General features: G+C 32.7%; 4 long non-coding RNA genes across 5 annotated transcripts; all 4 read right to left on the bottom strand.

Moving 5' to 3' along the window:
* Nucleotides 1–13,709: 13,709 nt before the first annotated feature.
* On the bottom strand, nucleotides 13,710–33,251 carry LOC145051734 (uncharacterized). Of its 2 annotated transcripts, XR_013683799.1 has the most exons (5): nucleotides 33,129–33,212; nucleotides 32,647–33,024; nucleotides 32,516–32,573; nucleotides 20,175–20,257; nucleotides 13,710–13,847 (listed from the first exon to the last, which is right to left on the bottom strand). It is a non-coding gene; the product is annotated as an uncharacterized LOC145051734 (long non-coding RNA). The 2 variants fall into 2 exon arrangements; XR_013683798.1 differs by having other exon boundaries at nucleotides 32,647–33,251.
* On the bottom strand, nucleotides 29,685–30,139 carry LOC145051733 (uncharacterized). Its single transcript, XR_013683797.1, has 3 exons — nucleotides 30,073–30,139; nucleotides 29,831–30,014; nucleotides 29,685–29,753 (listed from the first exon to the last, which is right to left on the bottom strand). It is a non-coding gene; the product is annotated as an uncharacterized LOC145051733 (long non-coding RNA).
* A 210-nt stretch (nucleotides 33,252–33,461) lies between the features above and the next one.
* LOC145051732 (uncharacterized) lies at nucleotides 33,462–34,351 on the bottom strand. The gene is made up of 3 exons (XR_013683796.1): nucleotides 34,277–34,351; nucleotides 33,971–34,035; nucleotides 33,462–33,539 (listed from the first exon to the last, which is right to left on the bottom strand). It is a non-coding gene; the product is annotated as an uncharacterized LOC145051732 (long non-coding RNA).
* A 6,215-nt stretch (nucleotides 34,352–40,566) lies between these two features.
* On the bottom strand, nucleotides 40,567–42,019 carry LOC145051731 (uncharacterized). The gene is made up of 3 exons (XR_013683795.1): nucleotides 41,655–42,019; nucleotides 40,703–40,763; nucleotides 40,567–40,612 (listed from the first exon to the last, which is right to left on the bottom strand). It is a non-coding gene; the product is annotated as an uncharacterized LOC145051731 (long non-coding RNA).
* Nucleotides 42,020–72,089: the final 30,070 nt, after the last annotated feature.

The raw sequence follows: 72,089 nt of genomic DNA, 5'->3' as shown, positions 1-72,089 counted from the left end.
TCTTGACCTCCAATCGAGCTCAGTTAGATTCATAGCACATTTTGTTGTCTCTCAGTTGCGGAAGTGTTTAGTGGATGATTCCGCATTTGTACCTTTGGAGGATATTCAGGTGGATGACCGTTTGAATTACATTGAGAGACTGGTGGCAATTTTAGATTGGAAGATGAAAACCTTGAGGAACAAGGTTGTGGAGTTGATTAAGGTGTAATGGCTGCACCGCAAGGGGTCTGAGTGGACGTGGGAGCCAGAGGAAGAGACGAGGGAGCGTTATCCAGAGTTGTTCGGGGCGGCGGACTTTGAGGATGAAGTCTGATTCAAGTGGAGAGAATTGTAACGCTTGATCCACATATTATTCATTTTTGGTCCCTCATATATTAAGTTATTGCATTTTGGCCTTGTTTTGCAAGTTTGTGGGTGAGGAGGGACCATTCTTGCCAAGATTTGATTTTTGGATGTGGAGCTTGAACGCGGGGCGTTCCTTTAGGGGAATGTAGGGTGTTTACGCGTGGACCTCAAACCCTAATTTTTAGGGTTTAAGACCTATTTAAACACCTTAAGTACCAGGTGTTGGCCTCATTTCCAGCCTCCATAGCCCTTAACCCTATTCTCAACACCCTAGATCCTCCTTGAGTGTTGTGAGCCGTTTATGTGTGTTTTGGTGTGTTTGAAGCTCACTGAAGGAAGAGAAGCTTGGTACAAGGTGGTGGTTCAAGTAGGAGCTTTTAGATCTTCGTTCTCTGCTCCATATCTAATACATTTAAGGTAGAAAGCTCTAACCTTGCTCATTAGAAGCTTAGATCTAAATTTTTATGGATTTTAGCCCTTTTTTGGTCCCACGGTTGAGATCTTGTGGTTTTGATCACTCCAGAAGCCTTTAGTTGCTTCTCATGGTGTTTATGATGTTTTAGATTCATAAATTATGCATGTTTAGAGTTGTAGAAGCCCCATGCACCAGATTAAGCCCTTTTTATGGAAGTTGAATGCTATATCTTGAAGTTGGGACCTTGTGGGGCATGAAAAGCTGCCAAGACAGTGACTTTATGGTTCTAGATGTTATATAGGACTTAGATCTACGTTTTGGTCATGTGGCTTTAAGCATTAAGTTCTTAATGATTTCTTTTGGGAATCAGAGTGCGAACGCCCAACGTTGGGTTAAGGAACACCCAACGTTCTGGCTGAGGCTCGCGATCTGTTGACTGGTGACGAATGCCTAGCATTTCACAAGGGAACGCCCAACGTTCAATCCATCAATGGGCTTCCTTGGGCCATTTTCTTGGACCTTGTTATTTTGGGCTTTAGTGGATCATCGAAAATCGGGTTTTGGACTATGTATATGTTTGGGCTTTAGGGGGTAAAGCCCATTAGAGAAGTTTAGGCCAAATTTGGAAAATTAGGCCATAAGTGGGCCACTGGTGGGCTTTGGAAGACTATCTAGTGATGGACCTTAGTCATGAACCATGTTAGGCTAGGGGTAAAATGGTCATTTTACCCTAAAATGGATTATTGGATTTTGATTGGATGTTATTTTGCACTAATAGCTCGGGAGTCATCAGGGCAGCAGCTAGAGATTTCCTTCTGTGAGATTCAACTTTTCGAGATGAGTTTCCTCACTGGGTTTAGCGGGTCGAAGGCACCAATGCCGGCCCATGTTTATGTTATGTTAGTATGCTAGCTGCCTTCATGACTCTTGCATGCATATGTGTTTATATGCTTTCCGGACTAAGGCCCGATGTGGGGTGGGCCCCGATGACTATTTGTATGTTATGTATCTATGTGATTATTGCATGTGTATGTGTTTATTTGATATATGCTATATGTAGGTTGGGCGGGGCCGATCTATTACCGAGCGGGGCCCACTATATGTTTATTTTATGTATGGTATATGGTAGTTTGGGGAAACTCACTAAGCTTTGTGCTTATAGTTTTCAGTTTATGTTTCAGGTACTTCCAAGGGAAGAGCTCGAGTTGACTGCATCGCACACACCAGTGGAGTTCCGCATTTGAAATTCACTCTAATTTTGATAACACTTGTAACATTGGTTTTGCTATATTGAATGATTGATATTTGAAAAATACTATTTTATTTATTATAAGAAAATGAAAATTTGGGACCATATTTTTGGGATGTCACACATGTAGCATCCTCTCTCAAAAAACATACTCCACCATCATAACCATCTTTACATACAATGAACTAGGCTATAACCCATGGGAACTACAGTTACAAAATTAAATGAAATTTGATAGTTAAAAATTATAATAATTAATCGACTATTTTCGCAAAATTATTAATTTATAGAGTTATATGATTTTGACGTGACTTTATAACGGTTGAATAAAATAAATATGTGAAACATTTTTTAAGATACATGAGACATCTTTATATGTAAATAAAGAAAAAAAAATGATAATATTATATAATGAAATATAAAACTGAATGAAAAAAATAAAAAAAAACTACCACAATTAGTTTACATAAATGGTCCATGTTTTTTAAAGGTTATAAAAATTTTACATAACAGTTAATAAAACAATAAACTACAAACACACAATATTGAAGAAGTACAATGAACCAAGAAAGTAAGTAGAATACTATGAATTAATCATATTAAGAAGGTGTCAATATAGGAGAACATAACCAATATGAATATATATATATATATATATATATATATATATATATATATATATATATATATATATACTAAATAATGGAGAAAGGGTGAGAATTTGAACAAAACAATATTGAGATTTATTGGATTAAATAACATGCAACTTAATTTTGAACTCATTTAAACACACAGATACAATTATTACAACACTAAGCGAATCTCCGCGCCTTGCGCAAGAATAGAATTATATAGTTAAAATAATAATTTTTACCAAATTATTATTTAATATTTCTTGTTTGAAACAAAATGTTAGTAGTAAAGCAAACATATAGTTAACATATTAATTTTATTAAAAATTATAGTTTAATTTTTAAGTTATTGTGATATATACAATTATTTGATAATTTTATAAACCGTTTAAAATTGTGTAAATTATATATCAAATGAATGATAATATAACGGACAACAAAACGTATGAACAAAAATATAAACTGCAACTTTTAGTAACATAAAAATAGAAAACATCTATTATAACATTTATATTAAAAAAGATATATATATATATATATATATATATATATATATATATATATATATATATATACAAGGACTAATAAAAATATATGAAAAATAAACACTATAACTTTTAATAACATAAAAACACTTAAACATCTATTATAACATTTATATTAACTCTTCATATTTAAATCATAAATCTCTTCAAATACATTAATGTTTTTAATGAGCAAAACTTTACAACCTTATTAAAAAAAGGAAAATAAAAAAACTATTAGTGATTACTAATTAATAATCATCAGTTAAAACCTCTTGAGTTGTAACTAATAAATATACATAAATTAGAAAACTCTTGAGTTGTAGTGTGAGTTTCAAATGAATGCGGTATTTGGAAATGTATATTTATTATTATTATTATTATTATTATTATTATTATTATTATTATTATTATTATTATTATTATTATATTCTTTTAAATAATTGGTTTTGATGCATCATTTTAATCCCTTCAATAATTAAACATAAAGATATTTAATTATAAATTTATAATATACATAGGTGCAGATACATGTTAAACAAATCACATATATATATATATATATATATATATATATATATATATATATATATATATATATATATATATATTCATAAATGTCATATGTAACTCTTGTCGTAGTAATATATATATGTTCAAAATTATGTTATCTTTTAAATATTGTCTTTTAAATATGTTGTGTAGGATAGCCTAGCAAAAAAGTAATAGAAAATAAACATAATCAAAATAGAAAAACTACAATCAAATAATTAAGAGCATTGGGTGGTTGAATATATAAATAAAGATGTTACATAAACATACATTTAAATCAAAAGAAAAAACTAACGCTCGTCAACTTTGCTCAAACAAAAAAACCTATATCCATTTTATGAATATTCTTTCTTTATTTAACACCATTCAACCATAGAAACTTGATGACAATTCTTCACTAACCTGCCATCAAAATATTTTTCTTGAAAAAGAAGAAATAGAAAGATATTCCAAGCAAAACATTGATGTTTGGAGAGTCTTATTCAAGATTGAGTAATACACACAAATCACATATAAAGATTAAATGAGAAACTGAATATAAAGAAAGAATAGAAAAACTTCATTTGTTTTGGCTGAAAGAAAAAATCATATTACAATTACCATTGATGCGATATAACTCATTTCTTCAAATCATCATATTTGGATCGTGAATGCTTCAACTATATGAAAACTTTTGAGTCACAACATCTTCAAATCCTTCTTACATGTAAGATTTTATATAACACAAAAGACACAAAAGATTGATCTTTTTATAGTAAATTTTTCACTAAATGCTAATTAAACATAATATAAGTTATAAAACTTTTGAGTGTTAAATCATAATTAAGAAAAACTTTTGAGTTGCATTAGTTAAAAAAAGGGGTTTTAAATGAATGTGGTTTGAGAAAGTTAAAAAAAAGGGTTTCAAATGCATGAGATTCAAGAAAAAATGTTAACTTTATAAGTATGTACTAGGCGAATGCCCGCGCGTTGCGCAGAAGCATCTATATATATGAAATCTTTACAAATATATGTTTTTTTAAAATATAATAATAATGTTGGTATTAAATTTGATATAATAATTCTTATACTAAGTTGATATAATATATTGATTATTTTAAATTAAATGATAATATATATAGATCTATTAAAACTGCATAATCTCAATCTTTTGAACGATCTCTGCCCGCGGGTTACTCATGAATAATATTAAATATAATATACGGTTTAATGTTATTTATTTTGTAATTTTTAATTATTTTTTAAATTTATTTGGTTAACGTTTTAATTTCTATCATTGTAATTATTAAAAACCTCAAACCTTTTTTTTATTTTAAATGTAACAATATAATCATTTATATAGAATTATTTTTAACTATTGTTATTGTAAGTTATTTTAAGCTATTTATTTGAAAACTTTTAACGATTATAAAAAAAATTTAGAAAAAATTTTAGTTAAATTAATATTACAATTTAGTTTTTTCATTTAGCACTAAAATTTATCACTTTTAACTATTCACAAAATACTTTTTGGATTTTTTAAGTGGAACTGAAATTTATATTGAAGTTCACCCTGTAATGTTATATTTAAATTAACAATTTAAATATTTTGTCCAAACTTTTCAAAAGTTGTAGCTTTAAACTGATAATGGTTTACATACAACAACATATTAAATCTAATAAAATTAGTATAATATGTTATAGTTAAAGACATACCTTTATAAGTAGAAGTAAAATATTATTTTAATATTGAAATTTAGTTTATTTATGATTACACTTTTGGTTTGATACTTATTTAACCTTATTAACCACCTTATAATTTTTATTAGAAAGACACTACAATTTATCACTTTTAAATATTTATAAAATATTCTTTGGGTTGTTTAAGTTGAACTAAAATTTATATTTAAGTTGATCCTGTAACGTTATGTTTAAATTAAAATTTTAAGTATTTATACAAATTGTTCAAAAGTTGTAGCTTTAAAATGATAATGGTTAACATACAACGACATATTAGACCTAATAAATAAAGTATAATATGTTAAAAGTTAAAAACATAACTTTATAAGTAGAAGAAAATATATATTCTTTTAATAATAAAATTTAGTTTATATATGATTACACTTTAGGTTTGATATTTATTTAACCTTATTAACCAACATATAATCATAATTAGAAAGAAATTAAAAATTTATGGGAGTTTCAAATGAATGTGGTGAAAGGAAAAATACATGAGAGTTTCAAATGAATGTGGTGAAAGGAAAAATGCTTCATTTATAAGTATAGTAGGCGTATACCCGCACGTTGCGCAAGATTAGTATAACATGATAAGATTAACGATTTGAATTTCAAAAGACTTATATGGAAAACATTGAGGGTGAATATATTAACTGAAAAACCACACCAAAACCAAATCAACCAATATAATTAAACCATTATAATCGAACCATTACTAAAAGATGGTGTGATTTCTAATATTTATTAACCGAATACATATATATTATAATGTATATAATATGTAATTATATTGGAAACTGAGAATTTGAAGAGTAATCATGTCATGGTTATCAAGTACTTAATTTTGAATTAGATTTACTTATATAATTTAGTATTAGTTAATCATCATTAATTTACCACTTTTATTTTTAGCAACCTATTTTCTAATTTTTCACTTTTATAGCAATTATTTTTTGTTGCTCACATTTTATAGTAATGTATTTTTTATAGCAATTATTTTTTTCTTTCTCATATTTTATAGTAATGTATTTTTTATAGCAATTATTTTTTTCTTTCTCATATTTTATAGTAATGTATTTGTTATTTGCATTTCATTTTGAACCGTTGTCGTTAACCGATATTAATCAATAACTGAACACCATTAATGGACTGAAATGTTAACCAATACATATTGGTTATCAAAATTCATTAACCAATTGCAATGATTATGGTTTGGTTTTGGCCTATAACAGTACCAAATTGACCCATACACCTTTAAAAAATATAGAATATACATAAATTTTAATTAATTATTTTTTGAAACAACATATATAATATATGATCACAACATGTATACAATATAATTTACATTAACGATTTAACCACAACATACAACAATTGTAATAAAAGAATACTACAATATATATATATATATATATATATATATATATATATATATATATATATATATATATATATATATATATATATATAAGGTAAAAGCTCTACCATAATAAAATAATTCCAAAAATAGTCAAAATACTTCTAACCAACACAAAAATGTTTTCTAACCAACACAAAAGGTTTTATGATTGTTTTCATTGTCAATTGTATGTTATTTATATGTGTGTCTATACAAAATATTCACCTTTTTATTGTAATGTTTTCATTAAATGCATATTAAACATAATATATATGTTATAAAACTTTTGAGTGTTTAAGTCATTATTAAGAAAACTTTTGAGTGGTATTAATTAAAAGATGAGGTTTCAAATGAATATTGCTCTAAGATGTTATAAAATATTATAATTACTTTAAATATACTCTAATGTGTGTATATATATATATATATATATATATATATATATATATATATATATTAAATCCAAATCATTATAATAGCATCCACATTAGCATCCACTTATATATATATATATATATATATATATATATATATATATATATATATTAAATCCAAATCATTATAATAGCATCCACTTATGGTCAATCAATTTAGATAGGTGTATTTTAGGATCATATCATCTAAATGGAATCCATTTATATGTTGTGAGTGAATTTAGTTAGTTAAATGTAGTTTTTTATATGATATATTTTTAGCTATTGACGTTGTTGATTAGAAAACAATTTATTTAAACATTTTTTTTATTTCATTTATGATTAATTTCAAACTTTAATTGTTTTTCCAATGTATCATAATCTATATATATATATATATATATATATATATATATATATATATATATATAATTTTACGCTGTTTAAGCTATTATTGTTATCATGTTGTTTTATGAGAATAGTTATAACAATTTTAATTTACTAATCATATAAAAACAATATTTGTTAATAAAATGAGAACTATAAACATCTATTGGTGTTTAATTGTTAATGAAATTAAGCATTTGGTTGAAAATACTTCAAACACTACAATTGGATGGAATTTTAAGTTATTTATAAATAAAGTTACCAATAATGCTAATTATTTTAAATCTTACTTGTCTTCAATCGTGTCGTACAATAAAGGGCAAAAATAGAAAGGAAAATCGCATTCCAATATTAAAAAAAAAAAAAAAAAAACATCTAAGAATTTGTTTTATATAAGTGGAACAAAGATAAAACTTTAAGAGAGTGTTTATAACAATTTTATTTACTAATCATAGAAAAAACAATATTTGTTAATAAAATGAGAATTATAAACATCTATTGGTATTTAATTGTTAAGGAAATTAAATATTTGGTTGAAAATACTTCACATACTACAACTGGATGAAATTTTAACTTATTTATAAATAAAACTATTAATAATGCTAATTATTTTAAATTTTACTTGTGTTCATTTGTGTCATACACCAAAGGGAAAAAATAGTAAGGACAATCACATTCCGATATTAAAAAAAAAAGGTAAACATCTTAGAATTTCTTTTATATGAGTGGAGGAAAGATAAACTTGAGTAGCAAGATTTTTTCAACACAAAGATAAAGATACCTAAATAAAACAAATATAATTTTTTTTACTCTATCATAACATAAGCCATAAGGTTAAATGATCATCTATGTTTAACGTGGATATGATGCATACAACAAAAAAAACCCCTACAATCAAAGTATCGATCATTCTCATATTTTTCTTGCCCGTAAACACCATGAACACAAACTAAAATACAACTATGAATATAAAGTATAATTACAACCACTCATAAAAGGAAACTATAACATAATACAAACATAAAGTTACCACAAAACAACCCATAGTGCACAATAATCTTCATATAACATAAAAAAAGATATTAACATAGAAAAACAATATTACGAACCAAATCCTAATATCAGACATCCACAACAATTAAATATATACAATATGAAACCACTATTTTTTTTTAAATCCATAGCACAACAAATCATATTTTGCCTTTACTACATAAAACACGATGTAATCAACATTCTTCTTACATGAGTGATTGGAGAAGTGTAGTGCAATGTTGTTAAAACTGAAATGTTCCAAGTTGGTGACATTATAAACTAAGAAGATGCAGAAAGAATTTCACTCAAAGTGAGATGCTTAGGAAACCAAGAACTAAATAGAGAAACAAAGATTCATAAATCACATGTAACAACTTATATAATATGCTTGATGTATAAGTAATTAATAATCATTATTAAAATACATTTGAAAAGTCATTGGAGAATATGAAAAAACATGGAAGTTTCAAATCAATAATCATTATTGATTAATTATTTTGAAGTTGAAGAGGTGTGGGAGTTTCAAATGCATGAGGTGCTAGGAAAAAAAGGAGTGGGAGTTTCAAATGCATGAGATGCTAGGAAAAATGCATCTTTTATAAGTATAGTATGATGATATGAAGAAGTAAGGAAAATTCCAACACTTAATTCAATATAAAGGAAATATCACAATTTAACCAAATATGTGAAATATAATCACACAAATTTGGTCTTAATATCGTTTAAATTAATTATCTCGTATAGACGATAGAAAGCAAAACATAACATACACCACCATTTTTCATACTAACTTTAGCATAAGATCATCTAAAACCAGGCATAGTTATAAGAAATTTGTCACACCCCGCTAAAGCGGAAACACGAGGCGTGGCAGTATAAAGGGTTTCATAGCAAAAGTTAAAAGACAACACCAACCATAGTATTAAAAAGCATTACAAATTTACAATGGGTTTGAACAACTTTTAAAAGAAATTACAACGAAAATTGGAATACAACACATGTGAATGCTCCTAACAGTGAAGTGTCCCTAAGTGCCACTTACTCAATGATTCCTGAAAAAGCATGTAAAACGAGCGTTAACTATAAAAATAGTTGGTGAGTACTCACAAATAAAAAATAATAATAATAGTATTGGTTTCATGAATCGAAATCAAAGTTTTGATAAAAGTTTCCATAAATCGAAATATATTGCAAAAATGAGTATTAAGTTTGTATAAACAAAGTTCATTGTTGTAATGAGAAACAAGGTTCATTGCTATAATTAATAAACAAGTTTATCGCCATAATTAATAACAATTATGTATATGTATGATCAAAAAATGAGTTCCCAACCAAGCCTATGACTGATGCCCTATCAAGATCTATGTTTATCGTTCCATAGATTATACGGTATCATGCACTCCAGCAATCGGGCGAGTGAGGAGTTGTTAATTCCTAATAGCGCTACCCATAATGACCATTGGCTCAAAGAGTTAATGGTTGGATTAAAGTATAAGGGAAGGGACTTAAGACAATAAGGCCTCATGTTTCAAGTTTCATAAACATACATAGCAAAATATAGCAATCAATTTTGATACAAATCAATTTAAATACAACGAACAATAAATAGATTTTCGGACATGCTTTTCCACCCCAAAACATAAAACCTGAAAATAGGGGAGTGATGAATTCTCACAATGCATTGAGATGATGCAAATGATGCCTTGATCTAAGTTCCACTTGTACCACTACCAATTCCTACAATAATGGTATTTGCTAGTGAGTCTCTAATTGAAATATAACACTAATATATATACTACTACAATAGAATTATGCCAATATTGTGTCAAACTTTAATATTGATAAGTTACAAACATTTTTCCGTGGAAATTAAATTTCAAAGAATCAATTGTTATATAACAATCTAAGTGGAAAATTCCCATTATTGAAATGTTAATATTTAACATTTTAAGAGGTGTTCCAATGATTAAATATTCACAAACTAAATCAATTTAGTTCTAAACTTTCCCAAAATTTGCATTTCAGTTTTAATTGAAGTCAAAGACCTTAAGATAAATTGTCTTGAATTTTTGATTTGTCTAACTATTTTTCAACATTTAATTCCTTGAATAATCATGAAATCATGGAGAAATAGTAAATTATCATGAAAAATTCTTATCATTTTTTTGTAACTGTTTTACAGTGTACATAATCTGGGAAAAATATTAATATGTGTTTTCAAAAAGTTTAACACAATTTTTCTAATTTTTGTGTATTTATTATATAATAATAGAAATAAATATATAACAGTTTCAAAAATTCACCAAACTTTTAATACAAGTGTTATTACACATAATTAATCTGGAAAAAATATAAAAATGGATTTCTAAACTTTTAACCCAATTTTATGATTTTTGTGAATTTAAGTGTATTAAATATTGGGAAAATAGAATACAGAAGAGAAAAATCATCAAAAATTTTATGTAGCATCCGAATGTACTATACAAGGTGTTCTGGTAAATTTTCATGAATTTTCGATGAGCCGAACTATTTTTTCTGTTTATAGGTCATTATAAATACAAAAATAGGGGAAAATAGGAATGCATTATGAAAAATTCTGCAAATATTTTCCTGAGTCTTAAACCTCTGGTGGAAACTTCGAAAATTGTTAGATATCATTTTCACATTCTGTAAAGTAGTTTTATGATTTATTGAGATTAAACAAAAAGAAAATTCAAAACCACACTAAACAGAAACAAAAATCAATGAAACTTAATGAGAAGTTATTATTTAGCATAAGGGTCATCCAAGAATTTACCTAGGATTTATAGACCTCAGAAAGTATTTTATATGATTTATTGCCCTATTTTCTTGCATTAATTATAATAATTCGAGAAAAATGAATTTGTTTCTAAAAATTAACAGATCATCTTATATTTTTGGTTGGATTCTGGGAAAAATATCATTTGAACAGAAAAGAAGTTTTAGGTAATTATTTGGGAATAAATCTTTTATGAACATATTTGAAAGCTTTTAACAACATACTTTGATGTTCTAGCATCTAAGCTTGAAGATCATCACATACATGTTTGTTTGAGGACCATTCATGAGTTAGAAATGTTCAAAATTCGTTTTGATTGAAAACTTTGGATGCATGTGGTGATTTTCCATAAAAAAACGTGTAGAAAAGTGTATTTCCATGGTTTTGACTTAGGTTTAGGTCATGGATCTTCACAATTTTGTAACATGCAAAATATTTTTGGTGAAAATCTACCACCATCATCATCAAAACTGAAGTGAATGAATATTCACACAAATTTTCTAAAAGAATGGTGTAGAAGAACAAGGAAATGCATGAAAATCCATGAAACTTGAAGGAAAATGAAAGGAAATCGTGTTTTACCTTAATGAACACCACTAGATGATGAAGATTTTGAGCATCATGAGTGTTCTTGGACTTGTTTTCTGGAAATTTTCGTGGTTCCTAGGGAGAGGAATAATGGAGAGAAGATGAAGTGAGGGAGTGTGATAGAGAAAGTGAAGTATGGAGAAATGGAGAGGAATTGATTGAGTGTATTAGGAAGAGAGAGAGAGAGAGAGAGAGAGAGAGAGAGAGAGAGAGAGAGAGAGAGAAATCCGACTTTTGAATGGAGAGAGGGTCTCCCTCTTTTAAATTTTATAAAATATAACTTTATTTTATAAAAATATCAAGTTTTTATAAAATATGCACCTTATGCTAATTTTCATTCACAAAACCTTGATTTTTGGCTTAGAAAATAAAGTTAAATACTAATGACTTAAATTTTATTTCTCCTTGGTTATATTTTACTAATTTGAGTTATTTTAAATTTATATTATAAATTCCATACCAAATTTTATGGATTTTTAGGTGTTAGAGTTTATAAATTTGAGTTTTTAGGGTTATTAGGGTCTTGAGATTTAATAAATATTTGGATATCAAAATGAATTGAATCTTTGAGACTTTAAATCTTTTTTGTGTTTCCTAACTCTTATTCAAGTTAGAAATAATGTTTGTAAATTATTTTTATCGGTTTATTGGCATTCTATGTAGTGATTCCGAGATCCAACGAAATTGAGGAATCAAGTATACTAGCCCTAGTCTTCAACTTTGATGTAAGTTTTTATGAGACTTTGACCTAATTTCTACTACTAGGTCAAGTTCAAGATGGGTGTATATGATTCATGAAATGGTGTTCATGTCAAGGAATGACCCGAATATGGATAGTCTCTACAGTTAAGTAGTTGTAGAATTCACATACCAACGTGAAATCTAAGTACACTATCATTCGATCCTACTTGTTTCCAAGTTTCTAGTAGGTTATAACTTAGCTTCTAGTTACTAAGTCCATTATGTGTCGTGCCTATATGTGCAACTAAGTATAGTCAAATCTAGAACAGACTCGAATTTTGACGGTTGTCGCCAAATTGTACTTAGAAGTTCATAAGCAACATGAACCTCGTAAACACCCACTTTACAAAAGAACCAAATATTTGTACTTAACTCAGTAGACAACAAAGATTTGTAATTATAACCTTTGATCAGATACTAACTTAACTAAGGAAACGATAGAAATAAATGCACTAAAAACAATTATTCTTAATCAAAAGTATTAGGTTGTATGTTATCTTATTTACATTAGTTTAGAAACAAAACTGGTGTATAAATGCAGAAAACACACAAACTCTTACATACATCATTTTATGAATGCATAAAACACACAAACAATTACACACATCATTAACTTAAACACCATTGGATTTGTAAACACCCACACAACTTACAAAATCAAAAAACGAAAAGGGAGTTATAATATTTACATAAGTTTAGAAAAATAAAAAAGAAGTAATTTATGAATGTAGAAAACGCACAAATTTTTTAATGAAAAAACATTGAATTACCTAATGTATTGAAGTTATCTGGAGAAGAATGAAGATATCCTATGTCACACCCCAAACCGGAACGACGGAAACGTTCGGGAGCGGATGACATCATATACAGTATCATAACAATTGAATAATAGTAATCAAAGCAACACAACCATCATATTGAAAATATATATTTTACATTGTGTTCGAAACATTGTTTGTTTGACATCAAAACCATAGCAAAAACTAAGACATGACGCTACTATGCTCCGTCTTCGAGAAACCTGTGTGGGTACCTGTCTACTAATTTCCTGAGAATACAAATGGTTTGAAAATGTGTCAACATTTAAATTGGTGAGTTCATAAGAATTTTGTATGAAAAAGTATGTTCTTCCACAAAATCCAATATTTTCTATAAAATGAGTTGTAGTCTTAGTCCGTTAAGACGAAAATGTATAAGTTTCTCATGCTTAAAATCTACAATACGAAGTTCTAGTTTATGTAAATGGTGTGACCCATACTGCTTCCTGCTATGATCACTTAGTGTATACAAGTTATATATAATCAAGATCAAACGGACAGTAAAATGAGTGACTCTGCCCTAAACCCACAACCAAACAAGGAATAGGATCTAATGCAGAATTACACATTATAATGCCTATAGGATCTTCATTATATAAAACCCTAACGTATACACTAAGTAATCATTAAGATAACAATAATGGTCCTTTTAGAAATATAAGTTGCACTGTACTAGGAAAATAGTGTACTGTAGTTGTATTTGTATGTAATCCCTTTAAACGTATGTTTCTAGAAATGTAACCCTTGTTGTACTGAGAAGTCGTGTAATGTAGTTTTATTATTATATAAAACTATTTGAAGGTATGTTTGCCCCGTAAACCAAACGTAAAGTTAATGCTCAAATGAGACTTTTTGAAAATATATTACTGCGTAAATGTGTCGTTTTTCACCCCAGACTTGCCAGTCCAACTGTAGCTAATAGTCAGGGTGTGGGATTGTCAGTCCCATATAAATCTATAGAAAAATATCTCGCTCTCCCTACAAGAGACTCTGGTTATAAGTCAGTCAGGACTTTTGCTGGTACTTAGGTAAGTACTTGAAGATGTCTCACAATTTATTGCTTCAATGAGTTTACGAGTAATGAACTGAAAACCCTTTTAGTAAATGAAAATGTAATACCCTTTAGTGAATGAAAATGTAACTTTTCCATAGAGATTTCTAAGTGTATAATTATTGTAAAATGAACCATAAACTATATAACTATTATAGTTTATACTGTATGTTCTGCTGAAATGAAAACCGTTGCGTTTTAACATGTTTTTGCATGTAAATGTTTGTAAATTTGCTAGAAACGTTGTTTCACATATTTAGTAATTTCACGTAAAAATGCATATAAAAGGTAAGAAAACATAAGTAGTGGTTTGTTTATTTACACAAATATTCTTGTGTTTTACTTGTATTTCCCCCCTAAAACAATGAAAAATCGTGAAAACGTAGGGGTATGAGCTCACCTCGAATGCGTGTTCTTGGTTGGTTACGAAATGATAACGATAATCCTCGGGTTGGAACACGTGTGAATAGTCGTATATGTGCAAATTAGGTCACTAACGATTTAAAGTGTTAGACAACACTAGATTATGTAAGAAATGCTTACAAAAATCCTTAGAAATGATTGAAGTTGTTTTTGGTGTTCTTGGTTGGATTTATGAAGATTCAATGATGTTATGGGAAATGGTATGAAGGTTCTTGGATGAGTTTTGAGAGCAATTGTGGAGAAGTTAAATGTGAATGGTTTTGAAGAATGATTTCTAAAGTGTGTATTATATATGGAAAATAAGGGAAGTGAGTGTAAGAGAAGTGACACTTACGTTGGCAAGTGTACTATATCACTTTGGGAAGGTAAATAACCAATCAACTTGCATCTTATCTTGACTTTTAAGGAGGATTTCGGCCAAAGTGGAAGAGATTTCGGTCTAGCATGACCAAAATCATCAAATATTTCTCACACAAAGTAGTTTCGGTCCTAGCTTCCACTAAGAAGGAGTTTTCGGTCTTGTTATGTTTCCATGAAGTGTTCTCGGCCTTAGTGGGCCTTAAGGAGGTGATTTCGGTCATAGTACACTTCTATGACGGAGCTTTCGGTCCTAACATGAAGTTTTGGTCCCCACAAAACCGAAATCCTAAGGCTTCTTTGATTCCAAAAACTGAAATCACTATGGTGAGGTGAATTTCATGCTTTTTAATTTATTTCTTTGACTTGTGTTGACTTGTATTAACTTTTATATATATATATATATATATATATATATATATATATATATATATATATATATATATATATATATAAAAGTTATGATGTGAATTCACCTGTACATAGTTAAAGGTTAGACCTTGATTGTTCTAGAACTTTTCAAGTTGTCACATCCTACAACCACAACAACTTAAAGAAAACGATATAATGATGGTTGAAAGGATAAATTTAAAACGACGGTAAATGTATTAAATATATAGCTACTTTATTCTAAAATAATGTAAATTAACTTGCCAAACAAAATCGTGACTTTAAGGGTGAAGTTAGGAAATATTTAAAGTTATCAAAATTATCCAAATTAACTTTGCACAAAGATATATGTTTTCTTATTATAAGGGATTAGAAATTTAAATTTCAAAAAGTTACCACATTTAAGATAAGAATTAAATGAGGTGGAGAGTATAAGTAATAAGGGTCAACCAAATTTAAAATTGAAAATGTTTGACCTAATATGATAACTAATTGAATGTCTTGGTTATTATAAGTTATTTTAATTGAAAATGTTTTACCTCAAACTTCAAACATCACAACCATCCCCTTTATCGGTAAGAGTACGGTTGCATTTGTTGATTTAAAATCATTTGGTCTCCACCGTGTAGTCCATACGTATGTTGTCGATCTTGGATTCAAGACCAGTTTGTTTCAATTGCTTTTCAATTCGCCATACATCTTCTCTCTTGCTCATCGTATATAATCCTTCACCTTTTTCTTTTCAGGGTCTTAATGGAGATACTTGAAATATAGAGCATTTCAACCCCACATATGATTACATGTTGTATAGTGTTTTCTTTTCCTTATCCGAAATCACAATTGAAAGAAGAAGGAAGATGAAAACTGGTCCAATTCCCAAATTAACATCATGATTTTTAGTTTTGTTTCTCTTTATTTATATGTTTTCTGTGTTTTAAGGTTTGGTTTCATTGCTCTATAAAGAAATTGAAGCAAAAATCAGTTGATAATTTGAAGTAGAGTGCTTCTGCCAGCTTCTGATCGATTATGTTTGAACGTGGAACCCCTTTTCGTTTCACTTGGATTTCATTTTGATTTCTAAGTTTATGATAGATGGGAAATCAATGCTATTGTCTTTAAACTATTTCATTTTTCCTTTATTACAGCTTTTGGTGTATTAAAAGATGCAATAAGCGATTTGGTTTCATGTTCATCAAGAATTCCACTCCTCTCAGAAAAGCTTTAGATTCTGATCCTTGATACTTTTACTTTTTCTACCTCTTACTCTCTATATGTTTGAATCTGGATATATTATTCCTTCCTTAAAAAAAATCGTGCCTTTTTCCGATTGTGTTGCATCAACATTTTTGTCTAATTACTTGATTCCTATTTCTGATTTTTCATGAGTGGGCCATTTAGGTTTAATAGAACCCCCTCTTCTAAATGGAACTATAAAATTAACATGGATTCTTAATTGAATTTTCATTACTGTTACCATAGAGAAATTAAATTGCTTCCTACTTTTTATGCCTACGAATGTTCCTACCTAATAAAATTATGATAAGTGTCATCATTCCATATTTTTTAAACAACTCATTAAGACTATATTAGGAATATATCAAATAAAATTAAATTAAATGGTGAAATGATGCCACTTGTCATAACTTTAGTGGGTAAAAATAATTATAGGAATCATAGTTCTTATATATTTGGGTTTTTGTGGTGTCTTTGGTTGCACAACCAGATTGGCTAATCAATTTGGTAAACATAGAGTTTTCAACACCCCTTTATGGCAACAACTAACTATCAATCATGCTTGAATAAAAAATATCTTACAATTTGACCTTTTAAGCTAACTAAAATCGTCATGAATTCTTTAATTTAAAAATAATTAAGAATCTTATGATATAACAATCACTAGAAAAGATGGTGTTTCTGATTCAAGATTGCCAATGAAGCTTATAAACTTACAAATCCAAGTGGTAATGAATTTAACGGCGGAGGCAACCTAATATTTCATTTATTTTATTATTATTATTATTATTATTATTATTATTATTATTATTATTATTATTATTTAAATAAAACTATCCAATAACTTTTCTTTATTCCTTTTTTCCATTATCAAAATGATTATTTGTGGCTTATTAGGTTTAATAATAAGAACACCTTATGGAGATGTGGGACATATAGAAATGAGAGCCTTACCATATCCTAATCTGATCATGCAACAATACATAAATGACTATTCTACCCTTAACCCAGTCTAATCCCCATGCAAAGGCCAATATGCGTAGTACATTGGATTCAACACAGAGTACACAAATTCTTTGGGACGACAAACAATTAATGACACCATGCACATATTAAGTAGAGTTGTTTTTATATGTGCTCATCCATATTTTTATAGTGAATTGCATTAATTAAGAAAAAATGGAAGTGCATTGTTATTTATTTAGTCATACTCACTTCTGAGTACATTCATTCGAATTTTTATATAATGAAAATAATTTACTTTTACTAATTTTTTTTTTATAAAAAAGCATAACAGTACAATCTAAGTTTTGGTGATGTTTTATATTCCAAACAAAAAATTACATATTTGTCTTTGTTACTAACAACTACATATTAACAAAAGTAAATAGCTATTTCTCACGTTTAATCGTGTCCAACTGTGCAGGAAAACTGCCAGCTTAAAAGGATCTCCATTGTTATGCAAAAACATTTTATAACTTTCAAAGTTTTATAACATTATGTTACATTGGATTGGGCTATTCTTATCATCTTTTAAAAAATATCTTAATACGTTCAGTTTTCAAAGTATAATTAATATTAGATTGGGAAATAAACTAAAAGTAGAGTATCTTCTTCATAGGTACAATTTTGAAAGTAAATCAGAATTTAATGCCATATTAGGTTAGATTTGTGAAAGTACAAAGTTTTAATACATAAAAAATTAAGTGTAAAGCTATACTTTCATTGTGTATATAGATACAATCCAGTGACTTAAATATGTTAGATTTTCAAAGGACAAGGTCTTAATAAGAAAAAAACATGTGAAAGTACAATGTTGGATTTCAAAAATATAATGTTATAAAGTATAATGTTATAGATGATTAGATCATCAACATACATAACTTAAAAACTTGAACTATAAGACTATATTTGATAACCTATATCAGACAAGTTTAGATACCCAAAGTATAATGTCTTAATATGTTACTTGTAAAAATATAATGTTCACATTTAATAGAAATTAATGTCATATATGCTTATACATCAATGTATAAAAATAATAAAATCTTAATAGGAAAAAAAATTAATATGAAAATATCTTAATAGGTTAGATGGTGAGACTATATACAATGTAACTAAAGGTATATACTATAGTTGATCATATTTTCAAAATATAATGTTGTAATATGAAAAAAAAATGAAAGTATAATGTTAAATATATAACCATAGTTAAACTAGTTTAGATTTTGAAAAGTATAATTTACTTGAAACTACAATCTCTTACGGTGTTAGATTTTGAAAATATAATGTTACAATTTAGAGTATAATGCTATAATTAGTTAGCTTTTGAAAGTATAACGTCTTAATAAGAAAAGAAACTAGTACAATTTCTTAATAATAATAAAAAATTGAAGTTATAATGCTATAACTGGCAATAAAAACAAACATATTTAATTTTTTAAAGTACAATGACTCAATACGAAAAAATAATAGAAGTGCAATGTCTTAATTTGATTATAAAAGTATAATGTTATGAGTGAAGGTTAAATGTTATAACCGGTTTGATATTCAAACTACAATGTCCTTATCAAAAAATTTAAATTGGAGGTCTTAATAGCAAAAAATTATGGGATATGGTATAATTAGTAAGCAAAATCAAACAAGTTTGCTATGTCTTAATCGAAAAAATATTAAAAGTATAATGTTTTAATGGGTTAGATTTTGAAAGTATAATGTTGTAATTGGTATAATGTTGAACTTTGTTGGATTTCTATTATGCTAAGGAAAAAATAATGGAAAATATTTATGCTATAATCGGTAACCAATATCAAACAAGCTTCAAATTCCAAAGTACAATGTCTTAAATTAAAATTTTCATGTCCTCTTTCACAAGAAAAAGAAAAAAAAAGTAGAATATATTAATAGCTAGGTTAAATCTTGAAAATGTAATGCTATAGGTTAAAATTTTCATGTGTTCTTTATCAGGAAAAAAAAGTAGAATTTCTTAATAGGTTAAATCTTGAAAAAGTAACGTTATAACTAAAGGTATAATGATAAAATTAAAGTAGATGATTTTAATAGGAAGAAACTATTGAAAGTATAATGACAGTTGATTTCTTACCTTGGCAATGGAATTGGATAATGGAAAGTCGTTTAGCTTTTTTCCAGATTTGTAGGTGCTCTCAGCTGCTCCAATTAGTTATTCTATCAAAAAAGGATTTGTAAGATGATGATAATAATTAAAAAGGTAGGAATACATAAATGTGGCTGTTTATGTGTTGTTGTTAGCCAATATTACAATAATATTAAAATGAGTAAACAAAACTGGTAAACCTAGATTCCACCTTGCTAAATTTATAATCTTAATATTATCATAACACAATTTGTCCTAAACAAATTGAATTGAAGAAAATACCAAGTTTTTAAATCCGACCAAAATAATCTTCATCCTGATCAGATGACATCTCTCCTAAAAATAAAATTACATTAATAGGAAAATACAGAGGAAAGTATAATGCTAAAACTAGTTAGATTTTCAAAGTATAATGTCTTAATAGGAAAAAGATTAAAAGTAAAATGTCTGAATGTGAAAAAGATATAGATATAAGAGATTAGATTTTCAAAGGGTCGTAAAAGTACAATGGACGAAAAATAACACCTGCATATCTTCTATCCCTGTTAGAAAGTAAATGTTAGACAACTTTTTAGAAAAAGAAAGAAAATATAATATCAATTAAGCAGTTTTGTAGTATCTAATATCTTACTTCAATTCTAATTTTTAATTTATGTAAATATGTAGTCCAACTATCAATTTAAGGAATATTCAAAATGCATAATTAAATTAACATCTTATGTAATCAAGTAAGATTGTTGAGCATCGATCTCACACACAAAGGATTCATCATCCTATATGACACCCTCAAAGCTTCCATGCCATCATTGAATTGAATTCCAAAAATAAAATAATAATCACAAACAAATGCAATAAGCAATTTCATTCCCATTTCTATTTCTATTTCATGTGTTGAGAGAGAGATATCAAGAATTACCTTCATACTACCCAAGCCATGGGAGCATCATTGTTGATTAAGTGTCGTTGGAAACCCTGAAAACTTAAAAATCTAAATATTAAAGAATGAGTAAATCTTAAATGAAGTTTGATTTCAAAGCAAAAACAATAAATTTTGAAAATTTTGAAGAGTTTTGTCAAACAATAAATTTCTAGTTTTTAACTCTGAGAAAAGGATAACTTAAGATGATGTAAAACTTTCCAATATGAAGAAGATGCTTGAGACTTCAAATGCTAATATAAAAAGATGTAACACTTTTTTCTTTTGATATCTTTGTTTGTATTTTTAGGTTTGCATGTGTTTATGTTGGTGTTTCAATCCCAACATACCTACATAGCAAAACCAGATCAATTAATAAAACTCATAATAAAGCAACAGAAACAAATCAAATCAACAGATCAATCCTTCTTTGGTTGATTTTCTCTTGGAAATAGTAAGGTTTTTAGAAAGTCATAGTCATCATATCTCCCTGCAAACCATACAAACAAAAGCCATGATTGGTTCATACAACAATAATTTATGCATGAAATAACAAAATAAAAAACACCACAAAATCCTACATTCAGGCTGTTCTATAACTCTATATGTTAATATCCCCAAACTAACCCCTGTAACATAAACAAACAAAGCGATAACATATTTTTTTCAACAACATCCATGTTATGAGAAAGTTCTCAATCAATTTTCAGCTTCCTTTGTTGTGTTTCATTTTTATCAGGTTTCCACCTAATCAAACGATTTTTTAAATTAACAATAATAGTAGCAATGTACTTAGGATTCCAAAAGAAAACTATATGATATTTGCTTGAAAACAGTCTCCAGATGTAAATTGAGAGAAGTAACTTAAAATAAAGTGAAATAACAAACGATAAATTTATAGATGGGAAAGAATATGATGAATGTAAGGATTAAAGATTTAAACTGAATGAATAAGAATTTAGAGGGATGCAATGGTTGGGAGTTGGGACTTACTTCCTGAAGTTATGATTGAATTTGAAGTACAACAATACCATTTCTTTTGGCATCAATCAATCTTTGCATTAATTGCTAAAAAGAACTTTCAAGATTTTCCATTCAAGTTCTGTTTACATCATCACTAGCAGACTTCAGTATTGAAGCATATATACTGTAAACATCTCAAGCATGTATTAAACCTATCAAATGACCCTTCTTGTTCCCATCAATATATCTCAATTTTCAATTAAAATTTCCATTTTCACAAAAAAAAATTGAGTAGAAGTAACAATATCTTTAGAAGTTTTAGTTGCTTCATTTGGCTGTTTATTTGTAAGCTCAGGACCTAGAAAATACATGGTAGATTTAAAGTGTCAGAAATCATTTCATACATTATTTTAAAACTATATGAAGCATATATACTGTAAACATCATTCTTTAGCTAGTAGGATTTAATGAATATTAAATAATATACCTTACCTAAACTGTAATAAAAAAAAATTCACAATATCATCATCATCATCATATTATAAAATTAAGGTTATAAAGTCTTACAACGATGAATAAGCAGAACTGTTAGGTAATAGAAAATAGAAAATAGAAAATGAATTATGTTTTAAGCTAACCTCTAGAAGCCAATGGATAAGAAGTACACCACCATTTCCTGTGTTGCATTGTTGTTTATCAGCTGAAAGTCTCCATTTTAGGTGAAGGTAAGCAAGAATAAAAGAGTGAAGGAAAAAAAAGATGCAGATTTTGTTATCATGTAAATACAAGATCTTGGTGTCACAACTAATAGGTGTGAAATCCATTTTGATTTTCAAGAACAATGGATCAACCTCAAGATGTATATCTTCTACCTATCAATATGAACTGAAATGCTTTTAGGATCAACCTCAAGTGTCAAAAAGTTGTTTGGTAAAAACTTATAAAATTTCAGTCTTTTATAAAAACATGGAATCAAAACCTGTGCATGCATATCTTCTATCCCTGTTAGAAAGTAAATGTTAGATAACATTTTATGTAAATAATATCAAGCAGTTGTGCAATGTCTGATATCTTACTTTTTAATTTAACAGATATGCTAAAAGTATAATAATTTCATTCCCATTTCTATTTCTATTTCATGTGTTGAGAGAGATAAAGTAGAGAGTACAAATGTAATATTCTATTATATATAAAGTGATCTAATGTAATATCAATTCAATTGAATAAGATACGAGGTTTGATTAATTCTATCCACACTCAGCTAAAAGCAGAGCATATAAAACAATTGCAGGCCATACCTATTTAATACTTGAGACATTAATTATATTTTTAATGCTAATTTTATTATTATAAAGTATAAACAAAGCAGTTGGGACTTTCCTTTTTCATCTTCTAATGTCAGCAAGGGCTCCCCTGTAACCTGTTCCTTCTTTCACCAAAATCTAACACAAACATAAAATGAAGACTCAAAAAAATTTAAAATCTAATCCGGTTATTGACTGATCATAACCCCCATTATTTGCAGATTTTAAACCTGTATTTTCATTCAGTGGATAATCTGACGAACAAACTCAATAAAATCAAATTTTTTTTTTCTGATAAAAACTCAAATTTTGAAATGATTCAAGAATTTTTTAAACCATAACTCAACCGACTTTTGTTAATTAGAAGAGCAGAATCACTTAAAGCGGCAGATCACAATCAAAACGACAAAATAGAGTGAGGCGTGACATGAATTATTTTGATCACAAATCTAGAGAGGAATTTTCTCAAAAAAATACACAAATGACCATATTTCAAATAGATTCAGGAGAAGCTTCATGAAGAAAAAAAAAACGTATCTCATATATTAAAAACTAGTTGAAAAAAATCAAAGGTTATGTGAAGACAAGATGTTGGAAGCCCTATTTCAATCAAAAATGTCAACCCATAATTAGATAGTCTATTTATTATCTGCGGAAGAAGATTCATTGATCATTAGAAAAATTATCACATGCTAATCTCACTCCATCAATATATCTCAATTCTCAATTCAAATTTCCATTCCAGAGTAGATTAAATTATTTCATAAATAGTTATAAAGCTATAAGAAATACATTTATACCAATAAGCATCATTCTTCAATTAGTATGATTTAATGAATATTAATTTTTTTTAGATAACTTAACTATCCTAAATTGTAATAAAAAATATCACATTTTGGATATGTGTAGCCAAGACCAACAAGACACAAAAGTTGGTTCCTAAATATCATCCTGATTAATAAGGGAAAGGAAGACAGAAGAAAATAATGAGAAAATCTTATATGAAGTTTGATTTCAAAGTGAAAATGATAAATCTGGAAAAATATAGAAGTAAATTCAACTACTATGAGAAAAGAATAACATTTGGCTCTTTCTTGTATATACAATACAAAATAATACAATTTTAAATATAAATGTTAAAAAGTTAATAAAAAATATATAATACCAGGAGCAAAATTGGATTCATGAGGGCCAACAAAATAGTGAGAAAGACTCCATTAGAGTGGCAATGAAATGACATGGATACCCCTCATCATTAGTTTGACATACATCAAGTCTGTAATCCTGCTACATACCACACTTGACAACCTAATTAAGGAATAATATTCAGAATGCATAAAAAAATTAACCTCTTATGTAATCATCAACTAATTTCATTCCCATTTCAATTTCTCTTTCTATTTCATGTGTTGAGGGAGAAAGAGAGAGATATCAAGAAATACTTTCATACAACCCAAGCCATGGTAGAATCAATCAATTGATTCATTGTCCTGAAAATTTAAAATCAAAATATTACAACTACAATGCTTGTATATGTAAAGATGTATATTTATTAAAAAAAAAATTCCAACAAATTATAATTGTTAACAACCTACCCATAGATTCTACCTGCCCTCTTTCAAAACTTCAACCCATAATTGCACAGTCTATTTATTATCTGCAGAAGAAGATTAAATGATCATTAGAAAATTTTACTTAATGCAAAATAAAAATCATTTTTAGATATCTGCAAGCTTTTCCATAACCTCTATCACATGCTAATCTCACTCCATTTCAAAGTAGAAATCATTAAAAAAAATCATGTTTTGCAGAAAAAAAAATGTTAAGGACATCATGTTTATATGGTACCCATTTAATCAATCAATCAATAAAAATCCCTCATTTATTCATTTCAATTCAAAACTAAAAGCATATATACCACCATATCATCATCAACATCATCATATTATATAATTAAGGTTATAAAGTCTTACAACGATCAATAAGAGGTGATAAGGGTAATCAAGAATAATAAAAAAGATGCAAATTTTGTTACTATGTAAATAAATAAAAGGTCGTGGTGTCAACTACTAACAGGTGTAAAATCCATTTCAATTTTCAAGAACCATGGATCCACCACAAGATGAACATCTTTTACCTATCAAAATGAATTGAAATGTATTTAGGATCAACATAGATTTCATTATTCTTTGTTATGATTCCAACAATTAAACAAGGAAACTGTAAGATGAGTGATAGATTAGACCTTTGATTTCAGAGTCACAAAATTTGACAACTGATTGATCTCTGCTCATATATATCATCACAGCCATCAAAAACACATAAATCTGATGACCTGGCATTTATAATGAAAAAAGGTTTCATCATCTTCTTTTCTTTTTCAGAAAATAAATGAAAAGACTTGCCATAATACCTTTTCTTTGTTGTGCTGTGTCTTTGCTTTGCTGGTAGAAACTTCTTATGGAGGTAAATTGGTATCAACAAATTGAAAACCTTCTAGAAACCGAATTGAAAACTTCTGAGAGCATCCCTATGCTCATATGACAATAGCATTAGTAATTGAATATAATGTAATGTAATGTAATGAATTTTACTTAAATCAATCATCCATCATTTGTTCATCTTACTTTTATCCCAGTGCCTCAAAACATCGAATTATCTGAGTTTTGGAAAACATGGAATTATCCCAGTGCTCATATTTATACATTCCCTAAACATAAAGCCTGAATGAATGTGTTAGACACTTGGCTACAATAGCTTTAACAATTAAAAAACATATATAACCCTGATCCAAAAAATTATAGCAAACAGTAACAAAATTCATATCAATTCTACCTGTGACACACTCGATTAAAAGCAGAGCATATTTCCATACTCAAACACTTTACCTTTAATGATTGACTGGACCTTTGGTTTCAGTGTCAGCATCCAAAGTACAACCATATATAATTACAGCTGCTTAGCATTTACAATGGAAAAATACCTTTTCTTTCTTTTTCAGAGAAACAGTTGAAAGACTTTTCCATAATAAACTGCCAAAATACCTTGTGTCTTTCTTTGCTAGAAAAAAAAACACAACCATAATTATGTTTATAATCTATACAAATTATCAAAACCAATCAACTTTTATTTCCTTTTATCAAACTTTTTTGGTACCCATTTTGCCCGATTTCTGCATTTTCTTGAAAATCATAACAATACTTGGGCCTAACAGTCATATTTAGCTCTTTCTCCAACCACCCTTAAGCTCTATATAGAACACAATTCAATTTTAAAAGTAAATGTTAAAAAGTTGAAAAAGCAATATAAATAATATATATAATACCAGGGCCAAGTCAAGATAGTGAGAAAAAAGATTCCTCTCAGTACCCTTGTACGAACATCCTTCCATTAGAGTGGCAATGAAATGACATGTATGCCCCTAATCATCTGACATTTGAAGATTCATGTTCACAAAATAAGTGATAACTTTTTTAAAAAGGTGGTCAAATATAATGTTCATAACTCATAATCTCTTTTACATGGGTGCCTTTTATCTCCAACACATTTTCAAGAAATACTGAAACTTGGAAAAAATGTGACATAAATAAACTTTATGCATCTTACTCTTCTTCCTCAATAGCCCGAATCAACTCTGCAACCCTCAACATCAGCTTGAGTTCATCTTCTGTCACTGCTGCAAAATCTAACTGGAAATCATTAATTTAAATGAAAATTAAAGTATTTAAGTTAAGTTGAAATAAATGGCTAACCTTTTCCCTTTTAAACCAACCAACAACTTTAAGCATTCCCATTGAAAGAAAAGCTACTGCTCTTCCAACTGGATATAAATAAAACAATTACAGGCCATACCTATTTAATACTTGAGACATTAATTATACTTTTAATGCTAATTTTATTACTATAAAGTATAAACAAAGCAATTGGGACTTTCCTTTTGCATCTTCTGATGTCAGCAAGGGCTTCCTCCCCTGTTCCTTCTTTCACCAAAATCTAATACAAACATAAAATGAAGACTCAAAAAAATTTAAAATCTAATACAGTTATTGATTGATCATAACACCCAATACTTGCATATTTTAAACCTGTATTTTTCATTCAGTGGATAATCTGACGAGCAAACTCCCTAAAATCAATTGTTTTCAAAAAAAAAATTTAATCACTTTTGTTAATTAGAAGAGCAGATTCACAATCAAAACGATAAAATAGAGGGGTGAGATGAGTTATTTTGATCACAATTCTAGAGAGGAATTTTCTCAAATGACCATATTTCAAACAGATTCAGGAGAAATTTCATGGAAGAAAAAAAATCGTATCTCATATATTAAAAACTAGGTGTTGAAAAAATCAAACCTCTGTTTGGCTGTTCTTGAATCGACATCATTTCTTCTTCTTGTTCTTGATTAAGACCAAAAGCTCTATCACTGCTCCAGTTATCCTATCAGATAGCCAGAAAACAGGATGTGTTACATGATATTAATTTTACAAATCTTCACAAAATTATATAAGATTGGGTAGTTGTCATAATAAGTAGCCAAGGTTCATACTCATTATACAAATCTAGAATCAATCCATGTGTTGATAAAATTAGTTTTCTTTTCCATACATAAGAAAAATCATGTCTGAATAACAGGAAAAACCTGGAGTAAAGAAATAAAATACATATACGAATGAAAAGATGAAGTAGAAAAACACCCAATGAAAAACCCAAGAACCCCATCAACAAAATGCAGTTTCTTTTTTTAAGTTGTAAATTGAATGGTATTAGTTAAACTGCCAAAATCAGATTTCACAAAAAACCCTCCAACAAAAAAAAGATGAAGAGGGTGCTTCTACAGATCTTCAACTGTAAAGAAATGTATCTACAAAAACAAAAAATAATGAATTTGTTACGTAATATGAGTATTAGAAAGGAAAATGAGAAGCATGCTTTTATTTCTTTGGCATCACCTGTCCCCAAACATGTCTTTCACATATCAAAACTCTAAAACAAAATAGAAGAATAATTATTAAATGTTAGTTAGTTTGACTCAAAAGTCAAAGTTGCATCAAATGTCCAATTTAACTTTTAAAGTCCAATCTCTTTAAGCAAAATCAAACAAGTTTGATATTTTAAAAGTAAAATGTCTGGATGATGATACGATATAATAATAACTGAACATATTATATAAGCCTATTAACAGCAAGAATAATTACCTTCCTACCACCACGCAAGCCATGGGAGAACCAATCCCTGAAATTTTAAAATAAAAATATTAAAAGTCGAATGTCTCTATATATGTTTATAATAAAAAACAGGCTCCAAATCATAATTGCTAACAACCTACCTACCCACACAAATCAATCCCAAGGTTAAGTGAAGACAAGATGCTGGAAGCCCTATTTCAATCAAAAACTTCAACCCATAATTACACAGTCTATTTATTATCTGCAGAAGAAGATTCATTCATGAGCATTAGAAAAATTATCACATGCTAATCTCACTCCATCAATATATCTCAAATCTCAATTCAAATTTCCTTTCCAAACATCCTTCCATTGGAGTGGCAATGAAATGACATGTATGCCCCTCCCTAATCATCTGACATTTGAAGATTCCAACATGTTCACATCATTGGGTTGTTAGGAGTCTCACTACTCTAACTGGACCTCATGCAGGGATTTACTTGTAACCTGTTAACCAAAAAAATATTCAACATCTTCAAAAAAAAAATATTCAACATCTTCAAAAAAAAATATATAAAAATTAACAATCTTCAAAATATATATATTTAATCAAGTACTCTTACCAGGATTTAAAACACAATAGAAACAAATGTCAATGAAATTGACCAGTTTTTTTTAGTCAACTCTTACCAGGAACAAAAATATACAGGCTCTCTCTCATTCAAAGTTTCAAGATTAATTCTACAATCTTAACTAATAAACAAACAAACATAAAATGATTCAAAATCCATCTTACTTTTTGTACAAGATCCAACAAATCCATTGCATAAGCCACACCTCCGCCCCTCAAATACTGGCACCTAATGAATGAGACCAATTTAACGATTGTTAAATAAATCTTTCATGGAAAATTCCTTTCTTTAAACTAAATTGTTTCAAACACATTTTCAAGAAATACTGAAACTTGGGAACAAATGTGACATGAACTTTATGCATACTTTCTCTTTTCTTTTGAATCAACTCTGCAACCCTCAACATCAGTTTGAGTTCATCTTCTGTCATAGATGGCTCACTGGTGCTAAATCTCATTAATTTAAATGAAAATTAAAGTATTTAAGTTAAGTTGAAATAAATGTCTAACCTTTTCTTCAAAATCATAACAATCCTTATGCCAAACAGTCATATTTTTCTCTCTCTCTCTCTCCAACCACCCTGAAGCTGTATATAAAAATACAATACAATTTTAATACTAAATGTTAACAAGTTAATAAAGAAATATAAAAACTATACAATACCAGGAGCCAAATTGGATTCATGAGAGCCAACAAGATAGATATAAGAAAGATTCCTCTCAGTACAAACATCCTTCCATTAGAGTGGCAATGAAATGACATGTATGCCCTTCATCATGTGATATTTGTAGATTCATGTTTACACCATTGGGTTGGGTTGTTAGGAGTCTCCAGCATATATATCACCCTTCAAAGTTTCAAGATTAACTAATAAAATGATATAAAATAACCAAAAACCATCTTACCTTTTTGTAAATGATCCAACAAACCCATTGCATAAGCCACACCCACAATGTTACCAATCAATCCTTCCCTCAAATACTTCCAATTTAACAAATGTTAAATAAATCATTCATGTATATTTTCTTTCTTTGTTTCAAATTTACCCATATAATATTGATGAGTTACCCATAGGTGATGAAAATCAGAATCAACTACAACTACATCTACAAGACAAGTCATAACCTCCTTCACATGGGTGCCTTTTATTTCCAACAAAATTTCAAGAAATACTAAAACTCTGCAACCCTCAACATCATCAGCTTAGGTTCATCTTCTGGTGCTAAAACTAACTAGAAATCATTAGTTTAAATAAAATTTAAAGTATTTAAGTTAAGTTGAAATAAATGGCTAACCTTTTCCCTTTTAAACCAACCAACAACTTTAAGCATTCCCATTGAAAGAAAAGTTGCTACTCTTCCAACTGGATATACTATACAACAATTAAAGGCCAGCATACCTATTTATTATTTGAGACATTAATTAATTTGACATTATATTTTATTATGAAGAGCTATATATACTTCTAGGAGTAATTTCAGTGAGAAATAAATTAACTCTTACAACCATCAATATAATAAGAGGTGATAAGGGTGGTAATCAAGAATAATAAGTGAACATAAAAATGTTTTTAGGATCAACATAGATTTCATTATTCTTTGTTATGTTTCCAGCAATTAAACAAGGAAACTATAAGATGAGTGACAGATTGGACCTTTGATTTCAGAGTCACAAAATTTGACAACTCATTGATCTCTGCTCATATATATCATCACAGCCATCAAAAACACATAAATCTGATGACCTGACATTTACAATAGAAAAAGGTTTCATCATCTTCTTCTTTTTCAGAAAAATAAATCAAAAGACTTGCCATAATAAACTGGAAAAAAAATACCTTTTCTTTTCATTGTATGTGGTTCAAAGCACATTCAATGCTCTCTGAATACTCATTTCTATAGGACAAGTATGGATACTAATTAAATAATTTGATATTATATAAAGTAAGGCTAATTTTATATAAAGTATAAATAAAACATGCTTACCTCAGTTGGGACATTCCTATTTCATTTTCCAAAGGGCTCCCCTGTTTCTTCTTTCTCCTTTCTGGTTTACATATGATAAAGAATCATACTCAGTCAAGATGTAATGAAAAATCACTGAAACCTAACACAACCATAAAATGGAGACTCAAAAACTTAGAATCTAAACCAATTTGTGACTATTCAAAAACCTGTATTTGCAGATTTCTTACAAAAAAGAACAATGAGCAAAAGTAGGATTAATCTACCTGGGGTTTTACATCTATGGCACACATTTCCAAATATAAAATTTATTATAAACAAGTTTTTTAAGTAAATTACCCTCAAGGTGGTAGAAACTTCTTAGAAGCATCATTGAGGTAAATGGTATCAACAAATTGAAAACTTTCTTGAAACCGAATTGAAAACTTGCAAGAGCATTCCCTATGCTCTCATATGAAATACAAAAGCATTAGTGATTGAATATAATGTAATGTAATGAATTTTTCTTAAACCAACCAGCCATCATTTGTCTGAATGTTGGAAAACATGGAATTATCCCAGTGCTCATATTTATACATTCCCTAAACATAAAGCCTGAATGAATGCTAGACACTTGGCTACAATAGCTTTAACGATTAAAATACATATATAACCCTGATCCAAACAATTATAGCAAACAGTAACAAAATTCATATCAATTCTATCTGTGACACACTCGATTAAAACCAGAGCATATTTCCATACTCAAACACTTTACCTTTAATGATTGACTGGACCTTTGGTTTCAGTGTCACCATCAAAAGTACAACCATATATAATTACAGCTGCTTAGCATTTACAATGGAAAAATACCTTTTCTTTCTTTTTCAGAGAAACAGTTGAAAGACTTTTCTATAACAAACTGCCAAAATACCTTTGCTTTCTTGTGTTGTGTCTTTCTTTGCTGAAAAAAAATACAACCATAGATATGTTTATAATCTATACAAATTAACCGATCAACTTTTATTTCACTTTACCTAACTTTTTTGGTACCCATTTTGCCCGAATTCTGCATTTTCTTCAAAATCATAAAAATACTTTGGCCTAACAGTCATATTTAGCTCTTTCTCCAACCACCCTGAAGCTGTATATAAAACACAATTCAATTTTAAAAGTAAATGTTAAAAAGTTGATGAAGCAATATTAATTTTTTTCCAGGAGTCAAGTTAGATTGATGAGTATCGATCTTACAGACAAAGGATTCATCTTCATATATGACACCCTCAAAGCTTCCATGACATCATTGAATTGAATTCCTAAATAATAATTAAAAATAAATGCAATAAGCAATTTCATTCCCATTTCTATTTATATTTCATGTGTTGAGAGAGATATCAAGAATTACCTTCATACTACCCAAGCCATGGGAGCATCAATCATTTGATTAATTGTCGTTGGAACCCCTAAATTCAAAATCTAAATATTAAAAGTAATATTAATGAAGAATCAAAATTGTTAACAACTCATAGATTCCACCTGCTTCTTCACTCCTATGAAGAATCTGGAGCTCACCAACTACTCCCACAAACATCAATTCCAAGGTTAAGTGAATAAATATATATATTCCTCAGAAGCCTAGACATGAATAAATATGTATTTTTGTAAGTATAACAGTTGTGATATATGAAAGATAATTTGTAGAGTAGAAAACAAATCATGTGTGTTTGCATATTAACAGCAGCTGAAGGTTCATCTCCATTTTAGGAGGTAATCAAGAATAACAAGTGAACATAAAAAAGATGCAAATTTTGTTACTATGTAAATAAATAGTAGGTCTTGGTGTCAACTAACAGGTGTAGAATCCATTTCAATTTTCAAGAACCATGGATCCACCACAACATGAACATCTTTTACCTATCAAAATGAATTGAAATGTTTTTAGGATCAACATAGATTCTTTGTTATGATTCCAACAATTAAACAGTTAAGGAAACTGTAAGATGAGTGACAGATTGGACCTTTGCTTTCAGAGTCACAAAATTTGACAACTCAGTGATCTCTGCTCATATATATCATCACAGCCATCAAAAACACATAAAGTCTGAAAATGTTAGAGACTTTGTTACAATAGCTTTAACAATCAAAATACATATTTATATAACACTGATCCAAACAAATATAGCAAAGAGTAACAAACAAAACTCACATGATGAGATCATATCAATTCTATCCACACTCAGTTAAAAGCAGAGCATATAAAACAATTAAAGGCCATACATATTTAATACGTAAGACATTAATTATATTAATGCTAATTTTATTATAAAGTATAATAAATAAAGCATGTTTACCGCATTTGGGACTTTCCTTTTTCATCTTCTAATATCACCAAGGGCTCCCCTGTAACTTGTTCCTTCTTTCACCAAAATCTAACACAAACATAAAATGAAGACTCAAAAAAATTTAAAATCTAATCCAGTTATTGACTGATCATAGCCCCCAGGATTTGCAGATTTTAAACCTGTATTTTTCATTCAGTGGATAATCTGACGAGCAAACTCACTAAAATCAATTTTTTTTCTAATAAAAACTCAAATTTTGAAATGATTTAAGATTTTTTTAAACCATAACTCAAACGACTTTTGTTAATTAGAAGAGCATAATCACTTAAAGTGGCAAATCACAATCAAAACGACAAAATAGAGTGAGGCATGACATGAATTATTTTGATCACAAATCTAGAGAGGAATTTTCTCAAAACAATACACAAATGACCATATTTCAAACAGAATCATGAGAATCTTCATGAAAAAAAAACCGTATCTCATATATTAAAAACTAGTTGTTGAAAAAATCAAACCTGTGTTTGGCTGTTGAATCGGCATCATTTCTTCTTGTTGTTCTTGATTAAGACCAAAAGCTATCCTATCAGATAGTCAGGACACAGGATGTATTACATGATATTATTCATTTTACAAATCTTCATAAGATTATATATAACATGGGGCACTTTTCATAAAATTAGTTTTCTTGTCCATACATATAACTTTATTTTTACATAAGAAAAATCATGTATGAATAACAGAAAAACCCTGGAGTAAAGAAATAAAATACATATACGAATGAAAAGATGAAGTAGAAAAACACCCAATGAAAAGATGCAGACCATGATCAGAGTTCACAAAAAACCCTCCAACAAAAGAAAAGATGAAAAGGGTGCTTCTACAAATCTTCAACTGTACAGAAATGTATCTACAAAAACAAAAAATAATGATTTTGTTACGTAATATGAGAATTAGAAAGGAAAATGAAAAGCATGCTTTTATTTCTTTGGCATCACCTGTCCCCAAACATGTCTTTCACATATCAAAACTGTAAAACAAAATGGGAGAATAATTATTAAATGTTAGTTAGTTTGACTCAAAAGTCAAAGTTGCATCAAATGTCCAATTTAACTTTTAAACTCCAATATCTTTAAGCAAAATCAAACAAGTTTGATACTTTAAAAGTAAAATCAAAATATTAAAAGTACAATGCTAGATTCTACCTGCCCTCTTTCAAAACTTCAACCCATAATTACACAGTCTATTTATTATCTGCAGAAGAAGAGTAATTGATCATTAGAAAATTTAACTTAATGCAAAGTAGAAATCATTTTTAGATATCTGCAAGCTTTTCCATAACCTATATCACATGCTAATCTCACTCCATTTCAAAGTAGAAATCATTTAAAAAAATCATGTTTTGCAGAAAAAAAATGTTAAGGACATCATGTTTATATGTTACCCATTTAATCAATCAATCAATAAAAATCCGTCATTTATTCATTTCAACTCAAAACTAAAAGCATATATACCACCATATCATCATCAACATCATCATATTATATAATTAAGGTTATAAAGTCTTAAAACGATCAATAAGAGGTGATAAGGGTAATCAAGAATAATAAAAAAGATGCAAATTTTGTTACTATGTAAATAAATAAAAGGTCGTGGTGTCAACTAACAGGTGTAAAATCCATTTCAATTTTCAAGAACCATGGATCCACCACAACATGAACATCTTTTACCTATCAAAATGAATTCAAATGTTTTTTGGATCAACATAGATTTCATTATTCTTTATTATGATTCCAACAGCTAAACAAGGAAAGTGTAAGATGAGTGATAGATTAGACCTATGATTTTAGAGTCACAAAATTTGACAACTCATTGATCTCTGCTCATATATATCATCACAGCCATCAAAAATACATAAATCTGATGACCTGGCATTTACAATGAAAAAAGGTTTCATCATCTTTTTTTTTTCCAGAAAATAAATGAAAAGACTTGCCATAATACCTTTTCTTTGTTGTGCTGTGTTTTTGCTTTGCTGGTAGAAACTTCTTATTGAGGTAATTGGTATCATGAAATTGAAAACCTTCTTGAAACTGAATTGAAAACCTGTGAGAGCATCCCTATGCTCATTTGACAAAAGCATTAGTAATTGAATATAATGTAATGTAATGAATTTTACTTAAATCAATCATCCATCATTTGTTCATCTTACTTTTATCCCAGTGTCTCAAAACATCGAATTATCTGATTTTTGGAAAACATGGATTTATCCCGGTGCTCATATTTATACATTCCCTAAACATAAAGCCCGAATGTTAGTTAAGACACTTGGCTACAATAGCTTTAACAATTAAATACAATACATATATAACCCTGATCCAAACAATTATAGTAAATAGTAACAAAATTCATATCAATTCTATATGTGACACACTCGATTAAAAGTAGAGCATATTTTCATACTCAAACACTTTACCTTTAATGATTGACTGGACCTTTGGTTTCAGTGTCACCATCAAAAGTACAACCATATATAATTACAGCTGCTTAGTATTTACAATGGAAAAATACCTTTTCTTTCTTTTTCAGAGAAACAGTTGAAAGACTTTTCCATAATAAACTGCCAAAATACCTTGTGTCTTTCTTTGCTGGAAAAAAAAACACAACCATAATTATGTTTATAATCTATACAAATTATCAAAACCGATCAACTTTTATTTTATTTTACCTAACTTTTTTGGTACCCATTTTGCCCGATTTCTGCATTTTCTTGAAAATCATAAAAATACTTGGGCCTAACAGTCATATCTGGCTCTTTCTCCAACCACCCGGAAGCTCTATATAAAACACAATTCAATTTTAAAAGTAAATGTTAAAAAGTTGAAAAATCAATATAATATATTTATATATATATATATATATATATATATATATATATATATATATATATATATATATATATATATATATATATATATATAATTCCAGGAGTCAAATTGGATTCATGAGGGCCAAGTCAAGATAGTGAGAAAAAAGATTCCTCTCAGTACAAACATCATTCCATTAGAGTGGCAGTAAAAGGACATGTATGCCCCTAATCATCTGACATTTGAAGATTCATGTTCTCAAAATAAGTGATAACTTTTTTTAAAAGGTGGTCAAATATAATGGTCATAACTCATAACCTCTTTCACATGGGTGCCTTTTATCTCCAACACATTTTAAAGAAATATTGAAACTTGGAAAAAAATGTGACATAAATAAACTTTATGCATCTTGCTCTTCTTCCTCAATAGCCTGAATCAACTCTACAACCCTCAACATCAGCTTGAGTTCATCTTCTGTCACTGCTGCAAAATCTAACTGGAAATCATTAATTTAAATGAAAATTAAAGTATTTAAGTTAAGTTGAAATAAATGGCTAACCTTTTCCCTTTTAAACCAACCATCAACTTTAAGCATTCCCATTGAAAGAAAAGCTACTGTTCTTCCAACTGGATATAAATAAACAATTGCAGGCCATACCTATTTAATACTTGAGACATTAATTATATTTTTAATGCTAATTTTATTATAAAGTATAAACAAAGCAGTTGGGACTTTCCTTTTTCATCTTCTAATGTCAGCAAGGGCTCCCTCCCCTGTTCCTTCTTTCACCAAAATCTAACACAAACATAAAATGAAGACTCAAAAAAATTTAAAATCTAATCCAGTTATTGACTGATCATAACACCCAATACTTGCAGATTTTAAACCTGTATTTTTCATTCAGAGGATAATCTGACGAGCAAACTCACTAAAATCAATTTTTTCTGATAAAAACTCAAAAAAGAAAAATTTAAATCACTTTTGTTAATTAGAAGAGCAGATTCACAATCAAAACGACAGAATAGAGGGGTCAGATGAATTATTTTGATCACAAATCTAGAGAGGAATTTTCTCAAATGCCCAGATTTCAAACAGATTCAGGAGAAATTTCATGAAAGAAAAAAAGAAATCGTATCTCATCTATTAAAAACTAGTTGTTGAAAAAATCAAACCTCTGTTTGGCTGTTTTTGAATCGACATCATTTCTTCTTCTTGTTCTTGATTAAGACCAAAAGCTCTATCACTGCTCCAGTTATCCTATCAGATAGCCAGAAAACAGGATGTGTTACATGATATTAATTTTACAAATCTTCACAAAATTATATAACATTGGGTAGTTTTCATAATAAGTAGCCAAGGTTCATACTCATTATACAAATCTAGAATCAATCCATGTGTTGATAAAATTAGTTTTCTTTTCCATACATAAGAAAAATCATGTCTGAATAACAGGAAAAACCTGGAGCAAAGAAATAAAATACATATACGAATGAAAAGATGAAGTAGAAAAACACCCAATGAAAAACCAAAGAACCCCATCAACAAAATGCGGTTTCTTTTTTTAAGTTGTAATTTGAATGATATTAGTTAAACTGCCAAAATCAGAATTCACAAAAAACCCTCCAACAAAAAAAGATGAAGAGGGTGCTTCTACAGATCTTCAACTGTATAGAAATGTATCTAAAAAAACAAAAAATAATGATTTTGTTACGTAATATGAGTATTAGAAAGAAAAATGAGAAGCATGCTTCTATTTCTTTGACATCACCTGTCCCCAATCATGTCTTTCACATATCAAAACTCTAAAACAAAATGGATCGAAGAATACTTGTTAAATCTTAGTTAGTTAGTCTGACTCAAAGTCAAAGTTGCATCAAATGTCCAATTTAACTTTTAAAGTCCAATCTCTTTAAGCAAAATCAAACAAGTTTGATATTTTAAAAGTAAAATGTCTGGAAGATGATATGATATGATAATAACTGAACATATTATATAAGCCTATTAACAGTAAGAATAATTACCTTCACACCACCACCCAAGCCATGGAAGAACCAATCCCTGAAATTTTAAAATTAAAATATTAAAATTCGAATGTCTCTATATATGTTTATAATAAAAAACAGGCTCCATTCATAATTGCTAACAACCTACCTACCCACACAAATCAATCCCAAGGTTAAGTGAAGACAAGATGTTGGAAGCCCTATTTCAATCAAAAACTTCAACCCATAATTACACAGTCTATTTATTATCTGCAGATGAAGATTCATTCATTATCATTAGAAAAACTATCACATGCTAATCTCACTCCATCAATATATCTCAATTCTCAATTCAAATTTCCTTTCCAAAGTAGATTAAAGTTTCATAAATTATCTCATAAATAGTTATAGGAAGCATATAAGACATACATTTATAGCAATAAGTAGGATTTAATGAATATTAATTTTTTTTTTAAATAACTTAACTATCCTAAATTGTTATAAACAATATCACACTTTGGTACCCATTTTGCCTGATTTCTACATTTTCTTCAAAATCATAACAATATTTTGGATTCATGAGGGCCAACAAGATAGCGAGAAAAAAGATTCCTCTCAGTTCCCCTGTACAAACATCCTTCCATTGGAGTGGCAATGAAATGACATGTATGCCCTTCCCTAATCATCTGACATTTAAAGATTCCAACATGTTCACAGCATTAGGTTGTTAGGAGTCTCACTACTCTAACTGGACCTCATGCAGGGATTTACTTGTAATGATTCCAACATGTTAACAAAAAAAATATTCAACATCTTCAAAATATATATATATATATATATATATATATATATATATTCAACATCTTCAAAATATATATATATATATATATATATATATATATATATAAATTAACAATCAAAATATACATATTTAGTCAAGTACTCTTACCAGGATTTAGAACGCAATAGAAACAAATGTCAATGAAATTGACCAGTTTTTTTAGTCAACTCTTACCAGGAACAAAAATATACAGGCTCTCTCTCATTCAAAGTTTCAAGATTAATTCTACACTCTTAACTAATAAACAAACAAACATAAAATGATCAAAATCCATCTTACTTTTTGTACAAGATCTAACAAATCCATTGCATAAGCCACACCTCCGCCCCTCAAATACTGGCACCTAATGAATGAGACCAATTTAACGATTGTTAAATAAATCTTTCATGGAAAATTCCTTTCTTTAGACTAAATTGTTTCAAATTTACCCATAATGTAATATTGATGAAATCAATATTATATATGTCACCAGAATCAGCTAGAACTACATCTACAAGAGGAGTCATAACCTCCTTCACATTGGTGCCTTTTATCTCCAACACATTTTCAAGAAATACTAAAACTTGGGAACAAATGTGACATGCTTTCTCTTTTCTTCTGAATCAACCCTGCAACCCTCAACATCAGCTTGAGTTCATCTTCTGTCACAGATGGCTCACTGGTGCTAAATCTCATTAATTTAAATGAAAATTAAAGTATTTAAGTTAAGTTGAAATAAATGTCTAACCTTTTCTTCAAAATCATAAAAATTAATCCTTGTGCCAAATAGTCATATTTTCTCTCTTTCTCTCTCTCTATCTCTCTCTCTCTCTCTCCAACCACCCTAAAGCTGTATATAATAAAAATACAATACAATTTTAATACTAAATGTTAAAAAGATAATAAAGAACTAAAAAAACTATACAATACCAGGAGCCAAATTGGATTCATGAGAGCCAACAAGATATAAGAAAGATTCCTCTCAGTACAAACATCCTTCCATTAGAGTGGCAATGAAATGACATGTATGCCCTTCATCATGTGATATTTGTAGATTCATGTTTACACCATTGGGTTGGGTTGTTAGGAGTCTCCAGCATGTATATCACCCTTCAAAGTTTCAAGATTAACTCTATATATAATCTTAGTTAATAAAATGATAAAAAATAATCAAAAACCATCTTACCTTTTTGTAAATGATCCAACAAACCCATTGCATGAGCCAAACCCACAATGTTACCAATCATTCATGTAAATTTCCTTTCTTTAACCTAACTGTTTCAAATTTACCCATATAATATTGATGAGTTAGTTGCCCATAGGTGATGAAAAACACATAAAGTCTGATGACCTGGCATTTACAATTTTCATCATCTTCTTCTTTTTCAGAAAAAAAATGAAAAGAATTGCCAAAATAAACTGGAAAAAATACCTTTTCTTTTCATTGTATGTGGTTCAAAGCACATTCAATGCTCTCTGAATACTCATTTCTATAGGACAAGTATGGATACTAATTAAATAATTTGATATTATATAAAGTAAGGCTAATTTTATATAAAGTATAAATAAAACATGCTTACCTCAGTTAGGACTTTCCTATTTCATTTTCCAAAGGGCTCCCCTGTTTCTTCTTTCTCCTTTCTGGTTTACATATGATAAAGAATCATACTCAGTCAAGATGTAATGAAAAATCACTGAAATCTAACACAACCATAAAATGGAGACTCAAAAACTTATAATCTAAACCAGTTTGTGACTATTCAAAAACCTGTATTTGCAGATTTTAATCAGTTACTGGATAATCTGATGGGCAAACTCACTAGAATCACAATCAAAACAACAAAATAGAGCAGTGTGATCAATTATTTAAATGAGTTACAGAACCCACAAATGACCATACTTCAAATAGATTGAGAAGTTTCATGAAAAAAAAAATCGTATCTCATATATTAAAAACTAGTTATTAAAAAAATTAAACCTCTGTTTGGCTGCTGAATCGATTTCATTTCTTCTTGTTGTTCTTGATTATGACCAAAAACTCCCTCCAGTTATCCTGTCAGATAGCCAGAAAACAGGATGTGTTACATGATATTAATTTTACAAATCTTCATAAAACTATATAACATGGGACAGTTATCATAACAAGTAGTCAAGGTTCATACTCATTTTCTTTTCCATACATTAACTTTATTTGTACATAAGAAAAATCACGTCTGAATAAAAGAAAAACCCTAGATTAGAGAATAAAAAACTATAAGAATAAAAAGATGAAGAAGAAAAAAAACCAACAAAATGCAGTTTCTTTTTTAAGTTGTAATGGGTCTGGTGCATTTAGTTAAACTGACAAAATCAGAGTTTAAACGAAAAAAAAACGTCAACGAAAAGATGAAGAGGAATGCATGGTAATACTAGAAACCACAACGAGAAAAAAACAGCAATTAACCTTCGATTCTTTCTTAATCAAACATCAATTTTAATTTTACAAGAAAATTACAATATCTGAATCACCAAAAAACCCTAGAGAAAACTTACATCGATCTTGATAACTTCTTGGACTAACAGGTGAATGAGATTCTACTGCGAAGGTTGGGGTGTTTTGGTCTCGTGCAGTAGAATTACATCGATCGCCATTGGTCTCGGGGGTGTTTAAATTTGTTACGAGCGGAATGACTGAAGAACGCAACCCTTTCGATTTCCATCAGTTTTAGATCTCCGGCGATGGATGGCGGAGCTACTGGAATCGCTATGTGTCTGTGGGGTGCTTTTGGGACACCTGAAGAAGAAGAACGTATAAATAGCGGGAATACTAAGCCAACCCTTTCAACTTCTAACGGTTACATATTATAAAATCTTCCAAAATTAAGATTAAGATTTCGCTTATAAAGAAAGCAACATATTAAATCTTAAAACTTATTAATATGTTTAATTTAATTCTTAATATTTTGTCGAGAATAACTTAATTGAATTAAAATGTTTATTATTTCTAAATGGTTTTTGTCATGTTTAAATTTGGCATATGATCCCAACCTTTTTTTAACCCATTAGGTTAAAATATTTTATCGGATAAAATTACATATTAAATACTAACCGTGGAATGTATTTATTATACTATTATTGAGTTGTTTAATTTATATTTAGACAAATAATAATTGATTGAAGTATGTCAATATGGAGTAAATTCAAAAAAAAAATTATTGTATTTGTTATTTATAATTTAAATTAAAGCCAACATAAAAATCGATATAATTTGGTCAATATTCGGTTTACATCGTATTTTTTTTTTATAAAAATCATTAATATTTTCAAAAAAAAATTATCACGACCACTATTACCTGTTGCTTCCTATTTAGCATGTTCAATTCTTCTAAAAAAATCATTCAAATTTAGAAAAAAAAATCAATTGTGGCTACTATTGTTTATTTCCTTTTGTTATTTTAACTTTTTTTTATCAAAATTTATAACTTTTTGTTCTTTATAAAAAGACATCCATATCGATATTTGAATCAAATATTGGAAATTCTTTGTAATAAAAGATTGTATGAAAAAAAAATTATACTTGTGAATTTGACTTGAGAATTACAGTTTGATGGGTTTTCTAGGCTACACAAAATGATCACATGTGGCACTTAAATAAAACGTGTGGATCTGATGGAGTATGTTGGGCGTATGCTTGGTACATTGAGCGTACGTGGATGAAGGCCAAACCTTAATTTTTAGGGTTTGGACTCTATTTAAGCATCATTAACTCCCAAGACCACTTCCCATCATCAGCCTTCACCCCTCATTTCGTATCTTACAAACCCTAATCCACCTTTGTGAACATTTTGAGCCTTAGAGTGTGTTGTTGGTGTTCTTGAAGGAGGAAGAAGGAAGTGGATTCACCTTGGAGTGTGTTGTTGGTGTTCTTGCTAGATGTGGAGTTTTATGCTTATTAGCCTCGTAATCTTGGTCCATTTGAGTAGGAGTTACTCTAGACTAAATGAGTTGTCCTTTTGTATGTTTTAGGTGATGGGTTTTGAGCAAAACATCAATCCTATGGTGTACATGCAAACCCTAATAGCTTTTGGATCTAGTTTGTCTAATGAACATGCAATTGAATATCCAAAGCTATAAACCCTAGATCTATCATATAAGAACTGAAATAAGGGTTTAGTAATTACCTTTGATTGTTATATTGCAATAACAATCAATTCCTTGTTTTGATTGGCTTGAAAAGCTTAGTGTCTTAATTGTTGCACCTATAATGGAGTCACAAACACCACTAAGCAACAAGATGAAGAAGAGAAGAGAGGGGAGACACCAAAAACGGCTGGAAACCCTAATGCTTGAGTTGCCCACATTTTTGGTGCCTAAGGGCTCCTTATATACTTAGGCAATTAGGGTTATCTGACAATGAAACCCTAATTTGACTGCTTAAGCCCTAAGCAGCCCATGAACCCCTTCTTTAGAAGCCTTGGACGACTTCTAATGGGTTTCCCCCATAGAATTCGTCCACTCCACCTTCTATGGAGTCCATAAGCCCATCTATGTAATTATTTTATAATTACACAATAAGTCCCTTAAGTTTAATTAATCTCTTTTACTCACAGAATTAATTCTTGACTAATATTAATTAAACATTATGATTTCTCCTTTAATATATTATTCTTATAATATATTAATAAATCATAATTAAACCTTTCTCTTCTTAATTCATCATACATATTGCTATGGTGAAGGCAACCCAAAAGGACCATGTTCATAATCGGGTCAAGTACATACCAAAATAGTTATGGACTTAGACACTAATCCAACATTAGGGTGTTTAAATTGATAAAAATGTGATCTTGGTCGTTCTTTTCCTACCATGCAAAGGTTCTGATGTCTTAATGGGTTAAAAAGTTTGGTTTTTAAGGTTTGGGCACTTAATAGCCATGCAAGGTCATAAAGTTGGAAACTTTATTATTTATAACACTATTTGGGACTAGATACGGGCTTTGGACGAAAGGGCTTAAGAGATTAATCACTTAATGGAAAAATGTCATCTGACCGAGTACGTTGAGCATAGTTTTGAGTACGTTGAGCGTTCTCGTGTAAAGTCCCGTTTGACCTTTGACCAGGATTTTGATCAAGTTTAACCTAGGGTTTTTTTTTGCGTATTTTAAGTTATAGTCTGACTTTTGGTCACTGTTTGTTGTAAGGTGACCGGTAGAGTTGGTATTCAGACACCTTGTTGTTTATCTATTTCATCAGACTGTGAGGTGAGATTTTCTCACTATACTTGTGGGTTGAAGGCACCAATGTCAGCCTACTAGGTTATATATCCTAGTATATAGGATGTTGTTATGTGATATTGATCTGCTAGATCTGCATGATTATCCGTTTGTTGGTTATATGTTTATCTATTGCTTATGTCAACATAGGGTGGTTGGGTTGAAGGTGTATTCCTTCATGATGTAAGTCAACAAACCCGGGGCATTACAATCGGGTGGTTGTGGGCCAAAGAAATCCAACTGGGAGGTTGTGGGCTTGAGTAATCCAACCGGCAAGTTGTGGACCCAACATGCAATATGTATATTTGTATTGGTTGTGTGTGGTACTTTGGGCGAACTCAATAAGCTTTGGCTTAGGATTTTCAATTTTATGTTTCAGGTACTTCAGATGATCGGGGGAAAGCAAAGGCATGATCGTGCACATCCTTCTGGTTTTATGATTTTGGATTTTACGATACTCTGATTTGAGATTATTACTTATGAGAACAATATTTTGTAAACAATTATGGGTTTTGGTTGGTGTAACATCCCGGAATAGCAAGAGTAAAGTTGAAGGGCTAAAAGAGTAAAATGGGAAAGGGGAACTCAGCGAGTCCATGGGTGGACTCGGCGAGTAGAGTCGCGACTTGGTCGCGTGTCAAGTGGCCGACTCGGCGAGTCAGTGGATTGGACTCGGCGAGTAGGCGCTGAGTGGAGAAAACCCTAAATCCGAAGGTTGAGCCCTATATAAAGAACATTATGTTTCCTCCCCAGCCTCCTTATCATCCCTTGAGTTCCAGAAACCCTAATTTCGTGAAGAAACCCCATTGTTGAGTGATATGGAGCTTGGAGAGGTGGTTGTTGAAGAGATCTTGAAGGAAAAGAGACTTGGATCAAAGGGCTTTGCAAGGATTCGGGTTAATCTTCTCTTGGAGCTTCCTTTTGAGGTATTATTTCATTGTTTGAGGTATTATTTTGGGGGTGTTAGAAATCATATCTTTTGATGTATTGGAGTTTAGAGGTTAGATCTAAGGTTGCTACCTCAGATCTGGATTGGAGAAGGGTTGGAATGCATGAAAGTCCCTGTTTGTGAGTGATTGATGGAGCTATCTTGTCCCAAACCCAAACCCTAGAGTGAAAAGGCCTAGATGTCCTTGAATTCATGTAAAGTTTGCCACTTTACGTGATGGATGGCCTTAGGAAAGGTAGATCTATGGTTTGGACCATCTGCATGGCTTGGAAAGCCTCTGTATGGATTCAGACCCACTGGTACTCGGCGAGTCACATGGGTGGACTCGGCGAGTTGCTTGAAGATAGGCTGGAACTCGACGAGTTGGAAGAACAACTCGACAAGTTGGATGAAGATGGCCTGGAACTCGACGAGTTGGAAGAACAACTCGGCGAGTAGGTTGAAGATAACCTTAGACTCGACGAGTCTGTTCTTGGACTCGGCGAGTCTTGTCGAAGAGTCCCAATCTTTTCTGGTTGAGCCGTGAATCGGTGAATCAAGGGGATGACTCGGTGAGTTGTGTGAGATTGGACCCAGAGTTGTTTAACTCGGCGAGTCTCGGGGTCACTCGACGAGTTGAGTCGCGGTTTGGAGAATTTCTGAGCATGGGGACTCGGCGAGTCATCGGGTTGACTCGGCGAGTAGAGTCAGTCAGGGGTTGACTTTGACGAAGCGTTGACCAGTGGTTCCAGGGGCATTTTGGTAATTGATGGATATTGTTTTGAGTTCAGTGCCTTGGTGGTTGTCCATTGGTGGAGATCGTATCAGTGATCGGAGCAGCTTGGGTTATCTGTTTAGTCGGCAGTATCGAGGTGAGTTATCCTCACTATATCAACAGGGTCTAAGGCACCAAGGCCGGCCCTTATCGGACTGAGATCCGGGTATTTGTTGATATGTTATTGCTTTGATATGTTGCATCCTGGTAGCTAGGATGGTATGTGTTAGAGACCTGGTTGAGATCGGTATTCTGAGATGTAGGGTGATGCTATGCTAGTGACCGGTTAGGTCGGTATCCTGGTTAGGATGATGATATGTTATGCGATCTGTTTGATCGTCTTGTTGACTGTGAATTGTTATATGTTTGTATGTTTATGTGCACATGGTTGTTTGGACTGGAGTTGGGTTGAGGCGGGTCCTGCTTTGTGCTGTAGGCCAAGATACCCAGGGCGGACCGGTTGTCCCGAAGGCCTAGCGAGCGGTCCGGATAGGCTGTAGGCCCCAAGAGGGCGGACCAGACGCGCCGAGGCTCGGAGAGTGGACCAGGCCGACTGAAGGCCCGGTGCGGGCGGACCAATCATACTGTAGTGGACCAGGTGGATTGAAGGCCCAGTGCGGGCGGACCAATCACACTGCAGACTCGTTGTATGTGGATAGACTTAGAGGGTGGACCAGGTGGATTGTTGGCCGGTACGGCGGACCAGTCACACAGTAGACCCGAAGTGCATGGCTATTCTGTGATCGGATATGTTATGGCATGTTATGCGTGTATAGTATATGTGGTTAGTATTTTGGGGATATCTCACTAAGCTTTTGGGCTTACAGTTGTGGTTTTATGTTTTTCAGGTTCTTCAGGAGACCGTGGTAAGGCGAAGGCGTGATCGTACCGCTCCTCGTGTTTATGTTGTGATGAGATTCTGGGAATACTTAAAATAAATTGTATTCAAAACCTTTTTGTAATAACTTTAATGGAATCGGGTTGTTTTCGAAAATTTTAAATTGGTTGAAATTTTTGGTCGTTACAAGTTGGTATCAGAGCCTTGGTTTGAGTGAATTGGAGGAACACTCGTGTGACTCCAGTCTCAAATCGAGGAGAGTTTTCAAAAGAGAATTTAAAATGGTTTTCAAAATGAGTAAAGGAGGACGCGAAGGTACGATCAGCCGGAGCCAGTAAGTAACCCGAAAATGCCATACATAATATTTGTTTTTGAGCTTTGATAGAGCAGCATGCTAGTGTTAGGCTAGGGATCTTCAGGATTTCATGATAATGTTGTCTGATTTGTGATGCCTGTAGCCTAGGGTTTCCTTGTGGGAGATTTTCAGTGTTCCTCTAGTGGTGAGGGTTGAGAGTTGTTATGCATGTTTTCTCTAGGGTGTTGTGGTAGTACTTCATACAAATATGGGTAGGTGTGGAAGGTAGTATGTGCCCGTACTACTGAAAGCATAGGACCCATACGCGTATCAGGGAAACCATGACCTCTAGGGTTGGGTTGAGAGAGTTGGTTCCCGGATTGGTGGGAAGTGTCTGAGATTTTGTGGTGTTTTTCAGTACGGAGATTCCGAGGCATGCTGGGAGCGGATCCGGTTTAGGATCGGGAGCAGGAGAGGGAGTTCCGGGCGGGTCTGTGCCGCCAGAGGTTATTGGTCAGATGAGCACGTGCGAATTGGATGCTACGATTCGTGAGATCCTGCATGATGAGGTTGCTGCGCTGTTCCGGGCTGAGTTGCCGGAACTGTTTGGGTCGATAAAGACCGCCATGGTTGAGTATTTTGATGAGCGCTATGCAACTCTCACAGAGACGGCTGCCGCGGCGGCTACAACGGCTGTAGCAGCGGCAGGGGGAGGAGTTGGTCGGGGTTTTCAATATCAGGACTTCGATAATACGAAGCCTCCCACCTTAGATGGAGTTAAGGACCCGATTGTTGCTATGAGGTGGTTATCGGACGTGGAGGGGTGTTTCTTCACATGTTCATGCCCTTCTGATCAGAGGGTGAGGTGTGCTCTGAACCTGTTAAGGCTCGGGGCGATGGATTGGTGGAGATTGACCACGGGGTCATTTTCGGATGCGCAGAGGGATGCGGTTTCATGGGATCAGTTTAGAGAGATGTTCAGCACTCGCTATGTTCCGCAAGTTGAGAGGGAGAGATTGGCTCAGGAGTTCCTTGAGCTGAAGCAGGATTCGGAGTCGGTGACTGAGATCACCAGGATGTTCACTAAGAGGGCGATGTTTTGCCCAGAGTTCGCTTCGGAGCAGGCTCAGATGTCTCGATATCTGAACATGCTCAAGAGGGACATCAGACAGTTTGTGTCTGCGCAGAGTTGCGAGACCTTGTTGGAGTTGTAGGAGGCCGCCAGGCGGCGTGAGTTAGAGATTGAGTTGCAGTTGCGTGAGCTGAGGCAGGTTCCGGTGCAGTCGCAGCCGGCGCCGAAACGGTCCAAGACCGTTGATGCTAGAGTGGGAGATCTGAGCAGCCACACTTGTGGGAAGTGTGGGAGGGGTCACACCGGAGTTTGTAGGTCCGGTGGTGCATGCCGCAAGTGCGGAAAGGAGGGGCACTATCCGGGTATTTGTTGATATGTTATTGCTTTGATATGTTGCATCCTGGTAGCTAGGATGGTATGTGTTAGAGACCTGGTTGAGATCGGTATTCTGAGATGTAGGGTGATGCTATGCTAGTGACCGGTTAGGTCGGTATCCTGGTTAGGATGATGATATGTTATGCGATCTTTTTGATCGTCTTGTTGACTGTGAATTGTTATATGTTTGTATGTTTATGTGCACATGGTTGTTTGGACTGGATTTAGGTTGAGGCGGGTCCTGCTTTGTGCTGTAGGCCAAGATACCCAGGGCGGACCGGTTGTCCCGAAGGCCCAGCGAGCGGTCCGGATATGCTGTAGGCCCCATGAGGGCGGACCAGACGTGCCGAGGCTCGGAGAGTGGACCAGGCCGACTGAAGGCCCGGTGCGGGCGGACCAGTCATACTGTAGACTCAGAGAGTGGACCAAGTGGATTGAAGGCCCGGTGCGGGCGGACCAATCACACTGCAGACTCGTTGTATGTGGATAGACTTAGAGGGTGGACCAGGTGGACTGTTGGCTGGTGCAGCGGACTAGTCACACAGTAGACCCGAAGTGCATGGCTGTTCTGTGATCGGATATGTTATGGCATGTTATGCGTGTATAGTATATGTGGTTAGTATTTTGGGGATATCTCACTAAGCTTTCGGGCTTACAGTTGTGGTTTTATGTTTTTCAGGTTCTTCAGGAGACCGTGGCAAGGCGAAGGCGTGATCGTACCGCTCCTCATGTTTATGTTGTGATGAGATTCTGGGAATACTTAAAATAAATTGTATTGAAAACCTTTTTGTAATAACTTTAATGGAATCGGGTTGTTTTCGAAAATTTTAAATTGGTTGAAATTTTTGGTCGTTACAGTTGGATTTTAAAAATGAAAATTTTACCTTGGTTTTTGAGACATTGTAATTGTTGGATTAATGTCTAAGTCCATAACTATAATTGGTAAGACTTGAGCCGACCCGGCATGGTCCATTTGGGTTGCATGGCATCATGCACTTGGATAGACTAAATGAGAGAAATAAGACACTTATGGTTATTAATATATTATAAGTTCTAGTATATTAATAATAAGAATAATAATATTTAATTAGTATTGATCAGTAATTAATTTAAAATTAATTATGTGATCAAAAGAAGACTAATTAAATATATGGGTTGATTGTGCAAATCATCCATAACTTATATAGTGGGCCAAAGTTCCATGGATAATCAAGTTGGGTTAAACCCATAGGATGCTCCATGGATGCTCCATGGAGGTTACATAACCCATGGGTCATGGAAATGAAAGGTCATGACAATTAGGTTTTACATGGTGTAACCCTAATTGTAACACACCATATAAGCATCATATTATTCACCAAAATCGGCCACTAGTGTGTGTAATAGAAGGGCTAGCCGATTTTCATGAAGTGTAGAATTCTTTCAAGTTATTCCAAGTGTATTTGGTGTTGTGTGAACCATTTGAAGTGTCACACTTGAGGGACTAGGCACTCAAGCTTCATGAAGACTTTCTACATCAAAGAGGTATGTATTCTATCTTGTAATATTCATTGTTTTGTATGCTAGATTAGGATAATACCTTGGAAGTTCATATTTGCATGTATAATAGAGAAAACATAGATCCAAGGTATTTAGGGTTGCATGTACACTTAGGAGTGTTAGAATGCTCAAAACCCAACAGTGGTATCAGAGACTAGGCTTGTTTTCAATTATACTTGATGCAAATTGCTGAAAAATGCTGAAAACCTCGATTTTCTGGCTTTCTGGGCACTGGACTCGCTGAGTCCACTGATGAACTCGCCGAGTCCATGAGTAAAATCATCCTACTCGTCGAGTAGGTTCATGCACTCGATGAGTAGGAGCCCCAGACAGCATATTTTCGAGTTTTTTGGCTAGAAATGGACTAGGAACATTACCCTAAGCTGTTTTTGAACTTATAAACTTGTTTTTGATGTGGTAATGTTCATGCTAATCCAATTTCAAAGATAATTGTCAATAGATTCATGTTTTGAATTAGTTTAGTGATTAGGCTAATTACATGAAAATTTTTGATTTGAATTATCTTGTTCTTATGAGTTGCTTAGATTAATATAAAGTTATGTGAAATTATTGTTTTCAATCCAAATTAATCTAAGAGTTGATTCTAAAATGTGTTTTTGTAACTTGTCCTCAAGTTATATGAAAAGTCACATTTAAGTTTCATAAAACTCATAAAAGTTGGCAAAGGTTACAAAAAAAATGAAGAGTCTTGTCCTCAAGTTATGGAGGTTCAAGAGTCACTTCATTAAGTAATAAAATATGTAACCTTAATTAATTCCATAAGTTACAAAATAAAGAAAAAGTTACATTCTTTAATAATTTAAAGTCTTCCATAACTTGTCCTCAAGTTATGGAACTTGAAGAGTTTTTGGATTAAAACTACTTTAAACACATAAGTTATGGAATTAATTAGTTTTGAATAGTTTCAAAACTTGCCCACAAGTTTTGGAATTTGAAAAATTATCTCTTATGAATACTTTAATTCCAAGTTAGCACTTAGAATTTTAAAAGTTAAAATTCAACCCTTATACTTTATAATATTATAAGTTAATAATATTTATATATATGTATAAGAGTAAAGTCAGTCTTACCGTTAGTAGACCTCATTCACGAAGTCGGTCTATAAGGGGGGGGGGGTATAAGGTTATTGCCTATAAAATGGCAGTTTAATGGGTGTCCACTCTCACCCACCGCTTCCTTGACTGGTGGAGGGTCGTTAGCCGAACGGGTAGGACAAGGACTAGAATTCTCCCTTCATTAAAAGTATTAATGATAAATACTAAGCAACTAAACCTTTTATAAATACCCAATCTTAGTTACTTAGGAAAATGTGAATAAGGTGCTAATCCATGAAATTACACTTTGCACTTTATTTAATTCGGTTAGTGGAGCGTGTGTGGTTAAACGGCACACTAAATCGTATTTAACAAGGTAGGAAAAGGGTAACTTAATGTTTATCATAGTATCGATGGAGCGTCTGTGGTTAACTGGCACATCGATTGAGGGGTAAACACTTAAGGGTACCAAGTAATTTGCATGGTTACTTCACACTTTGTTTTGTTATCCTCGGCATCACAGTCACAAAACCTGAAGGGCACACTCGAGATTGAAACATGCCATTGAACAGTTCAATGAATCTCAAAGATCTAGGAGTTTCAAATCCAACTAAAACCTAATAATACATTTCGTTTATCTTGGTGGAAATTGGTGAATCGTCATTCACCTACCTTCAAATATTTTATAGCTTGGATTACGAAATCCATCTTCTAAGTTATAAAATAGTTTGTTGGGTCCTAGCCTTAATATTTCATATTGGGTGTCATATTAAGGACTTTAGATCGACTATCTTGAATATCTCCCAAAAAATGTCTGGTTTAGACATCTATGATCTTCCCAAATCTCTTGAAACAATCTTTCCTAAATAAAGATGATGTCCCATGGAAATCATACTTCTTTCACCTCCCCCAATTATTCTCCCTAACCCATAAGTTCTTGAAAAGTTTAAGGTCACTCAAGCCCTATTGGCAAACAAAGGTCTATGTGTGATCACATCTTGGAGATGTAGTCACATATTGACAAGCCGGGAGAGTTGGGTGTCAAAGTCTTGAGAAAGTTGGTGGCTCAACTACTTTCTAAGTCACATAGTAAGCTCCTTTGGGACTCCTATGAAACAAACTATGACAAGACCCTTAATGATCTTATCTATTTGCTAAGATCAAATTCCTAAAACTTTATGGACATTGACAATAATGACATTGGATATCCAGTAAAGCTCTCTCTTCCCAATGGAAAGGGATTGGCCATATTCAACTCAGTTGACCAAATGGTAAAGAGAGAGGCTAAGTCTGAGATAGTCTCATTATCAAGGGTCCATTGCCAAAGGAAGGGGCAGTAGTTGCGAAGCTGCCTAATTTTACCTAAGGATGTTTGACTCTACTTCAGGTAAAATCCACAATCTAACTCTGCTAAGTTTCTATTCTGAGATTTTTGATACATGATGTGACTGGGTCACATGTTGATGTTTTAAGAATCAAAGAGAACTGAAGAAACTTAAAGAAAGAATATGCTGAATCTGATCGCGTAGATGTTCTATCGCATAGTTTGAAGATCGAATTCTTGAGCTACTTCATAGGAGTTATGAGATATTGCTTAGGAATAGATAACAAAAAGTTTTCATATGGATTGTAAGAATAAGTTTTTCCGCAAAGTTTTAAAAGAAAATGAAATTTTTGATTTTATTTATTTTATGTATCCTTACAATGGCGTTTGAGGAAAAATTGTTGTTTATATGATTCCATTAATAACAAGAGTGGAAATATGAAATTGATTCTTTCATTTGTGGTAATGTCTAAATTTACCAAATACGAAAAGATTCTCATCACCCAAGTTTCAGTTAGATAGAAAGTTGGAATCATGCAAGTTGTATAGCATGATGAATGAGAACTTTCAAGCATTGGAAAAATTAAGACTATCTACTTGTTCACATGGATGTGTGACTTAAGTAATGGACTAAGGGATCGAGTACACATTCTTGTGCACTAATTAAGTCCACCACAAAAGATCGATAAGACTATTCGTCATAGTTTACTAAAGCTCAGTAAATATGATTATACTTACAAGCATAAGTGTAACTCTGAGACATTGGAAAAGGTTCCAATGTATGGCAGAGCGAATAAGAAGAATCAAATTAGGCAGAAGGATAAAAGTTTTTCAAATATGAAAAGATGGGAGAGTACTTTAGTATAATGTTATATGATCATCTTAATGATTTAGAGACCTTATCACAATTCATCCTCTAAGTGCATTCTGATAGTTAAGAAGAGGGGTTATGAATTGTTGAAGTGGTTAAATAAAGAAGATGATTCATACTTCATTCCAAAAACAATTCTTAGAGTTATACTCTAAGATTGTAACTTGAGTGACATGTCTTAAAGAAGGTTTAAAACACTTATCAAATGTAAGAGTAAAAGTTTTCTACTCTTGTACATTTGAAATTGGTAAGTTGTGATGTTTTGGATAAAACAAAGACCAACTAAGGCCAATTGTGTGAAGTGTTTGTCTTGATTAGAATCCACACTATCTCTTGAATATCTGACAAGGAAGTCTTATATGTCAAGAGGACAATGGGAGTCTTTAAGGTCTTAAAAGTCTCAAGAACTAATCAATAATAAAACTTGAAGTTCGTCACTAGCACACGACTTGAGGTTTATAACCTATCGTGTTGACATATCCTGTGCCCATTCCAGTTAAAGTTGGCTTTGCATATGAGTTCTTAGAGTTCTCAATTGGTTGCACAACAACTTGGAAGCGATGGCAGGCCCTTGAGCTGCCAGGTGGCAAGAAATTAAGATTGAGTTCAGTTCATATGAGTTTAAATTTGTCATTATCCATGTCTTGTGACTATGGTTTTGACAATTCACATGGATAAGAACACATACACCACTAAATCTAAGTGTCATAAGGTTTCTCTCCGATTCATGAAAATGATGGTGAGGAAACACTTTCACTAAGTAGATTTTAGCTAGATAGCAATTGTGATATTTGCATTCTCAAAGTCATTAGTGGAGTGTGTGTGGTTTACCGGCACACTAACATGGACTTGTGAGAAGTGGCAAAGGTCAAAACAATCAAGACTATGATTACGGCATCCCTTTTCATAGTTCTTAAAATTGTTTAGACACACCTGTGAGCTATCTAAAAGAGGTGTATGATTTTGATAAAGTTTTATCAAAACAATCTAGTATCAGAAATCTGAACTTTGGTAAGAAAGTCAGCTAATTTCTGAATACATGTCAAAGCTAGTGGGAGCATAAGTGTTATGCTAATAATCATCATGCTAGTGGGAGCATGATAATTATGATAAAGGTTGCAAGTTAGCAATGTTAATTATAGAAAACAAAAGTTTCAACTGGGAAAGAGTTGTTTTGCTATAATTAAGGGAGAGAAATTATACTTCATCTCAAATCTAAAAGATTAGATTGAGGTTTTAATCGTATTTAGTCAAGGATATATATATATATATATATATATATATATATATATATATATATATATGAATTTGATGTTGGAATGGCTCAACATAAGGAAATTTTGTATATGGTTCCATTATTTGTCTTCTAAAATTCAATTATGATTACGACATCCCTTTTCATAATCTGAATTATGGGAACTTGGCAAATAGAAATGGAAATGTTATAGCAAAAGATTGGTTAGTCTTTATGTGAGACATCATGAATGGTGTCCCATATGCTTCGGATATAGGATCGATTACATGTGCTATATTCATCCGTTCTAAATTTTTTTAAATGCCTGAGGCATTAAGAAGGGAAACGGTTTAGAACTGGATGTGACTAAAAGGATTAAACAATTGTCGAGGACAATTTATGGTTTACCAAAGATTGGTTGCTCAAGGACAATTGGAAGTATAGTGATAATTCTGGAAGGACCATATTGACATAATCTGTAAGGAGGCAACTTTTGTTCAGAAGTGATAGTCAAAATGGAATATGGAAATGTTTCAAAGTTAGAAATTATTCAATCTGTGTAAGATTAGGAAACTTAATGCAAGAAGGGTGTTTCCAAGGAGCTGATCTCCTTTGGAATGCTCTGTAATGATTTTTGTCAAGTCTTTCTGACTTTGTGCATAATCATTACAAGAGGATCAATGCATATAAGTTTAGAATCTAACAGATTTCAGTAAATGGCATGAATTTGGAATTCTTGCATTTGCAGTTAGGATTTGGGACTGTGAAAAGAGGATCATTGGAGTTATGTTCAATTGATCAAATTCACAAAGTAAAGATCATAGACAAACATAGTATGCATACTTGGTGTGTGACATGACTAGTGTTTAGAAAACATAGTGTACATGCTTGGAGCATGGGACAACTATTGTTTTAAATTCAAGAATAAAGTTGATAGCTGAAACAGTATACAATGAATAATGTGTAATCATATGGTGATAAATAAAAGGTGTTTTATTTATGTTCATAGGTTTTGAAACCATATTGGATTCAATTATTATTGTGTTTCATTTTGCATGTTTTAACTTCCAGAATAACTAGGTCATTGTTCTGGATGACTAAGTTATTCAAACCATCCATAGTCGGTCATATGTTGGAAGTAGATATGAATTAACACTCTCATGGGTTGGCTTGTAAAGGTCTAATATGTTGGACAAAGGGCTACAACACTCATGAGTGCTCATAAGTTCTGAGTATTGGATTCAAGCCGCGCTCATTGGAATCACTTCATGGATTTTATCACGAGTGATCATGAGACGATAATATCTTATATTCTTCAAACCTAGAGATATGAGTTGTTACTATGAGTTGGTTATACATTGATTTCACGAAAACGCATTAGTAACTCGATGTTATAAAACGTGCATTTGTGTATGATTCAACAAGTAGTAGAACAAGCCATACGAGTCGAAGTTTATCCATTCCTTTTACCTTCGGGATAAAAGTGATATATGTGGGCCCCTCGATGATTTGATGATGAAAAATGGAAGTGCTCGGCCGGGCCAAGACTGATTTGATTTGTTCAATTAGTCAGTCATCATAAATCGGAAATCAGGAAACAACAAATGGACAGAGAGAATGATGATAATCCATGTCTCAGTCCATATGATATCTAGAATGGAGGAATATATGATCCCTTATCTAATGGACAAGTCATTGACAAGGTCAGATTTCATCTACAAGGTCAAAGTTCGACAGAAGCTTTTGAGAGCTACGATTTCCAGTCGGTTCTTGAAGTCATACGCAATAATAGTTTTAGACTTATCCAAATGGGAGACTGTTGGATTAATTTCTAAGTCCATAACTATAATTGGTAAGACTTGACCCGACCCGACATGGTCCATTTGGGTTACATGGCATCATGCACTTGGATAGACTAAATGAGAGAAATAAGACACTTATGGTTATTAATATATTATAAGTTCTAGTATATTAATAATAAGAATAATAATATTTAATTAGTATGATCAAGAATTAATTTAGAATTAATTATGTGATCAAAAGAAGATTAATTAAATATATGGGTTGATTGTGCAAATCATCCATAACTTATATAGTGGGCCAAAGATCCATGGATAATCAAGTTGGGTTAAACCCATAGGATGCTCCATGAAGGTTACATAACCCATGGGTCATGGAAATGAAAGGTCATGACAATTAGGGTTTACATGGTGTAACCCTAATTGTAACACACTATATAAGCATCATATTATTCACCAAAATCGGCCACTAGTGTGTGTAATAGAAGGGCTAGCCGATTTGCATGAAGTGTAGAATTCTCTCAAGTTATTCCAATTGTATTTGGTGTTGTGTGAACCATTTAAGGTGTCACACTTGAGGCACTAGGCACTCAAACGTCATGAAGACTTTCTACATCAAAGAGGTATGTATTCTATCTTGTTATATTCATTTTTTTTTGTATGCTAGATTAGGATAATACCTTGGAAGTTCATATTTGCATGTATAATAGAGAAAACATAGATCCAAGGTATTTAGGGTTGCATGTACACTTTGGAGTGTTAGAATGCTCAAAACCCAACAATAATTTGGTATCAGAGCCCTGGTTTGAGCAAATTAGATGATAAATTGTGTGAATCCAAACTCAAGATATGGATCTGTAAGGTTTTTAGACCTATTACATGAATTTCTCCTTTAATCTCTCATGTTGTGAAATAATTTGGAGCAATCAATTTGATTCATGATACAAATCCATTTTGATTAAAAAATGTATTAGAATGGCAATGATGGAATCTATCTACATGAATTGAAATAGATTCAAATAACTTTACATCATCAGAAGTAGAGCACCGAGTAGGAATCCCAAGATGATCAAACCTGTCTTGATTTGTTAGAAATATTGAAAAAAATATGATAGAATTATCCACCTCTTTATCCAAAGACCTGGAGGGATCCAAGAAAGTTGACATTCCAATGAGTTCAAAAGTATTAATATGCCTAAGTCATTGTTTTGATCTTTTTCTAAATCATTAAGCTGAAAAAAAAAACCAAAAACAATCAATGAATATATGTATTATAAGATAGTTTTGTAACAAATATGCAAATCATGAGAAGAAAAAACAAAAACCTTTTCGATTACTTTAGGAGTACGACTTGTAGACTCTTCTTCAAGCACAACTTCAGAAAATCCAGTATCGTGCACACATGACACATCCTTAAATATATGAACACTTCATCAATAAAATTTTAGTACCGATGAAAATCCAAAAAGCTAGAATGGCAAAAATTGAAGCAGTCATAATCGTTTTGTTTTAGAAACGTACATATACAAAATTTAAAAAAAAATACATGAAATCAGATCAAAATATAAAAATTAAAAGAACATACCGACTGAAATTGTCTTCGAATAGATAACGTCATGCAGAAAAGCAACACAAATTCTTCTAAAAATTGTGTGTATATGTGTAGTAATCGTTTTCAGAGGAATATATGTAGTAATCGTTTTCAAATTTGGAGAAGATTGGTTGATTTCTCGTGGAATGCATCAAATTGATAAAGTTGGTGCCTAAATAAATTCGGGGCAATTGATATGTATCCCAAAAATTCAGGAAAATCATAGAAAATTACATGTATCATTTTTAGAAAATAGAAGAAAAAAATGAAAACTATTAGAAAATGCCAAGTGGCAAAATTTAGATTCTTTTATTAGACCGACCCTGATAACTGGATGTTGCCACGTAGCGTCCTCTCTAAAAAAACCTACTCCATCATCGTTGGAAATTGAAAAACACCACAAAAAACAACCGTTATCCACTATCAATTTCCTTTATTACCTCAAACTACAAACATCATAACCATCCCCTTTATCTACTCAGTAAGTATGGTTGCATTTGTTGATTTAAAACCATTTGGTCTCCACCACGTAGTCCTTACATATGTTATCGATCTTGGATACAAGGGATTCAATATCAGTTTGTTTCAATTACTCTTTAGTTCGCCAAACGTCTTCTCTCTTACTCATCGTATATAACATTCACCTTTTTCTTTTCAGGGTCGTAATGGAGATACTCGATATATAGAGTAGTTGAGGCCCGAATTGTAACATTCCAAATATCAAGGGTAAAAATTTCATTTTTAATATATAAATTTAAACATTCATTTACATTTATCCAAACATTTAAGATATTCCAAAATAAAACAATTATCAAAGTAAATCCCAAAATCACATATTGCGGAAAACACGGGTGTATGCGCTGCGATCAAGACGAGCTCTTTTCTTTCGAACCGGAAGTACCTGAAACCATAAACCACAAACTGTATGCACAAAGCTTAGTGAGTTCCCCAAATACCACATATCATACGATCCATACATATCATACATATCCAATTAATTGATAAAAGTTCTATGTGCCCACCATAGTCTTGCCATTATGTCACGAGCTGCCTCGTGGTCTTCCTTGCCAGGTCAACAGCCAAAACCCTAGGTCTTACAGACAAGTGTCAGGATCCACCTCCTGGTCTTCCATGCAAGCATCACAAAGACAACTAGCATACAATCTACAACTACTTAACTAATAATTGACAGAGTTCTGACTCTGGTCTTGCATATATATATATATCCAGGACCCGCCTCCTGGTCTTTCATACAAACTGCCAAGGGTTATCCCCGGGTCTTCCTACGATACATAAACCAAATGGACCGGCATTTGTGCCTTCGACCCATAGAACAGTGAGGAGACACACCTCGAATGCAGAAGCTCACTAAAAAGAAATCTCTAGTTGCTGCCCTGACGACTCCTCCAAGCTATAAATACCACAATTACACAATTAGTAATTGGGTTCCAAAATATGATCCATAATCCATACTTGGGGTAAAATGACCATTTTTCCCCTGGCCCCACTTGAACCAAAACCGATGCCTAAACCCAAAGACCAAAAATGTCCAAAACCAAAAGATCCACAAAGGCCAACTAATAGCCCAATTTTCAAATTTGGGCCCAACCCCATATGGTCCTTATCCTAAGCCTAATAACTCCCTTAGTCCAACAATTGGTTTCAGGTGGCCCAAAAGGCCCAACAGACACCACGAGCTCAAGCCCATTGGGCCCACTCAGGCCCAAAACCACAATCCTAGACCCAAACTGCAAACCCAAGAAATTACTTCAAACTTTAATGAAAAACATTACTTCACGAAATAAGCCCAAACTCAACCCAAAGATGCGAGGCCTAAAAACACGACAAGACCAAAGCCCACACCGAACGCGGGGCATACGCTCAGCTACGTTAGGCGTACTCGATGAACCATGGTCGCGACTTAAACTTGGTATGCTGGGCATATGGCCACTTACACGGGGAGTAACCTGGCTTAATCCAAACTCCACTTTATGGCTTAACCACTTTAGCACTTTGAACCCAAACTTTAGAGGACCTTGATATAAAGCTTTTAATGCATAAAGTCGGCACCTTTATGCAGTTGAATGACTCAATGGGACCCAACAACCATCTAAATCCATTAAGACCCATTCTAATCCAACTAGAACATACATGGACCGTTCTTAAACATTAAGCAAGCATTTTATGAACTAGAAACATCAGAAGAGGCAAGATATATCACTCTAGCTGTTGGAATGGCTCCAACTCACAATGAGAACTTAATACATCATAAAATCCCTTAATCTTGCCCTAAATTCAAACTAGCATAAGAAGAAGTCAAGATAAGAACTTTTACCTCCTGAAGCTTCCCAAGAGTGTAAAGATTTTGGATCTATAACCCCAAAGCTACACCAAGCTTGATCACCAAGACCCACTTCCTTGAAATAACACTAAGAACCTTCAAAAATCATCTCCAAGCTCAAGAATGCACCACCAAGGGATTAGGGTTAGAAATGAGGATAAAAACAATGGAGGCTGAGAAATGAAAGAGCCTTGAGCTCTTAAAGATGTTTAAATAGTTCCCGAACCCTTAAAATTAATGTTTGGCACTCTGCTCATTATGTTGGGCGTACCCCCATCTTACGTTGGGCGTACTCACCCAGGCACATGCCCTTCTCCATGTACGAATGGGACCAGCTTACCAACTTTTTCCACCAAGGGCCATTTATGTCATTATTTCAAACTACTCTAACTTCCTCATCTTAGGTTCGTTTCCAATGAACCTTATATCCACAGAAAGGTGGTGAGAAGCCCTATGCTCCTAACAACACACCATAGCCTTAAAGCTTCCTGAACAAAATCCAAAATCCATAAAAGACAGAGTTATCAAATTACAATTATACCCTTGGCCTCCGAAGACACCATTGAACACTTGGATCACTTAAACCATGATACCCACATCCGAAAAGGGCCAAATCCATTCTTCCTAAGGGCCCTAAGCCTCATGATAACTAATGATTGGGCTGCCACCTCGAATAATGAAGCAAAACCAGAACTGAGTGTTACAACTCTCCCCCACTTAAATTAGATTTCGTCTTTGACGTGTCTCCTTACTAACACTCAGATCGCACCAAACAACCCGAGGAACAAAACTGAAAATTTTGAGCATAAAACGACATTTCCAAGACAACCGAACCCAAATAGAACTTCCAACGCGAAGAAGAAAAAACCCTTAGCACCTGCAAAAAAACACTTCTACCTTTCTAAAACCTAAAATCTTCCTTGGTCTGACTCCCTGACAGACCGCCCTGATTGAATCATTACCATGGCAATTCCACATCGAACCACAGACTAAATGTCACACCCCCAAACCAGATGGCGGAAACGTCCGGGGGCGGAGGACTTCATTTGTAGTATCACAACACATGCATCATAGTAATCAAAGTACAAACAACCATTGTATTTAAATAGTATAAGTATTTACATGTGTTCAATCATTGTATATTGAAACCAAAATAGTTATACAAAAGAAGAAGATATGACTCAAAATAGCTCCATCTTCTCAAAAAGCTCGGGGAGTACCTATTTATTGTTTCCCTAAGAGTACAAGTAATTTGAAAAGAAAGTATCAACATAAAGTTAAGTGAGTGCATAAGTATTTATGTTTGAAAGGATGTCTTTGTATCTTGAATATGTAAACTGTTCCAGAAAATCCTATATTTACTGCTATATATGAAAAGTAGTTTTATTCCCATAAAACCGTTCCATTTGTAAACCAATGTTTTGTATTTGTATTCCTTTATGTAAAACTTGTAAGTGAGAGTGTGCCTGGTTTCACCAGTTGTTATTGAAAACTATAATATACTATTGTAGTTTGTATTTTGTAAACTGGTACTTTGAAGATGTACTTACGTTTAGTTGTTTATACACTAACATATTGTTAATATCTTTTTAATGAGTTATTATAATCATACTATGACTAGATAGCCTGAAACAAACGCTTTGTAGGCGTTTAAATTGTTGATAACAATTGTCACTCATTGGCATGTATGCCTGACTGTAGCTAGCAATCTGAGTGAGGGGTTGTCAATCCCAATATAGATATACACAACTTGTTTCGATCCCCTGACTGGAGAATTTGGTTATAATATCAAGACTTTATCCCTGCTGTTTAAATGAATTAAACAACCTGAATTGAATGACTCATAAAAAGCATATAAACGTTACATGTATAATAGTTATGAAAACCCAATCATCCTGAAATAATTATTAATTGTATATGAATTAGTATTCTTAACATGTATTTGAAAACTGTAAACCCTTGATTTGTTTTTAATCAAACCTTTATTTCTTGTAAAACGGTGTATTCTAGTATACTTGAATCATGAATTATTGTTATGTGTATCATAAATTATACCTATTATAATTTATATGTACTTTCTAAATTGGTATTTAACTATTTTTGAATGTAACCCAATTATATCTATTATAATTTATATGTACTTTCTAAATTGGTATTTAACTATTTTTGCATGTAACCCCTTGCTCAACATGTTACAAAGGGTATTTAAACTGATGAAATAACATTTATATTTATATACATATACAATTATATATAAGTAAAATTTAAACGACATCCGGACAAGTAACCGGTACTATAAGCCCACATCCAAACAAAAAAGGACACAGAATGAGTTATCAGTCCTAAGCCTTTTAAATCTTTATATATATATATATATATATATATATATATATATATATATATATATATATATATATATATATATATATATATATGAATTTTGGGGAAAATATAAGTTTATAGAAGAGTTTAGTATTTTGAGTATTTTTGATGACTTAATGTCTTTTTAGCACGATTTGAAATCATTTGTTTGTAACACAAACTTCTTGTGTTAGACTTGTATCCCCCCCCCCCTCTTTTAAAACAGTAAAAATTATGAAAGTACGGGGGGTATGAACTCACTTGATAGGTGGTGATTTGGATAGCGTTTCGTTTTCTAAAAAGGAGTTTGTTTGTAGAAAAACCGGCTTTATTCGGGTAGAGTTTCGACTGGAGAAGGTTGTTTTTCTCGAGAATCTCGAGGCTTCTAGGCTTGCTTAGGGTTTTAGAAATGATATCGAGGCTTTGGGGGTTGTATGTAAGTTTATGGAAGTGAAAGGGGTCAAAAATAATGGAAAATGGTGAAAAAAATGTGTTAAATCCGAGAAGTCTCGCAACCCTTATATAAGGTTCCAGGGTTCGGTCCGAAGGGTGAGTCAGCGGGATACGTGGCAACGAGAGGGAGAGCCACGATGCGAAGCTCGGAAGGCGCCGCCGGTGCGAGGCGCATCAGATGCCCATTTGACCTCAACTTCGGACGAATCAGTAGCTAACACGGGGCGACACCGGATGGTCTCGGATGTTAGGCGACGTTGCCGAATGTCAGCCATGTGAAAATTCCCGGTTATCCACTAATTCTCGGTTTTTGAGCCAAAAACTTCTAAAATTTATAACTTTCGCATAAGAACTCCGTTTTTGACGTTCTTTATACGCACACATAGGTAAAATTATACTCTACGACTTTCGTTTATACTTCGTCAGCTAATTTTGAATTTATTTTTAATATTATTATTTTTAATAGACCGGGACAGAAAAATCTGTTAAAAATTCATAACTTCATCATACGACGTCAGTTTTTGTCTGTCTTTTTACCATTGTACTACTATTGACGTGACCTTCAATTCTCGTTTAGGTTGTGTCGGCTAAAAATCACTCGATCTTTATTTCGAGTTTTTAGCTGTATACTGCTATACTGAAACTTAGAAAAATCATAACTTCCTTATACGAAGTCAGATTTTGGCGTTCTTTTTTATGAAAGTTCTCGGTTTAGCATATTCTACAACTTTTATTTAGATTGTTAAGGCTAAAAAGCCTTTTATTGAAAACTCACTTTTTACACTAAACAACGTTTTACAGGTTTTGTCGCGGATTTTCGATTGGTCATAACTTCTTCATTATAAATCGGATTTTAGTGTTCTTTATATTTTTGGAAACCTTGTTACAATCTCTATCACTTTGTTCATCCCTATTGACATTGTTTAATACTTTATTTTTGAGGGTCAATTATGTAAATATACACAGTATGCTAAAATGTGACATCCCCAATTTCACGGCCAGAAAAGACCGATTTGTTTATGTTTTGTTTTATAAATCAGAGTGATCGTTTAAAGAAAATGGTTGCGGAATTTGTTCCCAAAATAAAATATGATAAAATTTATCAAAACGTTTCTCAAAGAGAATGTATTTTCATTAAATAATAAAACCTCGGGATGTCATGTTCGATACAGACCAAAAGCATAAACAATATAAAATAGATCTTACAATAGTTATTTATAACTACTGATCTATAATCCAAAATCTCTCGTCAAGTCCACTAACTTATACCCTTGTGCCATTACCTGTAATGAAAAGAAAACTGAGTGGGTCAGGCTTGGGAGCCTGGTGAGCATATAGGGTTTTCAACCCACGATAATATAATTATTATATTTAATCATCAAACAATCAACCCAATTACTCACCCCCATTATCTTCTTAAGGTTTTACCCTAAGAACCAACTATCCTTCATTCATTTATTCGTAAGGAATTGGCACGAATTCCATTGCTGCCAAAGTTTATTTATCAAGTACTAAATCCATAGTTATCAGGCGCTAACTCCATAGTCACCAAGGTTCACTTAACAAGCGCTAACTCCATAGTCGCCAAGGTCTTACTCAACAAGCGCTAACTCCATAGTCGCCAAGGTTTACTCAACGTGTGCTAACTCCATAGTCGCCAAGGTTCATCAAATAGGCACGAAGTCACATCGTCGCCAAGGTTTATACAATAGGCGCTAACTCCATAGTCACCAGCTATCCCATCTTCCCAAGTTCTACCCAACATTTTCGTAGATATAAATACTTACACAGTTTAAATCATTTAACACTTGTATAAAACATCAATTACACGCCCATCTCAAATAGACAAATAATATATAAACACATAGCACGTATTTCATAGCAAATACTTCATATTTATGTGTTAGAAGAAAGTAACTACACACTCACGCATATAAACAACAATATACTTAATACACTCAAACCATACTTGTATTATTATCGTGTTTATGAAAGGTAGTATACACTCACTTGATCAGAAGATGATCAGACAACACTACGGCTTGCAGAAGTAGTATATCTCCGCAGATCTGGAAGATCTTCACAAAAATTGAACTTCTCGCGGGCAGAGCTTCGGCTCGGGAATCACGCTCTTCGGGATTCTCGGGGCTTCGGATCTTGCTTCGGGACTCGGGATTGAGACTGGGGCTGCGGGACACTTCGGGCACGCAAAACGATGCAAAACGGGAGAGAGAAGAGAGAAAAAGAGCAAATGAGTCGGTTGCCCTCGCATCCTATTTATAGGAGGCTGGAGCCTCGGAGTACGCGGGGCGTACGCGTCCGAAACGTCACTGCATGCGTCATCCGAAGAACTCGAGTGCGAAGGTCGTCATGCTTCGCTGTACGCGGGGCGTACTTCGGATGAGTCTGATGACTCGTCTTCGGATAATACCGGGATTTAATAATTAAATTTAATTATTAATTATTTAATAAACTTCGAAAATTCATATCTTCTTCATACGAACTCCGTTTTTGACGTTCTTTATATCCACGCGTAGGTGAGACTACGCTCTACGACTTTCATTTAGACTCCGTCGGCTAATTTTGAATTTTATTTTTATTATTTATTTTTAATAGGCCGGGACAGAAAATTTCGTTATAAATTCATAACTTCTTCGTTTGACGTCCGTTCTTGCCTAACTTTTCGTCGTTTCGCTACTAACAACGAGATCTTCGATTCTCGTTTAGATCGCTAAGGCTAAATATCACTCTAACGTAAATTCACTTTTTACGTCATTTAGCGTTGTGCTGGTTCTGTCGCGAAACTTCAACAAGTCATAACTTCTTCGTTATAACTCGGATTTTGGCGTTCTTTATATGCACGGAAACCTTGTAACATATACTACAACTTAGTTAGGATTATTCATCCTAAATAATCTTCTATCAAAAAGTCATTTTTGACGCTTATCGTCTCTAAATTGACTAGCCCTGATCTACGGGCGTTACAATTATCTCCCCCTTAGGATGATTACGTCCCGGAATCATCAACGAAATAGGATTCGTATACTGACTCCATAAGTTATCTCTCCATCCTAAGTAATAACCTTGATGCTCAATCCTGCATATGCTCTTCGTACTACGTTGGACTTTCGATCGACATCTTTAAGTTACAAAATAAATCCTTATTGTGGACTCCTTCTTCTTCTAAGGATAAATACATTTATTTATCTATTGTAACTAACCGATGGGTCGTGCCCCGATGACCTCTCATCGTAGGCGGACTCAATTTAATATGACCACTAGGGTCGGAATAACCATCATCCTACTAGCCATTACCGAAACAAGGGTAATGAAAAACTTGAATAAAACGAAATCAATTACTAGCTTCTTGGTAACCTTGTGACTTTCCCTGATCCAAGCGTGAGTCCTGTGCTTCCGGTAGCATAGATCTCTACTACCATTCACACCTACTCATACTCGTCCCAAGCATTGTCTCGCAGTTAACCAAGTCACCATACATAAATCATATAATCATTCAACACATCAGATAACAAAACCAGGGTTTATATTAATTCTTGAAACTATTACACAAAAGTTCAAGTTCACCCTATACTATGCCTCTAACAGGCTATGCTTCCTGATACAGACTTTATATATTAATATGAAGTTTTCATCTTTTAATCCTCCCATCCTTTTTTGCTTCGTTGAGGAACATGTTGAATGCCCTTGGCTGTGGAGGCATGTTTTTCTTTGGGCAGTCTTTAGAAATATGCCCTTCTTCATTACATCTATAGCACATCTTCTTGATGGGTGCGCACTTGTTGGCGTAGTGCCCTGTCTTTCCACATTTGTAGCAAGTCATCTCCTCGCTACATTTCCCGAAGTGTGTCTTCTTACACTTATCACACCACTTAGCTTCATCTCTTCCCCCAGATTTTGAGAATTTGCTTTCTTTGTCGATTATTGAAGACCCTTCACGCTTCCTTTTCTCTCCAACTTCAGCTCTTTCCAGACCCTTTTCTTTTATTTGGGTCTCAACATTCTTGGTTGCCCAGATGGCGGCTTTCAGAGTGGTTGCTTGCTTGACTATCGGACCAAAGTCCGCTGGTAATCCATTGGCAAACTTGTTGACCTTGGAAAGTTCAGTTGGAATTAGGTATGGAATAAGATTCATCTTCTCCGTAAAGCTCGTAGCGTATTCAGTGACGCTCAATTTTCCTTTCTTTAGATTTTGGAACTCATTGTTGATTTCCAGAAGATCTTGCTCAGAGCAGTATTGCATTTTCAGTTGCACCACGAACTCTTCCCAAGACATCTTGCTAGCTTCCCCCTTGGGCATCGAACCGGCCAGTAACTTCCACCAGCTCAGTACTCCAGATTTTAACAGAGGGATTGCAAGAGCGGTCTTCTGTCTGTTTCTACACTCGCAACTTTCAAACATTGTCTCCATTTCGGAGATCCAGTCCATGACTTGCACCGGTGTCGGGCTCCCAGAAAGACATGGTGGTTTGGATGCCATGAAATCCTTATACTTGCATCCACGTCCGCCATTTCCTCCATCCTGGTTGTTTTGGCGAACTATTGGTGGGTTGGCTTGACCAACGGTCCCACTGTAGTTTCCTCCTTCAGACTGCCCTCCATTTACTTCGGGCTCTTCAACTTGAATTGACAATTCTTCGCGATTCTGCCTGATCAGGCGTCTGGTTTCTTCCATCTGATTATTCAACATTGCCTGGATCATCACTTGAACTCCGACCATTGTCATTGGTTTAGGCGCTGCTGCTACAACAGGTATTTGTTCAATCACTGGTATTTGATTCCTGTTTTCATCAGCATTTCCAACTCCACTCCTCGTTCTCACCATTTTTGATCTATACACCGAATAAGGTGAAATTAGATCCTTATTCACGATAGATATTCAAATCATCCTTATCACTCCAAAACATTTACATGCTAGTTCTAATATCGTAGACGCACGCTTAGAATCCTAAACACATAAGGTTTCCAGATCCGGTCGGCAACAGACCATAGATCCGAACAATTAACATCATATATGGCAAACATATAACAATTAGCACATAATAACATTTTAGGCAATTTTCCTAAAATAAACTAGTGCCTGTGTCAATTTAGGTGTACTACTTAAAATATAATGGACACACTCAACTCACAATCATTGCTTAGCATTCTAAGTTTAAGTCTAGTAATACATCCATATTCCTAGTTCGCTTAAATTAATGCTCTGATACCAACTGTGACATCCCCAATTTCACGGCCAGAAAAGACCGATTTGTTTATGCTTTGTTTTATAAATCAGAGTGATCGTTTAAAGAAAACGGTTGCGGAATTTGTTCCCAAAATAAAATATGATAAAATTTATCAAAATGTTTCTCAAAGAGAATGTATTTTCATTAAATAATAAAACCTCGAGATGTCATGTTCGATACAGACCAAAAGCATAAACAATATAAAATAGATCTTACAATAGTTATTTATAACTACTGATCTATAATCCAAAATCTCTCGTCAAGTCCACCAACTTATATCCTTGTGCCATTACCTGTAATGAAAAGAAAACTGAGTGGGTCAGGCTTGGGAGCCTGGTGAGCATATAGGGTTTTCAACCCACAATAATATAATTATTATATTTAATCAGCAAACAATCAACCCAATTACCCACCCCCATTATCTTCTTAAGGTTTTACCCTAAGAACCAACTATCCTTCATTCATTTATTCGTAAGGAATTGGCACGAATTCCATTGCTGCCAAAGTTTATTTATCAAGTACTAAATCCATAGTTATCAGGCGCTAACTCCATAGTCACCAAGGTTCACTTAACAAGCGCTAACTCCATAGTCGCCAAGGTCTTACTCAACAAGCGCTAACTCCATAGTCTCCAAGGTTTACTCAACGTGCGCTAACTCCATAGTCGCCAAGGTTCATCAAACGGGCACGAAGTCACATCGTCGCCAAGGTTTATACAATAGGCGCTAACTCCATAATCACCAACTATCCCATCTACCCAAGTTCTACCCAACATTTTCGTAGATATAAATACTTACACAGTTTAAATCATTTAACACTTGTATAAAACATCAATTCCACGCCCATCTCAAATAGACAAATAATATATAAACACATAGCACGTATTTCATAGCAAATACTTCATATTTATGTGTTAGAAGAAATTAACTACACACTCACACATATAAACAACAATATACTTAATACACTCAAACCATACTTGTATTATTATCGTGTTTATGAAAGGTAGTATACACTCACTTGATCAGAAGATGATCAGATAGCACTACAGCTTGCAGAAGTAGTATATCTCCGCAGATCTAGAAGATCTTCACAAAAATTGAACTTCTCGCGGGCAGAGCTTCGGCTCGGGAATCACGCTCTTCGGGATTCTCGGGGCTTCGGATCTTGCTTCGGGACTCAGGATTGAGACCTGGGCTTTGGGACACTTCGGGCACGCAAAACGATGCAAAACGGGAGAGAGAAGAGAGAAAAAGAGCAAATGAGCCGGCTGCCCTCGCATCCTATTTATAGGAGGCTGGAGCCTCGGAGTACGCGGGGCGTACGCGTCCGAAACGTCACTGCATGCGTCATCCGAAGAACTCGAGTGCGAAGGTCGTCATGCTTCGCTGTACGCGGGGCATACTTCGGATGAGTCCGATGACTCGTCTTTGGATAATACCGGGATTTAATAATTAAATTTAATTATTAATTATTTAATAAACTTCGAAAATTCATATCTTCTTCATACGAACTTCGTTTTCGACGTTCTTTATATCCACGCGTAGGTGAGACTACGCTCTACGACTTTCGTTTAGACTCCGTCGGCTAATTTTGACTTTTATTTTTATTATTTATTTTTAATAGGCCGGGATAGAAAATTTCGTTATAAATTCATAACTTCTTCGTTTGACGTCCGTTCTTGCCTAACTTTTCGTCGTTTCACTACTAACAACGAGATCTTCGATTCTCGTTTAGATCGCTAAGGCTAAATATCACTCTAACGTAAATTCACTTTTTACGTCATTCAGCGTTGTGCCGATTCTGTCGCGAAACTTCAACAAGTCATAACTTCTTCGTTATAACTCGGATTTTGGAGTTCTTTATATGCACGGAAACCTTGTAACATATACTACAACTTAGTTAGTGTTATTCATCCTAAATAATCTTCTATCAAAAAGTCATTTTTGACGCTTATCGTCTCTAAATTGACTAGCCCTGATCTACGGGCGCTATATAAAATTTTTCTTTATTATTTTAGAAAGACTACAAATCGACCTATACTATTACATAGGTTTGAAATAACGGTTTGTTACACTAAACAAAACACTTCCAACTTGATTATCTTGATGCGACCAATGGAAACAAGGTCACTGACCATAAACAGCTGCAAAACACTTATCCCTGCAATGGTTAGACTTAAACGAGAGCTACACAACCGGGTCAAATCAATTACTCTGAGATTATTTAATACCGTCTGCAAATGACTTAGCATTTCCTGAACAACGAGCTACTCCACACACATGAATCCCAAATCACTAATACTGCCCAAAACATCACAATGCCTTCTAGCTACTTTCCGAAAGCAGTTGAGACCTCCCTGGTCCCAACTTGTCTACTAATTATCTAAAATATCGGGTTCCTGCCTGGTTGCTGAGCTGAAAGACACTCACACAGTCGCCCACACGACTTCTGAAAGGAAACCTCGATTTGAAATAATTACCTGAACCATCTCAACACCAAACCCAATGCTAAACTGAACGCTACAGGACCAACTGTAGTCTTACCTAATACCCGGTCTCCCACGACCTTCCATTTCCTGACTAACACCCAAGCTGAACTCGAGTCATGACTGGAACCCCAAGTTGGGTCCCCCAAAGTCTGTTATCCAACACCAAGAAGGCATGAACCAAATATTAGGAAGTTTCCCGAACTCCCATCCCACACAATCCTCAATCCACACGGCCACTTGGGTCGCCTTCCTCCCCGACGGGGATGCGAAACTCAACCTAGTTTCACACCTACTTTTGATCCTGAATACCTAAACGATTCTCCCCCACTTTGATTCGACTAAGATCTTACCCCACGCAAGAATTGAAGGATTTTCAATCTTTATTACCTTCAATGATCGATCTGCTGACAACCTGCACTTACCAATGCTAGTGATCCATCACTAGTGAAACCCAAAAGACTACACAACCCCTGAAGAACAGAAGAACACTTCCCGAATCCCAACAAAACTGATAACCCCAAAAGCTATAGCTCAGACCAAAACCTCAGCAATAAACCACTTCCCTTGGCACCCCCAAAAGCCAATCCAAGCACAATTATGGAAACCACTGAATCCTGGCGATACTGGAGAACCAACCCGCTGAATCCTGACCATAAACCTTCCACACAATTCCCCTGAACCGATTTTGACTACCAACCAGAAAGAAGGCAAAAGATACATACCTGCAATGTCAGTTGTTGGAGTCCTGACCTCCCCTGTCTGACACTACAAAGCCTGACTCCACTCTGATGGGGCTCCTGTCCTACCCTCTCATCCATCGGTGATCCTCAAAGTAGTTGGAGCAGGCGCACTCACTGCTCCTCCCCTCAACATCGGACAGTCAGCCTTCCTATGGCCCACCTGATCGTAGTGAAAACATAGCAGGCTTGCCCCCTCAGGACAATCCCTGCTGACGTGACCAAACCTGCCACACTTGTAGCAGCCCAAACCCTTGGAACGAAAAACTCCATCATGCAGTTTCCCGCACGTGTTGCAATAACCCCGACCCTGTTGGCCTCCCAAACGCTAATGAGAATTCTTGGGTCTCTTCCTGGGACCCTCCACTATATGCACCTGATCTGATCCCC

This window comes from Lactuca serriola, chromosome 5, assembly GCF_051521515.1.
Source record: "Lactuca serriola cultivar US96UC23 chromosome 5, Lser_US96UC23_V15, whole genome shotgun sequence".
NCBI lineage: Eukaryota > Viridiplantae > Streptophyta > Magnoliopsida > Asterales > Asteraceae > Lactuca > Lactuca serriola.
This window is presented reverse-complemented; position numbering and strand designations above follow the sequence as displayed.